Here is a 62276-nt window from a genome sequence, read left to right as displayed (position 1 = left end):
CTGTTACTATTTCTTTATTTGGCTTTGGACTATTGAACAGTAATAATTTAACTACCATTCCCTAAGGAGTCAGTGTGGGCAACTAGGTAGTGCAGTGGATAGAGGGACAGAAATCTGACTTCAGACACTTACTAGCTGTGTGACCCTGGACAGGTCACTTAACTCTATTTGCCTCAATTTCATCATCTGTAAAACAAGCTGGAAAAGGAAATGGCAAACCACTCCAGTATCTTTACCAAGAAAACCCCAAATAGGATCATGAAGAGTCAGATACAATTGAAAACTACAGGACAACAGCAACCAAAAGGAGTCAGTGGAGACAGTGTGAGTATCATCTTTGATCCATGACAAATTATCTGGTGATAAAGAGCTATGCTATTTTTTTAATTAATTAATTAATTAATTGATTTTGAGTTATGCTATTTGTAAAGAGGTTAAATTAAATTATTGCAGAGCTTTAATTATTTGTAAAGAGTTTGAGTTTCAATTTACCTGTAAAGAGAATGAGTTTAATGATCATTTAGAAGTTATTAACACTGATAATTTGAGAGAATTTGGGAGAAATTGTGAGAAGACAGGAATGGAAAAAAAATTATTATTCCCTAAAAAAAAAAAAAATTGACTAAATGTTCTCTAAGTCCTGTCCTAATTCTGACATATTACCATTCTCTGTAAATATACGAGATGAAACAAATCTAATACATCCAGAACTGCATGATCAGGAAAAAAGTTGACAGTAGAAGCACTGGAATGGAGTAGAGGATGAAGTATAGAGAACAGGCCTGTCTATAGTGTCCTGCTGCAAAATTGGGGGAGTGGCTGGGGATGAGAGGAGAGGGAGTGGAGAGGGATAGAAGAAAGGCAAAAAATATTAAAAAAAATAATACCTAGAATCCTCATTTCTGTCCTATAGTGTTATCATGGGACAAGTATTTGGAATATGAGTCTATTTATTCATAATAACAATAACTTTCTGTTGATAAATGCAGAAACAAGTGATATTGCCAGAAGAAACCTAGATGTCATCTCTAGAGATTATGGCACCCTGGGAAAGAAAGTAGGACAAAAGAGTTATTTTAATTATTGTTGTTAATCTAAGATAGGGACTTCATATAAGAAAGGCATTACAGAGGGCAGCTAGGTGGTGCCAGCCCTGAAGTCTAGAGGACCTGAGTTCAAATCTGGCCTTAGCCAGTTACTAGTTGTGTGGCCCTGCGCAAGTCACTTAACCCCAATTGCGTCAAAAAAAAAAGGCATTAATAGGAAGTAAACAGATACCACAGAGAGTAGTAGGTATGACAAAGGAGGAATAATATCAGTTAATTGTCCCAGTAATTTATCCATACCTGGAAAAAGAGGAAGTAATATATTAATATATTAATTAGTAGTATATTAATATACTATATAGACAGTGTGATTGAGAAACAGTCCAAACTGGAGAACTTAACAGAAGGAAGGATAAGACTGACAGAAATTGTAGTAATGAAAAGTTAAACATTACTTTTTTCCCCTTTATTTTAAAAATGAGTCTTTTTGAAGTCTTTTATTTTTATATCACTGTCATTTCTGTCTATAGTTCTACTTTCCCAGTAATTGAACCTTGGGAAGAGTTCTTTGTCGCTTTATCACAAAGAAAAACAGTTAAGCATAAACAATCAGCACATTGACTGTGTTTGACAACGTATGCCACATTCTGTTCCTGTCCCCCCACCTCTCTGCTAAGAGGAGAAAGGCATATTTCATAATTCGTTGTCTGGGACCAAGATTGGCCATTGCAGTTATTTGGTGTTTGGTTCAAAGGGTATGCTTGATTCAAAAAAGAAGTATATATCAATAGAGCATATTACTGCAGGGAAATCTGTAAACCAGATGGAGAAAGCATAATGGAAAGCATTTGGTTGAAGATTAATGGAAGGAGAAACAGAAGCAATATTATGGTGGGAGTATACTAGACTGCCCAGCTGGGAGGAGACAATGGTTGATTAATTCTGGAAGCAGATCACACAAGATCTGTGTGGCAGTAGATCCCATGTGCAGAACATAGAGGCATGCTGTCGTTATAATGGAGAATTTCAACCACTTCAACATCTGTTCAAACTATTTCTTTACAAAAAACAGAGATGTCTATAACATTTTGACTAACCTTAGTAGCAGTTTTGTTCTTTAGAAGGAAGAGGGGCATGATGACAATAACTATTCTTTTGGCATTTAATTTAAATGATAAAGAGACACAATGTAGGTGAGGAGGATGATAAATGCAGATCAGAAAGAGCTGCTGTACCTGACCACACACACACACAGAAAAAAATCTGTGCAGGTGGTAACAATAATTTAAAAAGCATTTGGGGATTTATTTTCAAGATATATCAAAGAGTAGAAGATTCTAAAGGAAAGAAATGCTCATAGATGATGTAACTGGAAAAAAAAAAAGCAGCTACCATTCCCTATGGCTACTTTCTCATGAATATAAGATTTTAATGAAATGGTTTAGGCACACATCATGGGCATACTTTATGAAAACATGTGAAGGGGGGGCAGCTAGGTGGTGCAGTGGATAGAGCACTGGCCCTAAAGTCAGGAGGACCTGAGTTCAAATCCGGCCTCAGACCAAACACTTGACACTTACTAGCTATGTGACCCTGGGCAAGTCACTTAACCCCAGTTGCCTAATATATATGTAATATTAATATATATAATATATTATAGTATATAATTATGTAGTATATATTATATATAAATATGTATTATATATAATAATATATTATAGTAATATAATATGTGTGTGTGTATGTGTGTGTGTGTGAAGGGGTAAAATCTATAAAAATAAAGTCTATCAATTAAAACATTAACAAAAGAATATGCATGCACACAATATGAAGGGAAAAGAAAACCTTTTGCACATGATTTCCCATAAAGCAGATCCCATCTTCACAGTCACTCAAATGATGGAAAGAATAAGAAATTCCACTTTGCTTGGGGCATTTGACTTGGTAGAACAAAATCTACCCTGAAAGCTTCTTGCCCCAGTAGGGATCTCCTAAGGATTTGTTAAGATCACAAAAATTCCTTCATAGATGCAACCACAGATTGACAATATCAATCTAAGAATAGAAAAGGGAAGAGGTATGTTCACTAGAGAGGTTTTCTAGGATCATGGAAGATATCCTCTATGGAATCCAAATGAAAACACTTTTCCAGGTAGGTGGTGAGGTTCTCCAGATAGGCATTTCTACAGATGACATTGTGCTTATTTCATCAAACCCTGAAATACTATAGCTATATAGTACATAGGAACATAGTATATGGGAAGTTTCCTGAATGAAATCTGTTACCATTCAGAAGAGATTCACTTAAAAAGCCTCATACGAAAAATCAATTAGATGAAAAAAATGCCAGATTATGATCTGTAGTCATGTGGGAAGATTGTTGGGTTAATACAGCAGCACCTATGTCTTAAATAGGTGGGTCCCGAATTGAAGAGAAGGAAGGGTGGCCTGAACTTGGGGAAACTGTATAGCACTCTCAGTGATCTCAAGGGTCTCTCTGACGCAAAAACCCATAATGCCAATAGATGATGACTTTTGAATAAGAAGAATGATAAAGGAGATCACTGAAGAAATGTGTGATCAGAAAAGGATATGTATCAGTTATGTAGAAGGAGAAAGAGATAACAGCTACTCAGCTTGAGTTCTACATGGGTTCATATGAAATGTTGAAAAGTCATAGAGGAAAATCACCAGTGCACTGAGTAATTCTTCCATTCAAGGTTAATGAGAGGAGGTGGACAAAGATTGTGTAGAATGAAAAGAAATGAATGTGTTATGATCTGGTAGATCCACATGATTGTGGGTGAAGGGAAGCATCTATTTTAATGATGTTACCTATGTCCTGAAGTATTGCATTATTGAAATGAAGATCAGAGAAACCAGTGAGTCACAAATCCCTAACTTACAAATAACTCACCCTTGTCCACTTCTCAGATAACCAGTCTCTATATTGAAGAACTCTAGATTCCAAAGTCATTGAAAAATAGGGAGCATTTAGAGATTCTGTGGGTCCATAGTGAAGGAAGTGAAGAAAAAATGTAGAGGAACACCAACCCAGGAGTCAGGATGACCTGAGCTCAAATCCCACCTCAGACATATAACATTTACTAGCTGTGTGATCCTGGGCAAGTCACTTAACCTCAATTGCCTCACAAAAAAAAAATGTAGAGAAAGACCATTATTATGGGAGCATATGGGAGCTGTCCTTAGAGTGAGATTCCCAGATAAGATGAAAAAGTATTCATTTAAAAATGAAAATACTGAGAGTATAAAATTACAGAATTGACAGATTGAGGATGCTACATCTGCCTCCCACTCCCATAGCCATTATTTTACAGAGACTTACTTGCCTTGGCACTGTTTTTATTAAACTAAGAACCATATGTGTATTAGTTGACCCTGTAAAGCTCTAATGATAAAATAATTATAAAATGGATTAAAGTGGCCCTAGGACCATAGATTTAGATCTGGAAAGCTCCTTAGCAGCCATCTAGTCCTACACTTTCATTTTACATAAGGAGAACCTGATACCCAAAGACATTCAGTGAATTGCCTAAGGTAGGTATAATTTGTACACAGGTACTAAAGGTACTAATTACATAGTTATAATTTGTACACAGATTTTCCACTTAATAGGTAAAAAATTTTTGTAGTGGGGCTACTGGCCACTGAAAACCCAGTCCTTGAATCATTAATAGACATTTGTAAGTGTCTGAGGTTGGATTGGGAGATTCAGAGCTGGTGCCGAGTTTGCCTACAAAACATACTTCTCCCTTGGCCCTTTTTGTGTTTTTCTTTCTTGGTAGTTAGTGAGGCAAGAACTGCTGTGAACTGCTGAGTAGGGGAAGGACATTGGCTGTCCTATCTCTCACTTTGCCACTGTGTGTCCATGCATGCATAGTACCTCCATTCTTCTGGTGTTTATTCTCTCTCATTCTTAGGTGAACATGCATTCTGAGTGCGGAGGGCACAGGCAACTTCTGAGACTGGGAAATCTATCAAAACGGTCCCACCAGCAACCAGAGCCAAATAACAGCAGTGGCCAAGTACAGTGAGAAGCCAGTGTAGGAGCTGAGCAAATTGCTTTTTCTGGGCCATCAGTTGATCTAACATGCACAGCAAAAAGCCTGACCAGTTGAGAAAGGGAATGAATTAACCATTTCTGACACAACAATCTGACTGGGGTCTCCTTAAAGGGAGGAGTCATGAGGTATCCCTCAGTCCCATGTATTCTCTGACTACTTTTTTTTGTTTGTATGTTTGTTCACTTAGGCAATTAAGAGTTAAATGACTTGTCCAGGGTCACACAGCTAGTAAGTGTCAAGTGTCTGAGGCCAGATTTGAACTCATGTCCTCCTGATTCCAAGGCCAGAGCTCTATCCACTATGCCGCCCAGCTGTCCCTACTTTTTTTTTTTCTTGTGAGGCAGTTGGGGTTAAGTGATTTGCTCCAAGTCACACAGCTAGTAAGTATTACGGGTCTGAGGTCAGATTTGAACTCAGATCCTCCTGACTCCAGGGCCAGTGCTCTATCTACTGTGCCACCTAGCTGCCCCAGCCCCTACTGTTGAGCTTTAAATTTGAACTCATTATTCCCAGAAATCTTGTGTGTGTGCACATGGTGAGAGTGTATCCTCACTTTGGGATATTGTCTTATGACTTCTGTCCTTAAAGTTATGCTTCTCAGGAAATACCCTTCTGTAAAAGCTATTGATGTCAACTGGTTAATCAATACTGAGAGAATACCAGATAGGGGCTCATGAATGACAGTATTAGAAACCCTGGAACCCTGAGGGAAGGAATAGTCAGCCATTGCCCTATGGGAACAGAACCTGCTAATCCAGCATGAATTGGGAGAATGAACAGGGGATGCTACATTTTGCCATCTTTTCTGTGTATAAAAATACCAAGAGGATCGCAAGAAATTCCCTAATACCTCAATGAATTTCTATCTGCTAAATAGAAAGGAAAATTTTAGAGTATGTGAGAAGTTGACAATGTTTGTTATGAAGGAAAATGAAAACCATGTAGAGGGCATGTCCATGGAGAAACTTCATTTCCCACAGTGCTTTAAGCCTAGAGACACTTGCTCGTTTGGGAAAATTCTCTGGTCTGTATTTTCCAGAAGGCTAAGCATGGGATGTAGTATGGTGACATCATCCAAGGTGTACTTTGATTGGATAAGGATCTTCTAATAGAGAACATCTAGGAAATGCTAAATAAGTTTTTATTGTGGTGGCAAAATGAGTGGTAAAGAATCAGGGTGAATAGATAACAGGAGCAGTAATGAAGATGAGGGCTACGTGGCAAGAGGCATGAGTGAATGGTGGTGCTGAACTCCCGCATCCTTTCCAGATTCTGAAGGTGGCTGTGAGACCATAGCCAGAGGACTCAGAGACCATGTGGAGAGAAATAAAATGGGCACACACATACTGATGATGCTCCTGTTCTCTGGTCACTCGGCTTCTTTGCCACCCATACTTTCTCTATCCCCAAGAACACTTTATTTTCTCTCTGGGACTCTCACCTCATCAGAATCTGTTCCTCATGACATTGCCATGTTGCAGGCTCATTCATAGCCTTCTGAAAAGTTCAGTCCAGAAACACTACACTGATAAATGAAGATGTCATACTCAAGTGTAGTGTGAAATGTCTTTCCGTAGATACACACTGAACCACTAGATTCCACCCATCAGAGAAACAAAGTAACTATAAGAATCCCAATGTGTCTCAAAGATCTTCTTTGGCTTTGCTCTTGCTCTGTTCTGACCATCCCCCAGATTTCTAAGGAAAGCATTCTGATCTTTTGATTGAGATATGAAAAAGGAACTAGGAGAAATATGGAATAACATTGCTGCAATGACAAGTAACTTTATGAAAGGAAGGCAGCTACTAAAGGAAAAATACTTAAAGGTTACTGTGACATGTTGGGCTGAAGGAAAACCGCAATTAAGAAAAAACAGCTGACAAGGGTGAGAAAAGCAAAAATAAACAAACTGGAAGATTAAGGTGAGGATAAAAAATGGTTTTTAGATTTTTGTCTATAAAGCAATTAACCCATCCTGTATACAATTCATTCCTTTTAAGGAAAAAAATAATGAGATTTAATTTTCAACTTTGCAGAGTTTTAAAAAATTAATTAACTCACTACCTACTGTGACTTTAGCCCTATCCTGAAGTCATATTTCTATTAGCTTCTAACCTTGCCTGGTCCTGTAGAGGAGTTGTAAATTGCTACAGAAATGTAAAACAGGTTCCCATTAGTGCACAGCCCAGATGAGTTATCTATAGTGAAGCAATTCATTCTCCTCAGTTGTCTTTGAAGCAGCACACAAAATAAATGTTCTAGTAACTAATACTAATCTTCAATTATAAATAAAAAAAGAAAATAGTCAAAGTCATTTTGTTCTTTCATTCCTTTGAAAGTCATAACTTTAGACTCATCTTTTCATAGTTAACTGATAAAAAGTTGTGATCTGCATGCTCTGCATGCTTGTTACAGGGTAATGATAGTTACATAGAAACAATTTTCTTCCATTACCAGAAATTTAAAAAAAAATCCTATCTTCCTATGACTCAAATTCCACACAGTGCAATATCCTATATAGTCAAGGCAGTTACTAAATGAAGAATGTAGAAATAAATTTGTAGCATGGAATTTTTTGGGTGAAGAGAAATTTTGTCCTTGAAGAATCAAGAGAAGGGTAAATTCTAATCTTTCAATGAGAAGTCTACCTTCATAATCCCTATTACCATGTAATAGAAATTATATTTGAAATTTCCATGTTTTAGAGGAGTTTAAAATGCAAGGCTGCCCTATTAATCCTTCATGGCAGTAGACTTCCTGAAGACAGTTGACTCTCCTGACAAGATTAAATGATCTTTAAGAAAATTTTGAGATTTTGTAAGGCTATGTAAATGAAGATTTGATCTGATTAACTTGATCCCCTAAACACAATTATAACGTAGGCACATTCAAAATTAGCAAACAAGTTTTGTACCACAGTCTTGATGTTTGTTCCTTTACAAATTAGTTTGTGAAAAATATATTTGAACTTTTCAATAAAGAGATACAATGTTTCTGTCAGCAGTCTAATTTGATCAGGCATGATTTCTCCATTTCCAAACCAACTACCTGTGTATTCATTAAAACTAGTCACTTATGTATTTACCTCCTTAGCAGTTTAGGGGACGATTTGACTATTTTATGGTTATGAATTTGTGGGTATTTTAGTTATTTGTATTTTAAATTGGAAGGATTGTAAATATATGTGTTTGAAGGTTACTATATGACTATAGTTTTCAGATTTTAATTTCAGTTTGTACTTGTTTATAATTTTATATGTATAATGTAGATTTATAATAATAACTTTTACATAGCATTTTAAGTTTTGCAAAGCTCTTTACATGTATTGCCTCATTTGATCTTCACAACAACCCTGCAAAATAGATGCTATTATTAACCCTACTTGACAAATGAGGAAACTGAGACTAAAGACTGTTTAGGGACTTTTTTTGGTCATGCTCATGGCTAGCTAGTGCAGTGGACAGAATGCTGGGCCTAGAGTCAGGAACACTCCTTTTACAGAGATCAAATCTGACTTTAGATACTTACTAGCTGTGTGACCCTGGGCAAGTCATTTAACACTGTTTGCCATTTCCTCCTCCTGGTCACTTTACAGATGAGGAAACTGAGACAAACCACTCTAGTATCTTTGCAAGAAAAGCCGAAATGGGGTCACAAAGAGTCGGACACAACTGAAAAATGACAGCATACAAAACTAATAATTATCTAAGCCAAGATTTGAACAGAGGTTCCCACCTGGATGCACTTCTCTGGACTTCTCCATCATACTATAAGGAACCCTTAGCATCTTGAAAGATCATATCAACCTTGGTACTCATCTCATTGATACTCTATGGCCCTGCTATCTTTTTGATTGGAGGGTGGAAAGGAGAGTTCTTCTAATACCTCCATTTAAGGAGAGTATCTATCTCTTTATTTCTTACCAGGCTGCACACCTTTGGACTCCTCTATCATGCCCCTGTCACATGGTCACTTCCCTCCCTCCTCATCCTTTTCAGCTTTTTTTTATGCATTGTCTTTCCTCATTATATTGAAAGTTCTTTGAGAGCAAGGATTGTGTTTTTTTTCATACCTACTATTACCTTAATAAATGTTGATTGACTGACTGACTAGTCTTCAGCACTCTATCTACTGTGTCACCTAATTATATAGTAGATAGGGAGCTGGCTTCTGAGTTAGGAAGACAAGGTGGTTCAGTGGGTTCAAGTCTCATCAGTGACTCATACTAGCTGTGTAACCATAGGCAAGTAAGTCATTTAACCTCTAAGTGCCTCAAAAAGAATTGCTGCTCATCTATGCGGGTGGAGGGGATTTCCACTCTGAATTCCCTACAACAATGAAATTCCATGTCTATATCAAATATCCAAATTAAATCATGGATTATACTAATAAATTAGTAATTGTATATGTTTAAACAAATAAACAATAAAAATGACAACAACTCTGGGCAGATTCAAGGGATCTCCAATATATCTTTTTCTCTCCCCCCCCCCCCCGCTAGGCAATGGGGTGTTAAGTGACTTGCTCAGGGTCACACAGCTAGTAAGTGTTATGTGTCTGAGGCTGGATTTGAACTCGGGTCCTCCTGACTCCAGGGCCAGTGCTCTATCCACTGCACCACCTAGCTGCCACTTTCCAATATATCTTAATGAATGTATTTATAATTATATTGCTTCCTCTTCCCCTTCCCCTTCCCCTTCCCCCCACCACAGGCATCTAGCTAAGAACTGCTAAAAATCTGAAAAGAACAAACAGGAGTGTTTTATGGGGAGAAATGAGGAGGACAAAGGGAGGTGGGTAATGTTGTAATATGGAGGCTATTATGCCCTAGCTCCCAAAGTCATTGCTGAATGGGTTGACTAGAGAAGTGTGTAGACAATGGAGAGAGTAGGAGTGGTGGTACCATGGTATGGAAAGTGAAGTAGGAGGGTTACAGAGAAAAATCTCACCTCCTTCCAAATTTTTTCCTTTACCAGTTATTTGTGCAACAGGAAAGAAAGGGGGCAACTCCTTTTCTCTCTTCGCTCCATGATCTTACAGTAAGACCAACACACAAAACTACCCCAGAAATATACATGACACACGAAAACATAAGCATAGAAACATAGGGAAGGATGTCCAGATAACCAGATTCTCTAGAACCATATCACTCTGCTATGAAGAAGTCTCACTTGGCTCTCTTACCATCTTACCTATTCAGTCACAAAAACTATCCAATTTCCTGTTTAAATACTAACTTGATAGCTTGAGGCTTTCCTTGGTTTTATCTAGTGCCTACATATGTTTTTAGAGTAATAAAAAGCTGGATTCCATCCCCCAGCCAGATCTTTTTTTATCGACTACCCTACCTATTGCCACACCATCCCAAATGACTAGACTTTGCTGTTCACCCTGCAGTGCACCATCCTGGGGAACTTCATCCTCTTAGCTCTGCAACACCTACTGTTCATCTAGCACATTAAAATCATGCTTCATATTCCATCCTAGTCATCTTGTCCTCTACCCTGTTACCACCGTGTGTATTCTTCTTTACCTTACTCTTCTGCTTTCCAGTTCTCTAACTGGAAATATGATCAAATTATTATAATACATTGCTACTGGAAAGGACATGCCAGTTAACTTCTCCGTGGCTTCACTCACAATCCTGCAAAATCCTAAATTTCCCTGACCACCACTTTCCTCAGTGTGTTGTCTTTACCTTTTAGAATATAAATTCTGGAGGACAGGGATTATCTTGATTTTGCACATAGTACTTTGATTTGCACATAGTACTTAAGAAATACTTGATTTGCACATAGTACTTAAGAAATACTTTTTTTATTTATACTCATGTACATGCTATTAGCAGTAGTTCCTGTTTTTCTTTCTGTCCCACTTCCCACCCCACCCCCATAGCTCAAATCTCTTGTATCCTTGATTATAGGATATTCAGTGCTTGTCACTAGCTCTTAATCATGTATGGAATTGTTAACATGAACTTTGCATCCCAGGATACTGAAAGACCTTGCAGTTGTGACTTCTGAGCCACTAGCAATGATCTTTGAAAGATCATGTTAACAAAGAGGCCACAAATAAGAAAGTCCCCATATACACCAAAATATTTATAGCAGAGCTATTTATGATAACAAAAAGTTAGAAACAAAAAATATGCTTTGAGTGGGGAATAGTGAAATAAATTGTGGAACATGAATTTAATAGAATATTACTGTGCTGTGAGAAATGGCATATGATAAATACAGAGAAATACAGAATGATCTATTTGAACTGATCCAGGGTGAAGTAAGCAGAGCTAAGAAGACAAAATACACAATGACTACAATAATGTAAGCAGAAAGAACCACTCAAAAAAAATGAATGTTGCAAAGTTACAAAGAACAAGATTGACTCAAAAAGAGATATAAGAAGATATCTCCATTCTATCCCTTTGCACAGATGAAATGAAAAGGGAATAAAAGGGAAGAGAATAAGCATTTATATAACATCTGCTGTGTGCCAGGCATTATGTCGACCACTTTCCAAACATTACCTCATTTCATTATCACAACTACCCTGGGAGGTAGGTGAGGTTATTACTTCCATTTTATAGTTGAGGAAATTGAGGCAGGTGGGGATTAAGTGACTTGCCCTAGCTGTGTAAATATCTGAGCCTGCATTTGAACTCAGAATTTCCTGATTCCAGGTCCAGTGCTCCATCTACTATACTACCTAACTGTCTGTGAGTGTGGTACATTCATTGCATATATTTTTTAGACTATTGATATAGTGGTTATTCTTTTCTGATCTATTTTCTCTTCTGATTTTCTTCTTTTTATATTAAAATATTATTTTTATATTTGATAGCTTTTGGGGAAGGGGAAAAGATGCTGGAGGAAATTATGATGATCAAAAAACAAACAAACCATGGGGCAGCAAGGTGGCACAGTGGATAGAGTACCAGCCCTGGAGTCAGGAGGACCTGAGTTCAAATCTGGCCTCAGACACATAACACTTACTAGCTGTGTGACCCTGAGCAAGTCACTTAACCCCATTGCCTAACCAAAAAAAAAAACAAAAGGCATCAATAAAAACTTTTTTTTTGAAAAAAAATCAGAGAATGAGAGAGATATTATAGGATTATCAATGGTATGGTTAGTAAACATCTAGAAAATGAAGTCTGGATAACAAAAAGCCACCATGGCTTCATAAAGGACAGATTATGCCAGGCTAATTCCATTTAAAAAATTTTTTTACTTTTAAAAAAGTTATTTTAATTCATTTCATTAAATATTTACCAATTACATGTAAAAATAAAAATTAAAAACAATTTGAGTTTCAATTCTCTCCCTTCCTTCTTCCCACAATTCCCTCATCCTTGACAAAACAAGTAATTTTATGTTAATTATACATGTGAAGTCATGCAAAACATATTTCCATATTGGCCATATTATAAGAGGCAATACAAACAAAATAAAAAAATAAAGTAAAAATAAGTATGCTTCAGTCTAAATTCAGAGTTCATTGATTCTCTCTCTGGAGGTAGATAGTATTTTTTCATCATGGGTCCTTTGGAATTGTCATGAATCATTGTCTCTCCATTTTCTTTTTTGACAGGGTTGCCAGAATGGTAGATCAAAGAAATGCTGTTGAAGTTATTCACCTGAATTTTAGCCAGGTGATAAATATTCTCATGCTATTCTTATGGAAAATTTGACAGATATGGGTTAGGTGATAGGTGAATTCAGAACTGATTAAATGGCCAGATCCAAAGTGTAGTTATTAATAATTCAATGGCAACTTGGAAAGAGATCATGAGTGGATTGTATCAGAGATTTGTGTTGTCTAACATTTTAATAAATGACTTGGATAAAGGCATAGATAGTGGGCTTGTGAAAGGTGCAGATGAAACAAAGCAGGAGAGATTAACACATTGTATGATAGAGTCAGAATCCAAGGAGATCTTGACAAGCTGCAATGTTACGTTAAGTCTAACAAGGTGAAATTAAAGATAAATATTAAAATCTTGCACTTGGGTTCAAAAAACAAATTTCACAAGTAGAAGATAGGAAAAAGGTGGCTAAACAATTCACCTAAAAACCTCTCTGAGGACTGCAAGTACACTTGTATCTATAGGATGAAACAGAAGCCAAGAAAATGAATGTGTTGGTAGGTTGCAATAAAAGAGTCATAATGCTCAGAACTAGAGAAGGGATGGGGCAACCAGATGAAGTGGATAGAGTGCTGGGCCTGGAGTCAGGATGATTCTTCTTCCTGAGTTCAAATCTGGTCTTGGAAACTTACTATGTGACTCTGGGCAAGTCACAGTTTCCTCATCTGTAAAGTGAGAAAAGGGGTCACGAAAAGTCCAACAACTGACAAATGACTAAACAAAAGGAAAGGAATAGTCCCATTGTAAGCTGCCAAAATCAAATCACATCTATTTCTGGAATACCCTCCCATCTCTTGAAAAGATATCTTACATAGACTTTAAAGCCTAGCTCAAATGTTTCTCTATAAAGTCTCTATAATGACTCTCTTCAATCTTACGTGGTACAGACACTTCTCTTCCATGTACTTATCGTGAATTACTTTGTAAAACCTACTTTAAAACATACTTTTGAAATGCAATTGGTTTGCAAATCTGGAATTGACTGTAATGAAGAGTATCAATATTTGGTCTTATTTCTTTCCAGGATTGGTGTTCACATCCCACCACCTCAAACTCCAGATTTTGTTTTAAATCATCAGTGGTTTTTGAATGAGAACTTTTTGATCTTTACAAATTAGACATTGTCATTTACTATCTTGGTTACCTTTTTTTTTTTTTTTTTTAGTTTTTAGGCAATTGGGGTTAAGTGACTTGCCCAGGGTCATACAGCTATTAAGTGTCAAGTGTTTGGTCTGAAGCCGGATTTGAACTCAGGTCCTCCTGACTTCAGGGCCAGTGCTCTATCCACTCTTGGTTAACTTTTGAAAGAAAAAAATGAATCTATGATTTTTCCCTATTCTATCAGGGTTTACCCTATTCTACCATCCTCTGGTGGAATTTAGGTAATGCAACTTTTTTAGCTTCAAACATTGGGATATTCTTTTGGTTTCTTAACTTGAGCTTTACTCCATAGGACTACAATATGTGTGTGTGTGTATTGGGGTTGGGGGGCAGTGCATACCAGGAATTATTTTAAAATCTTGATATTGTCTTCCCTTTTGTCTTCCTTTTAATGTTTGCTTCATTTATATTCCTTTCTTCTCACATAAAAGTTTTCTGAATTTATCCCTACCTTATCTCTATTCAGGCTCTGTTCTTTATAAATATCTGTCCTTTCAGTGTTCTTTTATCTTGCATTTCATCTCCATATCAACCCTTCTGTTCCTTTCACCAGCATGGCCACACAATAGCCTACTATTGATGTTAGCTTGTGAAATGGAGTTTAAAGTAACTTTGTTTAAAACCAAGATGGAGATTCTTGGGTTCAGGCACAGGAATTCTGCAGTTGACTGGAGAAGCAAAAAGTATTCTATGTTCTGTTTGAACTGATGTTTCTTTCTATAGTTAATAGTCTGTACTATATATCACCTATAACTTGTTACAGCGGATGTTTCTTCACTATGTTTAGTTTGCTGTCCTTCCATGTATTCCAGTCCCTTGTAGCCAGTCAGAATAGAGTGTGTACTTACTTCCTTTGATTTTGTGGTTTTCTTTATAAAAGAAATCCTGTTGGAAAAATATAATTGAGTTTGTACTTAGACATCTCTCTCTCTTCTCTCTTCCTCTCTTTCCCACCACTTTCTCCTGAACATTGCAAGTAAAAAAATCTGTGGACAAGCTACAGTATCTCAGTTTTACTTTAAGGTACTTGCCCTATCTTTGATATCTGATAAAATAAAATCAGAATCATATTTTGAAGAGCACAAAATACTTGGCTGGCAACATATAATAATAGATCAGTTTTACTCATTATTATTATTATTTTTTTTTTTTACTAGGCACTTGGGGTTAAGTGACTTGCCCAGAGTCGCACAGCTAGTAAGTATCAAGTGATCAAGTGTCTGAGGTTGGATTTGAATTCAGGTCTTCCTGACTCCAGAGCCAGGACTCTATCCATTGTGCCACCTAGCTGCCCCTTATTCATTATTTTTCTAATGATAATTCATTTAATTGGTAGTATAGGTATTATTACTCTCATTTTAGACATAAGGAAATCAAGATTCCAAGGGGTTAATGACTTGTCTAAGTTCATACAGCTAGCAAATAAAAGAGTCAGGACTCAAACCTATTCTTATGATGACAAATACAGTGCTGTTTCCTCAACATTGTACTGTTACTTGACACATATATCTTGATAGTTCAGTGAACCTGCAATCTTATTGATGTGGGTATTTCTTCTCCCATTGGTGGAAATCATAGCCTATTCATGCAGTGTCATTCTGTACAATTCTGTCCATGTGTGCCCACAGATCTTCCATATAAAGAATTTATCCAATGTGGCCTAACTTTGGGCTTTTTTAAATATTCTTTGGGGGCCACTGAAGACCCACATTGTCCATCTGCAATCATTTGCTCTCACCACATGACTGGCCCACCTCTATTTTCTGTAATACATTTTCTCAATTAAATGCCTCATACATCTTCTTGTGTGCAGAGCATCAGGAAATATTCTGTAGCCCAGTTCCATCAGTCTATTACGGGAACCCTATAACACCAATGTGTGAGACACATTGTATTCCATCAACCCTGCAATAAAGAACTAGTCATTTGATCATCACAGAGATACTATTGGCAGCATAGAGGCACTATTGTGAACAATATGTTGTTGAGTGAGACAACACCCTCTATGACATTATTCCTTCTCTTCTAACTCCCCAAAGGAGAAAGTATCAGTGAACTGTCCCTCTCCAGCATCTAAGCAGAAATCCCTTCCTGCTTCTTGCAGTCAGGAAAAGTCATTATCTACCATACTTTCACAGTGCTGACCATTCTTTACTTATCATTTTTTATTTTTTCCTTTATTAATCTTTCCATCCCACTATATCCTCCACTGAACAAACAAACAAAAAAAACTTTTATACATAAATGAATAGTCCGACAAGACAAATTCTCATGTTCGCTGTGTCTGAAAAATATATGTCTCTTTCTACATTTTTAAGATCATCACTTCTGTCAGGAGGTGAGTGGCATAATTCATTTCATTCTTTTTGAATTTATGGCTTATCATAGCATTGGTCAGAGTTCTAAAGTCTTTCAAAGTTGTTTTTTGATATGGTGTCATTATCAATGCATACATTGTTCTCCTAGTTCTATACATTTTGCTCTGTATCCATTCCTAAAACTATTCCCAGTTTCCCCTAAAACTGTCCATTTCATCATTTTTTATGGCACAGTAATATTCTATTGCATTCATATATCATAATTTCTTCATCATTCACCCTTTAGTTTCCATTTTTTGGCTACCATGAGAAGAGCTACTATAGATATTTTTGTACACATAAGTCCTTTTCCTCTTTCTTTGGTTTCTTTGGGGGCATAAATCTAATAGTGGGTAAAAGAGTATAAACAATTCAATAACTTTCATTTTCCAGAATGATTGGACCAGTTCACAGTTCCATCAACAATGCAGTAGTGTACTTCTTTTTCCATAGTTCTTCTAGTATGGATTACTTTCTTCTTTTGTTACTTTTGCCAGTTTGATGACAATGAAGTAGAACCTCAAAGATGCTTTAATTTCCACTTCTCTAATTAGTCATTTAGAGTGTTTTCCCATATGGTTGTTGATAGCTTGGATTTCTTCATTTGAAGACTTCCTATTCTTTTCCTTTAACCATTTATCAACTGAGGACTGGCTATTACTATGATAAATTTGAATCAGTTTCTTACATATATTGGATATGAGACCTTCAATGGAGAAACTTGCTGTAAAGTTTTCCCTTCCAGTAATGCATCTCCCTTGTAATATTAACCATATTTTTTTTTGCACAAAAACTTCTTAATTTTATATAATCAAAATTGTCCATTTCATCTTGTGATTTCCTCTATTCTTTATTTAGTCATGAAATTGCCTACATGTAAATCTGAAAAGCAATTTCTTCCTTGATTCTCTTATTTTTTTATGATCTGACCTTTGTATGTACAACATGCATCTATTGGGAATTTATCTTGCTTATCTTGGATTATGGTGTGGAGTACTGTTCTAAAATTAATTTCTGTCAGACTACTGTCCTGTTTTTCCAGATGTTTTTAACAAGCAGTGAGTTCTTCCCTAGAGTTTGTCAAACACAATGCTATTGTGTTTGCTTCTATATGTTGAATACCTAATCTGTTCAATGGATTGACCTCTCTTTTTTAAACCAGTGCCAAATCATTTTACTAGGGCAGCTAGGTGACACAGTGGATGGAGTGCTGGACCTGGAGTCAGGAAGATCTGAGTTCAAATTCAGCCTCAGACACTCACTATTTGTATGATACTGGGCAAGTCACTTAATCCTGTTTGCGTCAGTTTCCTCATCTGCAAAATGAGCTGGAGAAGGATGTGCTTTGTAGCACAGTTTGAGATCTGGCACTTAGACTACCTTCTGTCCCACTTTTTTTTTCTTTCATTATTACTCTTGACGTTCTTGATCTTTTGTTCCTCCATCTGAATTTCATTATTTTTTTCTAGATCTATTCTTTTGATATTTTAATTGGTATAGCATTGAATAAGTAAATTAATTTCGGTAGTATCATTTTTTTATTATATTTGCTCAACTTATTCATGAAGAATTAATGTTACTGCAGTTATTTAGGTCTGTATTTTTTCTGCAAAGAATATTTTATAGATAGATTCAGATAGCTTTGGGTGCATATTAGTAGATATATTTCTAAATATTTTATACCTTCCATAATTATTTTGAATAAAATTTCTCTTTCTAGATCTAATGCCACACTGGACCCTACTTAGAATGCCCCACAGCTACTCTCTCTGGCTGGTTTCCTGTAGCCACAGGCTTCTGGTTTGGAGTGATGGTTCAGGCTGGGCTCATGTACTGCTAGGCTTAAATTGCTAGGGCTATTCTGAACCACCCCTAAAGTGGTTTCCTTGATTTGTGCTCCTGTAGTGATGGACCTCAGGCTTTGGGCTCCAGAGATGTTGGGCTGGGCAACAGCTTTTGGCCTGCCCCAGCTTATCTATCCCAGGGTTTCTGCAGGGTTGTAGGGCTCCTTCTGTGGATTCCTGGCTTAAGTAAGGGAGTCTACAGGTTCTTCTTAATTTAGTTAAGTCTTCTTAATTGTTCTTAGAGTGGTGCATTTCTGAAGCACACTGGTATGTTTGAGGGGAATCTGAGCTCCTCTAGGTCTTAACATTTTGTCATTTTTTCACACTCTTCTATCTACCATTGGGCATTCTATTCATTCCCTCATTTTTTTTTGTTCTAATTCATCATCAATTCATAAAACTAACCTTGGGGAGTGGAAGAATTGGTCTAGATCATAAGCAGTAAATTCACACAGTGGTCAGAAACAGCCCCTAAGGATAATGCAATAGGGAATACAATGAGCTATCTCCATATATATCTTTATATGTATGTGTATGTATGTGTGTGTGTGTGTATGTGTGTATATGTGTATACACATACATTTGTGTGTAGTGGCAGCTATCTAGCGTGGGTGGAGGGAAGAAAGAAATTTACAGGCTGATTTTATTATATTTTTAAAAGGAATAACAAGTTGTATATGCTGTTATTTTCAGCTTCATGTGCAATTATCTTTTATTCTACTATGTTACGGAAATGCTTGTTTTATTTCATAAATTAAAAATAAAATAAATACAGTTTTTAAGAAGAGAAGAGGTAGAACTTCAGGAGGAAAAAAAAAAAAGAAAATCATGCAGCAACCATTCTGACCTGGTCCACTTCAACTGGTCCCCCACTGCTGCTAGGCAATCCTACTATACATCCCTTATCAAATTATCAATTACCCCACTGTCCACAGTGGCTCTACCAAATCTTTTCCTCTCTCCTCAAATCTCTCATGGCTCCCTCGCCCTCCACTCTCTTAGCAGAGAACCTTGCCTCATACTTTGCAGAAAAAATTGAGGCCATTTGTAATGAACTCCCTCTTCCTCATTTCCTATCATTCATATATTTTCTCCTACTTCATCTCTGTCTCACTTGATTAAGTGGCCTTACTCTTCACAAAGGCTAACCTCTCTATTTGTTCAAGTGATCCCATTCTATCCTGAATCTTCCAACAGATTGCCCCCTCCATCACCCCCGACTCTATCACTTATTTTCAATCTTTCCCTGTCTACCAGCTCATTTCTTACTGCTTACAAATATACCTGTGTCTCTCCTATCCTGAAAAAATTCTCACTTAATCCTCAAAAAGGTCATTTCCAATAGGTGCCTCCACTCTCTCTCCTCTCACTCTCTTCTTTAACCCCTTACTATCTGGGGTATATTTGACCATATCATTCTACCAAAACTTAGTAATGATCCAAACTTAGTAATGATCTTAGTTGACAAATCCAATGGCCTTTTCTCAATTTTCATTCTCCTTGACCTCTCTGCAGCCTTTGACACTGTTAATCACTCTCCCCTCCTTGATACTCTCTTCTCTCAAATTTTTCAGGATACCACTCTCTCCTGGTTCTCCTGTCTGACTGCTCCTTTTCTGTCTCCTTTCCTGGAACCTCCTCCAGATCACTCTTACTAAGTACAGGTGTCCCTCAGGGTTCTGTCCTGGACCCTCTTCTCTTCTCCCTCTATACTACTCATCAGCTCCCATGGATTTAGTTACCATTTCTATGGTGATAATGATCAGATCTTCCAATCCTGCCCCAATCTCTTTGCTGACCTGCAGTCTCACAACTTTAACTTCCTTTCAGATATCTTGAATTGCATATCCAATAAATATTTTGAATTCAATATGTCTAAAATGGAGCTTATTATTTTTCCTTTAAACTCTCTCTACCCTCCTACCTCTGTTATTGTAGAGGGCAACACCATCCTCTTAGTCCTTCAGGCTTGTAACCTAGGTGTCATCCTGGACTCCTCAATATCTTCCCATCCTCCTGCCCCATTTCCAATCTGTTGCCAAGGCTTGTCAATGTCACCTTTGCAACATCTATCAAATAGGTCCCTTCTCTCCTCTGCCACTGCCACCACTCTCGTGCATGCCTTTATCACTTCTTGCCTTGTGGTGGGTCTACCTGTCTCAAGTTTCTCCTTACTTCAATCCATATTCCATTCAGTCATTAAAGTGATTTTCCTAAAACCAAGTCTGACCATGTTCACTCCCTATGCAGTCAACTCCATTGGTTTCCTATTGCCTCCAGGATCAAATGTAAAATGCTCTGTTTGGCATTCAAAGCCCTTTATAACCTAGCCCCTTATAATTTTTCAGTCTTCTTATACTTTTATACTATACTTCTTATATGCCCTGAAACAAACTCTTCAATCCAGTAACACTGGCCTCCTGTCTATTCCATAAATAAGACACTCCATCTCTCAGCTCTGGGCATTTTCTCTGTCTGTCCCCCATACTTGTAACACTCTTTCTCATCTGCTCTAACTACTGACCTCTCTGGCTTCCTTTAAGTCCAAAATAAAGTTCCTCCTTCTATAGAAAGCTTTCCCCAACCTCTCTTAATTTCAATACCTTCCTTCTGTTAATTATCTCCTTTTTATCCCATATAAAGCTAATTTGTATGTATTAGTTTGCATGTTGTCTCCTCCATTAGACTGTAAACTCCTTGAGGGCAGAGACTTTTGCCTCTTTTTGTATCCCTAGCACTTAGCATGGTGACTGGCACACAGTATGTGCTTAATAAATGTTTATCTAACTATCTAGTTATATATATATGTATATGTATATTACAGATTAATACATGCTCTGAGGTCTTATAACCCACACTCAGACTAGAAGATTGGGTCTCCAGAATGTGACCTCCCCTCTCAGGGTTCTAGACTTCTCTCTGGTGTATTGGGGTTGTCTAATACTGTTATTCTTGCACTCCCATCCAATGTGTCCTTCTTCCATCTCTCCAATATCATATAATCAATTGATATCTCCCCAATATCAATTAGCCAATTAATTTCTACAAAATGTTGTTTACTGAGAAGTTAGATCAACAGTAAGAACCATTGGTATGGTGGTAGGACATCACTTTCTGGGGATGGGAAAGTTCTGGGGTGGGAGAGCTCAGAGAGAGTCATGGGTCAAAATGGACTTGTGCAACTATCCTCAATAAAATATTTAAAAAGTTTAAATATCACCTAGTCCTTGACAAGGTAGATTTATTTTCATTATACTCCTAGTTACTTTACTTTGTTGCATGAATTTGAGATTCATATATATTCTATCCTCAGGTAAATAAACCATGGGAAATACATTAGTGTGATTTTGAATAGTGGCAGCTGGTGTAAGAGAAAGAGGGAAGTAGTTAATAGTATTGGATCACCCATGAATGGGCAAGTGTGGTGGTAGCAGCAGCAGCAGCAGCAAAGTGGGGACAAGTAATTAGGAACTAGTTGGATCAGATCTGAACCTAGGGAAGCAAGCCACCTCAGGGAACCAACAAGGTTCAGGAGGCTTAGCAATCCATGTAAGTTTAGAAAATAGCAAATAGTGAGAGCCCCTGGAGCCAAAGGCAAAGTCCACTGCATCACTTCTAAAACAGGAAGCTCTGTGAGTTAAGGGGTGGGGAGGAGGAGGGCAAAGGCTGTGGCCAAATTGTTGACATTCCTCACCTCAAACAAAATTTAGTTACTTCTGCAAAATGGACTAATGAAATCAAGTCACCCAGCCCAACCCACCTTTATGTACTTTATGTACTTTCTTTCCAAGTCCAGGTGTCAGGGCTGAAAGAGAGGAAGATCTAGGATTTTTTTTTTAACAAGGTTAGGTAAAATTTTTAAAAATGCTATTTCCCTCTTATAAAGAGAGAGGATTGCATATTATAGCTTCTAATTTACAATGACTAATCCTCAAATAGTGGGCCATATTGTCTTTTGCTTTTGTCTCTATTTTGTGTGTGTGTGTGTGTGTGTGTGTTAAAGTACCTCATGAAAGCACAGAATCATTGATTCTGGTATTTGGTGGCCCTGAGCCTCATCCTGAGGAGTGATGGGAGACAAGATTATAATCTGGAGCAGTCTGTACTAGGCATGTCAAATACAGAATGGTAATGCATCTTCAACACTAGATGGAGCCACATGTCAACATTTTGACCACCTGCAATGCCAAAAAGATTCAACAATAAGTTGGATAACAGAAGTTTAGCATGATTATTACATAAAAGATGTAACATCTTGAGGCACATTTTTTCAAGTCTTTTCAAGATGCTTATATGTCCATATTTAAAAAAATTGATTTGAGAACTAAATTCTAGAACAGTAGGGTTTTCATTTTGGATGAGATTTCTATTTACAATTTTTTCCAGTTTATTTCTCTAATTTTTTAAAACTCCAAGCAAAAGATCGAGTACCCCCAGATTTCTTTTATAAATAGTGGAATATTATGAGAGCAAGATAGGAAAGTATTACTGAAGAAGATCAAAGCTACAACTTCAGACTTAGTAGTAGGGTTCAGGAACAGTTTTTTTTTTTAATTTACTTTTAGTTTTCAACATTCACTTTTCTAAGATTTTGAGTTGACTTTTTTTGATTACTACACTGACTACTGTGTCTTGTGTACTAACCTATTCCACTGATCCACCACTCTATTTCTTAGGCAGGGATAGTTTTAGGGAAAATATTAGGCTTAGTAAATAAGGATGATTTAAGATTAAACATAGAGAGGTTTAGAATTGGTAATGGGAATGACAGTTTTAATATCCTCAAATCAGAATTTAATATGAAATTGACTCTTGACTAGTGACATCAGATAAGGAAGGGACTGGCCTAGAAAATTATATAGTGAACTCTGTGTTGGCTATAGATTTTAGGTGTCACAGATATGACCCACTCTCAAAGATCTGTAAGCAGCATGGAGGTCTATCAAAGTTTGTCACAAAATCTCAGATGGAAGCTTATTTTCAATTATATAGGGGGCTAGATAATATTTGTCACTATTAAAGAGCAGAAGGAGCCTCAACAAGGACTGTGCCCTTTAAAAAACCATGGATGTACTGTATTCAGTAATCCCAACAATACCAGTTCTTATTAAGGAGCTTTACTCGGCAAAAGTTTCATTTATCTCCATCTATGATAACAGAACATGTTCTGTCTTCTTCCATGCCTCTCGGAGAGGCCATCCAGACAGTCACAGAGGGTTAGCAGTAAAAAGACATTGTTTCAGCACACACTGAGAAAACAGAAAGCTTATTAACAGGTCTATTTAAAAAGCAATCTGAATAAGCCCCATTAGGGATAGCCCAGGCCAAGAGATTTGCAAATTGTAAAGAAATGAACCTGAATAAAAATTAACTTGGTATAAGACAAATTCCTCAGGAAGCATAAGGACCTAATAAAAACAATAATGAATCTATTGATTTGGATGCTCTTCAGATACTTTTAACTGAGGTAACAGAAAAACCACTAAACAGGGAAGTGGGTAATAGAACTTTAAACAACAGAGTATCACCAAAAAATTTTAGCAATTCACTTTTATTGGATTTTCAAAAAGGATGGATTACAAATTTTAACAGCTACAAAAATAGAGCAGACTTCCAGGTAAGAATAACAAATTTTATCAAAAAAAAAGCACATGAGGATTTGAAGTGCAATGGTATTTGGAAGAATTTTAATAATGTCTATAACATCAAATTCTAAAGACAGAGCAGTCCAGATTTAGAGACAGTTTAGAACTAACCATCCTCAAACTTTCCTCAATCTATTCAGTGAAGTTTCTCCTTTGTCAGATCCCAATACCAATTTTGTATTTTAAAGATGTAGTTGTGGTCTTACCATCAATTTCCTCGCAGTTTTACTCCTATTATAGTACCTAACCTTAATACTTTGGCTGATATGGAAAACCCATTTCTGGGCTCATTTATGCATCTTGAGGTTTGGGCTCATCTGAGATACTGGAAGAATGAGTTTCCCAGACTATATAGCATAGCTATTTTTAACATTTTGCACAAATATAATTGTCCCAAAGGAGTGATAAATTTCTAATGACATTTGAATCTACAAGAAAGGTGATAAGAATCTTCCTTCATCTGGACACCCATGTCCTATATAACACCATAGTTGAGATTTATCAACCATGAGATCTATCATGATTGAGATCAGTTTTATCAAAAAGGTTAGGAGATTAGAGCACTATAAATGAATGCATTAGCAGGGTCAGAAGAGCTTCAACACCAATCAATTTATGCTATGAATATAATTTCTCACTGAAGTCTATCACTGAAGAGGCCAAAACATAAGAATATGTGGGGTGGTCTGGTGGGATTCGACAGATGCATTTGGCTCAGTGCCATAGTGTTGGCACCAAAGCAGACTGGCTTGTGTGATGAGGGCATTAATGTTATACAAAGATTATCAGGGTAGAAAGACTTCTTTTCATTTCAAGAATAGTTTTTCTCTGAATCTCATTATTTATACAGGGTTAAGACAATGTTGTCCTCTTTGTCCTTTGCTTTTTAATTTAACTCAGGAACTGGTAATCCAAACTATCTTGAGGACATGTTTGGGCAACAGGAAAACCAATGTACCCATGTATACACACAGATAGTCTCTGCCATAGTGGCTGACTGATGCTTTAGGCTCTCTCTTTCTTTTTTCTTTTTTTTTTCCTAAGGCAATTGGGGTTAAGTGACTTGCCCAAGGTCACACAGCTAGTAAGTGTCAAGTGTTTGGTCTGAGGCTGGATTTGAACTCAGGTCCTCCTGACTTAAGGGCTGGTGCTCTATCCACTGTGCCACCTAGCTGCCCCTAGGCTCTCTTTTTAAGATTCTGGACAATGCAAACAAAGTTGCCACATGGGCAGCACTAAATCTTTTTGGGACAAAATGTGTATCACTATTGATTGCCAGCCACTTTACGTGAAATCTGATTTGGATCCAACAGATAGACTGAATCTAGGAATCTGGCAAAAATTAGACATAGTGAGCATTTCTATCTTGCCCTGTCTCCTTTCATTTTAAGCATAGTGTGGTTCCCAAGAGTACCCTCAATCTCTTGGACTGAACAATTAAAAAGGCAAGAGATGGTTCTATCTCCTTTTTACAAAATTTTATGTTTACATTTATTTATTTTTAGTTTTCAACATTCACTTCCCAAAGATTTTGAGCTCCAAATTTCCTCCCCATCTCATCCCTCCCCCCACCCCAAGATGGCATGCATTCTTTATGCCCCTCCCCCTAATCTGCCCCCGCTTCTCTCTCTCCCTTCTCTTATCCCCTACCCCTTCCATTTTCCTGTAGGGCAGGATATATGTCAATACCCCATTTCCTATATTTCTTATTTCCCAGTTGCATGTGAAAACAATTTTTTTTAAACAAGTGTTTTTAAAACTTCGGGTTATAAATTTTCTCCCTTCCTCTCTCCCCACTCACCCTCATTGAAAAAGCAAGCAACTTGATACAGGTTATACATGTGTAGTCATGCAAAACACTTCCATAGTAGTCATGTTGTGAAAAACTGAGTATATTTCCCTTCATCCTATCCCGCCCCCCAATTATTCTATTCTCTCTTTTGACCCTGTCCCTCCTCAGAAGTGTTTGCTTCTGATTATCCCCTCCCCCAATCCACCTTCTCCTCTATCATCCCCTTGCTCTCTTGTCCCCTTCCCCCCTTATTTTCCTAAGGGTAAGATAGATTTCCATACCCAATTGTGTATGTCATTCCCTCCTTAAGCCAACTCCTATGAGAATAAGATTCACTCATTCCCTCACACCTTCCCCCATTTCCCTTCCACTGTAAAAACCTTTTCTTGTCTATTTCATGTGAGATAATTTACCCCATTCTACCTCTCCCTTTCTCCTTCTCCCAGTATAATCCTCTCTTACCCCTTAATTTTATTTTCCAGATATCACCTCATCTTCAGCTCACCTTGTGCCCTCTATCTATCTATACAAACATATAATTTTTTCCCTCCCACTACCCTAATACTGACAAAGGACTCATGAGTGACAAATATCTTCTTTCTATGCAGGAGTGTAAACAGTTCAACTTTAATAAGTCTCTTATGATTTCTCTATCCTGTTTACCTCTTCATGTTTCACTTGAGTCTTGTATTTGAAAGTCTTCTATTTGAAAATTTTCTATTCAGCTCTGGTCTTTTCATCAAGAATGCTTGAAAGTCCCCTATTTCACTGAATGACCATTTTTTACCCTGAAGGATTATACTCAGTTTTGCTGGGTAGGTGATTCTTGGTTGTAATCCTATCTCCTTTGCCCTCTGGAATATCATGTTCCATGCCTTCTTGTCCCTTAATGTAGAGAAGCTGCTAAATCTCGTGTTATCCTGATAGTATTTCCACAATACTTGAATTGTTTCTTTCTGGCTGCTTGCAATATTTTCTCCTTGACCTGGGAACTCTGGACTTTGGCTACAATATTCCTAGGAGTTTTCATTTGGGGATCTCTTTCAGGAGGTGATTGGTGGATTCTTTCCATTTCTATTTTGCCTTCTGGTTCTAGAATATTGGGGCAGTTTTCCGTGATAATTTCTTGAAAGATGATGTCTAGGCTGTTTTTTGATCATGGCTTTCAGTAGTCCAAATAATTTTTAAATTCTCTGTCCTGGATCTATTTTCCAGGTCAGTTGTTTTTCCAATGAGATATTTTACATTCTCTTCTATTTTTTCATTCTTTTGGATTTGTTTTACAGTGTCTTGACAACAATCGGGGCAGCTAGGTGGTACAGTGCATAGAGCACTGGCCCTGGAGTCAGGAGGACCTGAGTTCAAATTTGGCCTCAGACACTTGACACTTACTAGCTGTGTTACCCTGGGCAAGTCACTTAACCCCATTGCCTAGCCAAAAAAAAAAAAAGAGAGAGAGAGAGAGAGACAACAATGAACCCCTGTACTTCTACATAAAAAGGAATGAATTTGCTACCATTGGACATGTGATTCATGGGATGAAGTTACTTGCCTCAATGGATCTGGATTCATTTTCTCATTATTTCCTTAGAGATATGGTGAAGAAAAGCATTCAGCTTGCCTCTAGGTCAGAGGACCTCGCCACTTACTTGAATGGTACTATAGAGGGGGAATTTGGCAATGAGAATGTAATCAAATCAAACAACTGCCCCTGACTACAGGTAGTAGTTGTCCACAAAGATTCAAATCAAGTGGAAGATGGCCATCAGTTTTGTTTTGTTTTTTTAATTCAATGCCTTTACAATTGTCCCTTGGGTCCAGTAGGAGTAGAGAGAATTTTATTTATTTATTCATTCATATTTATTTAGGCAAGGCAATTGGGGCTAAATGACTTTTCCAGGATCACACAGCTAGTAAGTGTCAAGTATCTGAAGCCAGATTTGAACTCATGACCTCCTGACTCCAGGGCCAGTGCCAGAATTTTATTTAAAAACAAGCACAGACAATTTTAAAAGCAATGACTAGTCAACAAACTGGATCAGATGGATCAGAGTAAGGTGTATTCCATCATTAGATTCATTAGTTTCAGACTTTTTTTTTTATGAGGGAGGGATCCTTTACCCAGTTTTCAGATTGTATTCTTATCCACAGAGCCAAGTTAGATCAATCCAAGAGACATTTTGCCTAGTCTAAGTCATTGGAAGCACTGAGTCTAACTTTCACACCAATAGAAAAACTAGATGTTAGAAGTACTTAGAGACAAGAGTGTTGAGAACTCATTGGCAATTTCACTAATTGGTTAAGGGCTAAAATGATACTGTTCAACTACTTTAGGAATAAAAGCAGTGAATAGTTAAGATTATTATTTTCTTGAGAGATATTGTGCTGTGTTATAAATCTGAATAAAAAATGACACACATTTGGACACAGTTGGAACAGAAGTCAAGAGAAGATAGAATTAATCACCTGCAAAATTTAAATAAAAGGACAAAAATAAGCCTTATAGTTCATGTGGCACAAGGGCAGTTACATGCTATAGATAATACTTAAGATACCATTTGCATATAACATTTACTTAGTGACCGTTTGCAGTATGCAGGACAGAAATGGGGAAAAGTCTCTGCAAAGAGAAGGATATGAAAATCGAGCCGATTAACTTTGAAACTGTTTTAGGGGAAGATGGCAGAGTAGGTTAGAAAACTTTAGGCTCTCCAGTTTTCCTCCATACCCACAAAAACGTGGTACATTGACTCAGAATGAATGTAGAGCAGCAGAAATAAACAAAAGTTGGAGTAAAGCAGTAGTCCTCTGTGAAGGAATTTATAATTTTCATATTAATTGATATGACATATGTAATGAATATGCCAATAATTTAGTTTTCTCAAGAGCTGACTCTGGCTTGGGAATCAGAGCTCACAATGCAGCTTAAACTGATTAATCAAAACTCTGACAACGCTCACAATCACTGGACCTTAAGTGAAGCAAATCAAATATTGAAGAACCTGTTCCCATCACAGAACTCTGGTTCTGTTCTGTAGGGGAGGTGGTCACAACCCCCAAAGACTTGACTCCAGAATTGTTGTATTGTGGGACTTAAAGGGTTTCTCGTGAGAAACCACTAAATGATTGGAATCCACCTTCTCAACTCCTTCCCCAAACGTGATTTAAATATATAACCTGTGCTTTTCCTTGAGCTAAGAGAACATTCCTCACTCTGAAACTGATTAAACTGCTTGATTGCTAGCACTCCCGTCTCTAGGCCTGCTTTGTGCAGTTAGAGCATTCTCAGGTTAGAGACTGGCTCAGTAAAAATCCTGCTACACTTCCTACAACAGCTTGAGAGGATTCCAGGAAAGACTTGACCTCCAGGAGGTTCCAGAGTGAAGTGTAGACACCTCCAGGCCAACTCCAAGGAGTCAATAAACAACAAGCTAGCAGTTTAGCTACTTGGTGTACTACTCAGAAACAGATCCCAAACTTCTCTGGGGTTTTCTGCCTCTTTCTTGAGTTTCACGACTAAGCCTTTGGGTGAAATCAGAATCTTGATATCCTGCTCCAGCAGGTGAAGTAGTTGAAGAGATCATGTTGGGGATACAGGAAGTGAAACTGTCACTCTTCTGCTCCTTCTGCATGAGCTGGATGAGGAAATGGTGCCCTTTGCAGGCTACAAACTGAGTGGTCAGCTTCACCATATCCAGGTTGAAGGTTAGGGGTGAAGGGGTCTGTGATGAACTTGAACTCTGGAGGGGGCTCCTTGGGTACAGGTGATCTTTAGGATCTACCTAGGCTTGGCCCTTCTGGGGCAGCTGATTCTGGGAGCCTGTTGCTTCTGCTATATGACCTTGGGGATGACAGCCTAGGACTTCTGTACCTCCCCCTCCTTGAACTTGCTGACTGGTCAGAAGTAGGCATGGTACTTATTAGGATTAAGAAAATTGAAGTTCACTCTTTTCCAAATGAAATCAACAACCCTAAATTCAAATTCATGGACATTTGAGAATACAAAGCTATTGGTCTTCTCCACAATACTCCTACCCTCATGAGGTGAGTACATGATTCCTACAGCAGGTTTGGATGGAATAAAGTCCTTCTTGGAAGATTCTTCTTCCGGGGGCTGCTTAGTCTTCTTCAATCTTTTGGATCTGACTATGGTTTCTGGTCAGCATTATCTAGGTCCTTGGATAAGGGTCTCTAAAGAGCATGTAGAGATGGTTGAATTTTCCAACCACAAAGGGCTAGGTTCAAATGATATAATAAGCTTTTCTAACAAGACAGTTTTTCGTCAATGATGGGTCTAGTCCAGCTTCTAAGCTAGCTCCAGAACTGAGTCACAAGATGGAGTTAGCATGGTTTGCTCAATTTTCACTTGCTATACTAATCCCCTCAATTTGCTCAATTTCTCCCCTTTTGATTTAGGGGGGAGTGGGCAAATCACTTTAATCAGTATACTTTCACAATGGCTCTTTCCTTGGTACATGCCTCCTCTTTTTTTGTCACCAAGGGATGCTAAATTTTTAGGTAGTTATTGAAGAAGCAAAAAGTTTTTCCCATAAATATAAATATAATTGCAGCATGAACAGTATCATATTTTACAAAAATAATGACAAGTCAACCTCAAATGTTTCTTTCTAATCATTTACCAGCTACTTGCACAGGATAGGAAAAAGTCCAGTAGGAATCCCTCCATGATTGTTGTCTGTGTGCTTAAACTATGGGGAAATAAGTTTTGGTGCTTGATTTTGATTTTGGGATTATGGAAAGTCAAAACATCATACAACAAACAATCAATAGTTTGCTGTCATATCTGATGCAAGAAGCAAACAAATTTTGAAACAAACAAAGAAATTCATTAGGTAGAAAGAGCTGCTACGCCAAACTTGATTCTTTCTCTCCCCTTCATTTCTGGTAGCAGTTCCCCAGAAGGCCACAGGCTTAAGTTTCTTATTGTGCTACAGCTCCACAGAAAACAGCTGTCATAGCGCCTTGTACTCCACACATTTTGATGGGTGTGTTGAGAAGTGCTTCTGGCAAATGGTCATCAATCTTTTCAAACCCTGAATGTATTTTCGTTGTGTCTCATCATTTAGAACATGTGCAACTTGCTTGGAAAAAATCTTTCCCTGACCAGTTCTGGCATGGATCCCAACCATAGTGACTCCAAATGGCCGAGGAGCATTTCCAATGGCCTTCTGAAGATAAGCATCATTGGCCTTCACATATTATCTCTTCACATATTCACATGTCTGTTATTGATTCTTTAATATCAGCAGGAAGAGTCCTGTTTTGCAGTTTTCTGAAAAGTGGCCTCATATATGATTCTGTCTATTTCTGAGTGGCACAGTTCAGTTTGCCATGCACACTTCATTTTACGTGATCTTCTCTGGCATGGAGTTCTTTGGTCCAAACTCCAAGGAGAAACTTATAGAATTTGGTTAGGATATCCTTGTCTTTATGATCATCCCCCCTTCCTAAGGGCTCTCCCAGTGCTTTTAATTCTTCAATAGTGGTGTTTTCTTTATGGATTTTCAGATCATTCTGTGTGTCTTCTCTTGGTTCTTGAGCACCAACAATTTCCTTAAAGTGCTGTTGCTCAATCTTATCTAAAGCTGCCTTCAAGTCATTCCTCAAACCCTTGTTAACCTCAGGCATGAGAATCTCTATTTTTCTTAAATGCTGAAATGCCTCATAATCAGTTTCTCCAAATAATCTAACAGGTTCTCCTCTTTCTCTCAAATGCCATTTGATCTCTTGCCTTAAAGAGTCATGGGCAACTTTTCCTCTGTAGGTTCTGGTTCTACTACTGGATGGCATGAAATTAATGATTTCTAATCCTTCTCTTTTGGTTGCACCTTGTAGCCACATCTTTCAAAGTATGCTTCTTGTTCTTTTTTTGGCAAGTTCGATACGTTTGAAATTCCTTTTACTTCCCCCCAGAAGCTTCTGGTCCTCTACCAGCTGCCGTTCGAGAGATCTCCCATTGGAGGCTATCCTTCTCCCAGCCACGTGCTGGGCTGCGCGGCACGGAGGGATCTCCAACCACCCAATCCAACATTGGACTGAGAAGCACTCTGCCTGTCTCCTTCTCAGCAGCACTGAGCTCCAAAGGTTTGAGGCCCAACCCTGCCTGGCGTTTATTGGCCTCCTTGATGCGTACAGATGAGTCATGTCCAGAGCTGGTCTTGGAGCTGGTGGCAGTTTTGGAGGCCGTTTCAACTTTGGGCTCCACAGGCTCGGCCTGGCCGCGATCGAGTCCGTGCGCGCACCCGCCGCGGGCCTCGATTTCGCCCAGGAGGCTACTACTCCCCGTATCGGCCCCGCGCTCTCGGCTGCGCTTGCGCCGATCTCGGGGCCCAACGCCGCGATGCGTGGGCTTCTCGTACTCGCGGTGCTGTGGAGACTCCGCAGCTCCCAGGCCTGAGCTCCCCGCTGTCCCCGCCTCGGCACTCTCCACCGACTCCTTCTGTGAGGAGCCCATGGCAGCTTCGCTCCCACCGAACCCTATCCACAGTCACCACAGGGCCCAGGAGAAGAACGGGAGCTCCTCAGGCTTATAGACTACACCACTGCTGCCGGAGAGCAACAGGCGCGGTGCAATGCCTGATGGGAAGTCAGGGCTGAGGCTTCAGGTGTTAACCCCTCACTGTGCTTTCCCTACAGGCGCGATGCCTGATGGGAAGTCAGGGCTGAGGCTTCGACCCCACACTGTGCTTTTGCCACTGAGCCCAGTGCCTGATGGGAAGTCAGGACTGAAGCTTCAGGTGTCAACCCCTCACCTGCTTTTGCCAAAGGGTCTCTTCTGAGTCAATGGGGGAGTGGGGGTGGGAGCTTTATCATTCTTCTTAGAAGGAACTTTTGAAAGTCAGCTATAGGGATCGTTGCAATCACATTTTTGTCCCAATTGTCCTGTTCCCCAGTTGAGAATATAGTTTCCTGAAGTCACCCAGAAAGAATGAGATACTTTAAGGACCTAAACTTATACAAGAATTTCTAAATAATAGTGCCCACAAATTCAGAACAGTAAAATCTAAAATCCTAAGAGCTTTCATTCTTGTATCCAATGGGAGTAACTCAGGTGTTGAAATTTGTAACAGCAATATTCATCAAACGTGAAGTTTTACAAATTACCTAGCCTTTTAGAAATTTGCTATGAAAGAGAAAAGGTGATAATGGTGATATCAAGACTGTTCCTTCAAGGACCCTGCTTGCTCATCATTTCTTATAGCACAATTGTATTCCATTACATTCATATACCACAACTTGCTCAGCCATTCTCCAATTGATGGGCACCCTCTCAATTTCCAATTCTTTGCCACCACAAAAAGAGCTGCTATGTCAATCTGATAGGTGTGATGTTACCTCAGAGTTGTTTTGATTTGCATTTCTCTAATCAATAGTGATTTAGAGCATTTTTTCATATGATTATAGATGGCTTTAATTTATTCATCTGAGAACTGCTTGTTCATACCCTTTGACCATTTATCAATTGGGGAATGCCCTTCTCTTGAGGAAGGAAAATAAATTCTTCTTTCTCTGTTGGAAAGTTTTCTTAAGGTATTTTTCTGATTTAAATATTAACTGCTCTAGTTAGGGATGTTTAAAGTCCTTTCTCTCATTTTTCACACAAAAGATTTCTTTTCTTCTTTAAAAAAAATTCCAGGAGGTATTGTAGGAATGATGAAAGGATTTTGGTTTGGAAACAGAATTGAGATTCAAACACCTGTTCTACTTAATTATTAGCCAATTGTTTGCCCATAGTATGTCCTTTTTTTTATTAATTTATTTTGATTTATCAGTAATCACTTCCATATGCTTTTGAGTTTAAAATTTTTCTCCCCCTTCCTCCCCACTAACCTCCCCAAGACAGCGTACAATCTGATATAGGCTATACATTTACATTCATATTAAACATATTTTCACATTAGTGATGTTGTAAGTAAAAAGTAAAACCAATAGGAGGAACCATCAGAAAGAGGAAACAAAACTCAACAGGAGAGAAAAAAAATAGTAATTCGACTTCCATAGTTCTTTCTTTGGATGTGTATAGCATTTTCCATCACAGGGCCTCTGGAGGTGTCTTAGATCCTTGTATTGCCAGGAAGGGTTAAGTTTATCAATATTAGTCATCACACAATGTGGCTGTTATTGTGTACAACATTCTCTTGGTTCTGTTCACTTCACTCAGCATCAGACCATACAAATCTTTCCAGGTTTTTCTGAAGTCAGCCTGTTCATCATTTCTTATAGCACAATAGTATTCCATCACATTCATGTACCACAACTTGCTCAGCCATTCCCCAATTGATGGGCATCCTCTCAATTTCCAATTCTTTGCCACCACAAAAAGAGCTGCTATGAATATTTTTGTACATGTAGGTCTTTTTCCCATTTGTGTGATCTCCTTGGGATATAGCCCTAGAAGTGCTATTGCTGGGTCAAAGGGTATGCACATTTTTATAGTCCTTTGGGCATAGTGCCAAATTGCTCTCCAAAATGGTTGGATCATTTCACAACTCCACCAACAATGCATTATTGTTCCAATTTTCCTACATCTTCTCCAACATTTATCATTTTCCTGTTTTGTCATGTTGGCCATTCTAATCGGTGTGATGTGGTACCTCAGAGTTGTTTTGATTTTCATTTCTCTAATCAATAGTGATTTAGAGCATTTTTTCATATGATTATAGATGGCTTTAATTTCTTCATCTGAGAACTGTCTGTTCATATCCTTTGACCATTTATCAATTGGAGAATGGCTTGTATTCTTATAAATTTGACTGAATTCTCTATATATTTTAGAAATGAGGCCCTTATCAAAGAGACTGGTTATAAAAATTCTTTCCCGATTTTCTACCTTCTTTCTAATCTTAGTTGCATTGGCTTTTTTTGTGCAAAAACTTTTCAATTTAATGTAATCAAAATTATCTTTTTTGCTTTTCGTAATGTTCTCTATCTCCTGTTTGGTCATGAATTCTTCTGTTCTCCATAGATCTGACAGTTAAACTATTCCTTGCTCTCCCAGTTTGCTTATAGTATCAGCCTTTATATCTAAATCATGTACCCATTTTGACTTTATTTTGGCATATGGTGTGAGATTTTGGTCTATACCTAGTTTCTGCCATACCCTTTTCCAGTTTTCCCAGCAGTTTTTTTCAAAGAGTGGGTTCTTATCCCAGAAGCTGGGGTCTTTGGGTTTATCAAATAATAGATTACTATAGTCATTGACTACTGTGTCTTGCATATTTAACCTATTCCACTGATCCACCACTCTATTTCTTAGCCAGTACCAAGCAGTTTTGATGATTGCTGCTTTATAGTACAATTTAAGATCTGGAATGGCTAGGCCACCTTCCCCTGCATTTCTTTTCATTAGTTCTCTTGATATTCTGGACCTTTTGTTCTTCCAAATGAATCTTGTTATTATTTTTTCTAACTCTATAAAATAATTTTTTGGTAGTTTGATTGGTATGGCACTGAATAAGTAAATTAGCTTAGGTAGAATTGTCATTTTTATTATATTAGCTTGGCCTACCCATGAGCAACTGATGTTTTTCCAGTTATTTAGATCTGACTTTATTTGCGTGAAAAGTGTTTTGTAATTGTGTTCATAGAGTTCCTGGGTTTGTTTCGGGAGGTAGACTCCTAAATATTTTATGTCTACAGTAAGTTTAAATGGAATTTCTCTTTCTATCTCTTGCTGTTGGGTTTTGTTGGTAATATAAAGAAATGCCGATGATTTATGTGGGTTTATTTTATAGCCTGCAACTTTGCTGAAGTTGTTTATTATTTCAAGTAGTTTTTTACTTGATTCTCTGGGATTCTCTAAGTATAACATCATGTCATCTGCAAAGAGTGATAGCTTTGTTTCTTCTTTGCCTATTCTGATACCTTCAATGTTTTTTCTTCTCTTATTGCTAAAGCTAACATTTTCAGTACGATGTTGAATAACAGTGGTGATAATGGACATCCTTGTTTCACCCCCAATCTTATTGGAAATGCTTCTAGCTTGTTCCCATTACATATTATGCTTGCTGAAGGTTTTAGATAGATGCTATTTATTATTTTAAGGAAGACTCCATTTATACCTACGCTTTTTAGTGTTTTTAATAGGAATGGGTGTTGTATTTTGTCAAAAGTTTTTTCTGCATCTATTGAGATGATCATGTGGTTTCTGTTAGTTTTGGTGTTGATATGATGAATTATGCTGATAGTTTTCCTTATATTGAACCAGCCCTGCATTCCTGGTATAAATCCTACCTGGTCGTAGTGTATTATTCTTGTGATAAGTTGCTGTAATCTATTTGCTAATATTTTGTTTAAAATTTTTGCATCTATATTCATTAGAGAAATTGGTCTATAATTTTCTTTCTCTGTCTTGACTCTTCCTGGTTTAGGTATCAGTACCATATTTGTATCATAAAAAGAATTTGGTAAGATTCCTTCTTCATCTATTTTACCAAATAGTCTATATAGTATTGGAATTAATTGTTCTTTAAATGTTTGATAGAATTCACATGTAAATCCATCTGACTCTGGAGATTTTTTCCTAGGGAGTTCATCATTGGCTTCTTCAATTTCTTTTTCTGAGATGGGGTTATTTAAGTATTTTACTTCCTCTTCTGTTAATCTGGGCAATTTATATTTTTGTAAATATGTATCCATTTCACTAAGATTGTCAAATTTGTTGGCATATAGTTGGGCAAAATAATTCCTAATTGTTGTTTTGATTTCCTCTTCCTTGGTGGTAGTTTCACCCTTTTCATTCTTGATACTAGTAATTTGGTTTTCCTCTTTCTTTTCTTAATTAGGTTAACTAAAGGTTTATCTATTTTATTGTTTTTTTTCATAAAACCAGCTCTTAGTTTTATTTATTAGTTCAATAGTTTTCTTAATTTCAATTTTCTTAATTTTTCCTTTGGTTTTCTATATTTCTAATTTGGTGTTTAATTGAGGATTTTTAATTTGTTCTTTTTCTAGTTTTTTTAATTGTATGCCCAATTTATTAATCTCCTCTTTTTCTATTTTATTTATGTAAGCATTTAGAGATATAAAATTTCCCCTAAGAATTGCTTTTGCTGCATCCCATAAGTTTTGGTATGTTGTCTCATTATTGTCATTCTCTTGAATGAAATTATTGATTGTTTCTATGATTTGTTCTTTGACCCAATCATTTTTTAGGATTAAATTATTTAGTTTCCAATTATTTTTTAGTCTATCTTTCCATGGCCCTTTATTACATATAATTTTTATTGTATCATGATCTGAAAAGGATGCATTTAATATTTCTGCCTTTCTGCATTGGATTGTGAGGTTTTTATGCCCTAGTATATGGTCAATTTTTGTGTATATGCCATGTACCGCCGAGAAAAAAGTATATTCCTTTCTATCTCTATTCAGTTTTCTCCAGAGGTCTATCATACCTAACTTTTCTAATGTTCTATTTACCTCCTTAACTTCTTTCTTGTTTATTTTGTGGTTAGATTTATCTAGTTCATAGAGGGGGAGGTTGAGGTCCCCAACTCGTATAGTTTTGCTGTCTATTTCTTCCTGTAACTCCCTGAACTTCTCCTCTAAGAATCTGGATGCTATACCATTTGGTGCATATATGTTTAGTAATATTACTTCATTGTCTATGGTGCCTTTTAGCAGGATGTAGTTTCCTTCCTTATCTCTTTTGATAAGATCTATTTTTTGCTTTTGCTTTGTCTGAGATCAGGATTGCTACCCCTGCTTTTTTACTTTAGCTGAAGCATAATATATTTTGCTCCAGCCTTTTACCTTTACCCTGTATGTGTCACTCTTTTTCAAATGTGTTTCCTGTAAACAACATATTGTAGGATTATGGTTTTTAATCCACTCTGCTATTCGCTTTGTTTTATGGGAGAGTTCATCCCATTCACATTCACAGTTATGATTACTATCTGTGTCTTTTTCTCCATCCTTTTTCCCCCCCGTTTATGCTTTTCTTTCTCCTTTCTCCTTTCCCCCCCTCACTAGTGTTATGCTTTTGACTACCGCCTCCTTCAGTCCCACCTCCCTTCTGTTATCCCTTTCCCTTTTCTTCCCCTTTACCCTTACGCTTCTTCCCTCCCTTCTGTCCCCCCTCCCTTTTCTTTCCCCTTTTCCTTCCTATTGCTTGTAGTGCAAGTTAGATTTCTATGCCTAACTGATTATGTTATTCTCTTCTTGAGCCAAATCTAATGAGAGTAAGGTTTAAACAATGCTCATCCCCCTCCCTTCTTTACCTCTGCTCTAATAGGTTTTTGTGTCTTTTCCTGTAATGTAATTTACCCTTGTCTGCCTCTTCCTTTCTCAGTACATTTTCTTAGCTCAGACTAATCCACTTACTTGGATCCATTTAACCCACTTGATTAAATTTTTTTTTATCATTACATCAAAGTCAACTTATATCCACCCCCTTTATGTATACTCCTTTAACATGGTATAATAACAGCACAGTTCTCAAGAGTTGCAAGTGTCATCTTCCCTTGTAGGGATGTAAACATTTTGTCCTTATTAACAACATATTGTATCCTTCTGTCCCATTTACCTTTTTATATCTCTCTTGAATCTTGTACTTGAAGATCAAATTTTTTGTTGAGCTCTGGTCTTTTTATCAGGAAGGTTTGGAAGTCCCCTATTTTGTTGAATATCCATCTCCTTCCCTGAAAAATCATGCTCATTTTTGCTGGGTAGTTAATCCTTGGCTGCATTCCAAGCTCCTTTGCCTTATGGAATATCATGTTCCACGCCCTATGGTCTTTTAATGTAGAGGCCACAAGATCCTGTGTAATCCTGATTGTGGTTCCGTGATATTTAAATTGTTTCTTTCTGGCTGCTTGCAGTAATTTCTCTTTAATCTGGTAATTTTGGAATTTAGCTATTATATTCCTTGGCATTTTCATCATGATTTTCAGGTAGGCCTATATTTTTTAAATTGTCTCTCCCGGATTGATTTTCCAGGTCAGTTGTTTTACCCATGAGGTATTTTACATTTTCATCTGTTTTTTCATTTTTTTTGTTTCTGTTTGACTGATTCTTGCTCTCTCATAGAGTCATTAGTTTCCATTTGTTCAATTCTAATTTTAAACATTTAACAATGACCAGTTCATGATCAGTACTCAACCCTGTGTTTGGGCATTTACCCAACAGCCCTGGCTTAGTACCCAAGCTCAGAAATGACCAATTACTAAGCAGAAAACTTAAAATATCCAGCAATTCACAGTGAAGCACTCTATAGTTCCGCCTTCCTTTGTCTGATTTCTATAATTATCACTTGATTTTTACTGGGGTCTTCCAGGGGATCAATTCATTATTGAGACTATTTAATCTGGCAGCCACCCCATACTGGCCCCATTGCAAGTAACCCAGTTGGTTAAACTATTATCTATAATCAATCTTGAGCTTCCAGCCTTTGTTTGGTATAAAACTAACCCCTCTGTTGGGGACGCTGAGAATATCCTCGAGCTTGGATGGGGATTTCAGGCAAGATAATTTTTATGCCCTCCAAAGAGTGGCTGAAAGGAAGAAAAGACTTACAGTGTGTGGTCACTGCCTCCCTAAGATGAAGAGGTCTTACGTGACGACCTGCAAGTCAATCTGCTTGTATTCCAAGAGGACAGAATGGGACCAGGGGTGAGAAGCTAGAGAAAAGCGGATTTGAAGTCCTTAAGAAAGCAGAATTTATCAGTGAGAGCTGCCTAATAACAGGCTGCCGTTTGAAGTCTTAAGCTGCCCATCATTGTACTAAAGTTTCTTGTATTACCTGAGAGGCTGGATTAGGTGATCCCTAAGGTCTTTGTCAACTGCTAGAAAAAAGTGACCTTGAGACTAACAAGCATTTTCTTTGGGTGAACAAGCATTTTCTTTGGGTGACAGTGGGTGTTATAAATCCCAGCAATGATGGTAAGCTGGGCATTCCTTAAATCTAAGTGAGCTATTGAAATAGCAAGAAGTAGACTAATTCACTGGGTTATGATTTTCTTGCCCACAAAGATTTTTTTTTAAATCATACAACAAGTACTTGGACACCCGCTACTTGTTAGGTACTGTCCTAAATACCTAACATAAAAAGGCAAAGTGAATTCCAAGTTTACTTTACATAAATATGGATTGTCAGGTTTCTACAGCTCCTAGCAATAGGAATTTTTACTTGAGTATTCTAATCCAAGTAGAAATACAGACAACCAGCTAGAAAACATCTGAAAACCTGAACTGGGATCCTGTAGGGTCATAAGGAGATGGCCATCTTTTTTTTAGGTTATATTTAAATTTAAAAAAAATTATCATTGGAAATTTGTGATATTCATATTGATCATATGATATGTATAATGAATATACTAATAAATTTCCTTCACATTCCCTCCTTTTGACTAAAAAGGTTGGAATGACTCTTGATGGCTGAGGAACATTCATCTGAAGCATGATTATAGAAATTTGCTACAAAAGGAAGGCTATAGTTATCATATAACTAGGGGAAAACTCCCTTAGCTCTGTTTAATTTCAGGCATGAGTCATGTCTGACAGCCAATTATGTAGTTACTGAGTGTTAAAGACAAGGCTCAGAATTAACCAGGTGGGGAATTTTCCTTGTCCAGAAAGGAAATAGCACAATGAGGAAATAGTTAGGAGGATCCTACCTAGGCCGAGTCTTAGGTTGTCCCCACAACCTTTCCTAGGCACAGACATCCACCTTAGCAGTCCTCAGACTGTTGCACATTCCATTTTCTATTATTGACTTTATGGCAATTCAAACAACCATCCCAGTAATCAAAACTCAAAACAAATTACAGTCCCAGGAATTTTTAACGTTCAAATAGCAACTTAGGGCTTGAATACCTTTAGGCATTTAGGGAAGAAAAAAACCCTGCTACTTCCATGAAAGGCTTAGTTTATGGAGAGAGTAACTACAAACCTCAGCCCACGACATCTAGTTAGGTCAGTGGTCTGCCTCAGATGTCATCGTCTTTTCAGCCTGTGGGTCTTGGGAACAGCAGGCTACCTCAGATGTTGGCTGCTTCAGACCCCATTTGATTTTCATGGTCAGGTCACCTATGGGTTCTGCAATCCAAGTGAGTGGTACTGCCCTTTTGGGATGTGGCTTGTAGATCCAGAGCTCTACTCCCTGGAATTTGGCAGCCGCAGGGGTGGTAAGCAGGACTTCAAAGGGACCTTTTTATTGTGGCTCTTAAGAGTGTTTCCAGAGACGGTGTTTCCAGTAGACCCAGTCACTGGGTTGGATCAGGGGCTCTCAGTTGGAATTTCTAAAGAATGCGACTCTAAGACTTATCAACTTATCTCACATATTTCCTGAGCCAACCCAATACATTACTGAATGAGACCTTTGGTTGTTATGCTTCCCACTCACGGGTACAGAGGCATTGGGCATCCTGTTACTAACTCATTGGGAACCAAATGGTTTAGATATAAGGTCTAGCAGGGTTAAAGGAAGGGTTTTGGGCCAGGGGATACCTAGCTCCTCAGAGTATTTAGCAAGGGAGGTTTTAAGTATTCCATCAACTCTTTCAAGCATTCCTGATGACTGAGGGTGATAGGCACAATGGAAATGCCAAGTAATTGGCCAGGATGAAAGCAGCTTGCTAATGAAGCCCCTCTAAAATGGGCACCTTCATCACTATGTATTTCTTTAGGTAACACCCCCCCCTCCCCGTGATGGAATGATTTTTTCCTAGGAAAATTTTTGCTACTCCCGAGGCTGTGGCAGTATTCAAAGGAACACTTCCACCCACCTGGGAAACATACAGACCATAAACAAAGCATATGTATAACCAAAGGCAGGTTGCAATTGAATGAAGTAGATCTGCTAGGTTTCAAAGGGTGCGTCTGGGAGAGGAAACTGCCCATGAGCTGGTTTCAGAAGTTTTGATGCATTGTGCTGGGGCAGGTGGGACACATCTCATAAGCAGTGACAGCAGGCCTGTGAAAACTCCCCTACCAATATTCTTGTGCCTGTGTACCTTAAGGGAAGGGAATCAGGGATTGTAGAACCTGTTCCCATCACAGAACTCTGGTACTGTGGACCCACCAAGTAATGACCCCTGCTCCCACAGGATTCCAGAATTGTGGGCTTGTCTTGAGAACCTGCCAAGCCCTGGGAAACAATTATTTGTAATCCACCTTCCCCTATCTCTTCCCATTGGGATTTACATATATAATTTCTGTTTTCACTTCAGCAAGGTAGAATTCTGATCAGGAGAATTCCCAATTTGCAAATCTGTTCCTCATAATGAAACTAATTAAAAGACAACCGGATTAGTGGCACTTTGTCTCTGGTCTGCTGTTTTGTCATTCTCAAATTAGAGACTAGCTCAGTAAAATCTTTTTAACACCTCCTTTTTGGAGTTTTTCCTGTTTTGTGATAAGCATTCTTTTCTCGGCCTGTAGCTATTTCTTCTTTTATTAGGTTAAAAGCCTTAGGCAGGCCTGCAGGGCGAGATGAACATGCTAACTAGGCCTTACTACGGGGGCAAAGTGAAAGTTTTATAGGGACTTGTACTTAGTGAGTCGCTCTGGAATTTGAGTAGTTAAAGCTGCTATTTTAGCTGCTTGATCAGCTAAGTCATTTTCACTGGCCTGAATGCTGTTTTCTCTGCTTGGGCCTGGGGAAGCAGTAAACAGCCTAATAGAGGCAAACCTGTTTATGATTTTTAATGGGCTGTCCTGAGGAGATGAGCAAGCCCTGATGTTTTTATAGCATCCCAAAGTCACGTGCCTCCCCAAATGCATATCTGCTATCAGTGTAGATCCTTTTTACTCTTCCTAATTCACAAGCCCTGGCTACTACCTAGAGTTGGGTTTGTTGTGCTGAATGGACATCAAGTAATGATACTTAAATACTTAAATGATACTTAAATACTTAAGATACTCTACAAATTTAAATACTCTGAATTGGTGTTATCAAAGCTGCTCCAAATAGGACTAGCACACTTTGGGGTCGCACTGGTAAAATCAACCCAATCTTGGCAACATGAGGGATAGTCAGGACCATATTTCTTATACATTTGAAAGGCACATGTTTGTTCTGGGGATGAGTTAATAGGAGCGCCTCTTTGCCCTTACCACACTTCTGTCTCATTTTTAAAGGTGAACACTCAAAGAGAATAATACCACTTAAGTACACACAGTACCAAATACAAGTAAGTTGTAAAGGATAAGACAACACAAATACAAGTAATTCACACTCAGTGCTAGCAATCCACTCAAATTACAAAAGTAAACATTCCACAATTCTAGCCAAGCCCACAATTAAAATGTTCATTTCAACTAGTTCCAGTGCACACAAAACCAAATGTGCAAGCAATTCTTATGCAAATGAAATTTGACACATGCAGAAAAAAATAAAAATTAAAAAAATAAAAAAACCAGATGCATGCAAAAAAAATTGCCCATTCAAGTACTGGGAAAAAAAATTTTTTTTTTTAAAAGCCGAGGCCTTGCCAGAATGATCTGGATCAACAAAAGGGGCCATGAAGTATTTCAAGGCTTAATCAAAGGTTGGGGCTAATAATGGAGCGGGAGTCTGAGCCTAGAACTTGCCAGAGGAGGTATGGCAGGATTTCAGAAAAAAAGTTCCACTGGAGAGCTCAACCTTACCTCCATGTCCACCATTTCAAACCACTGCCACCAATTAATGTTAACAGAATTTTAAATGTAATCCAGTCAGGACCAGTCTCTCCTGTGAGTAACAGGACACAAAAATAAAGCAGGTCAGAACAAGACTGGCAAAATCAAGTAGCAGTTTATTTAATTAGTTTCAGAGTGAGGAACAGTTTGCAAACTTTTGAAGTTCTCCTGAAGAGAGCTCCCTTTTCTGCAATAAAGGCAGGGATTATATACATAAATCACAAGTGGGAAGGGAGGGGGAAGGTGGATTACAAAACAATCATTCCCAGGGCTGGAGCAGTTTCTCATGACAAGTCCACTAGTGCAGGACAATACAGGTGTCCTCAAGTCCTGTGGGAACATATAAGTTTGTTTCAAGTCTTGGGGGTTATTATTTATGGGGTACAGGATCAGAATTCTGTAATGAGAACAGGTCTTACAGTTTTTGATTTGCTTCATTTAACACACATAGGTACAGCACAAGAACGTAGCTATTGTCAGTTGATGGATCACTTCAAGCTGTATTGTGAGTCTCTGACTCCCAAGCCAGAGTGTGCTGGGAAAATGGGGCTCTGAGACATACAAATTATTAGTGTATTCATTATACTATCATGTCAATCAATGTGAAAATCATAAACTTCCTTCACAAATTCAAAGGAACATTTATCAATCATCTATCTTTTCCTTTTTCCATCCTTGGGATCTTGTTTTGGTCTAGCAGATCGAGCAAATTGTACCACCATGGGTTTTCCAAAAAGTACATATCCATTAACTTCTCTTAAAGCTTTACCTGCAGCCTTTTCATCTGGAAATCCAATAAAAGCTCGGCCTCTCATGGGACCTTCTTTCATCAACCGTATGTCAAACATGATCCGTTTCTGTTTGTGATGGAAAGTCAACATATCTTCCAAAAATAAACTTAAGATCATTTTCTTCAACTTGCTTTGCTAAATTCTTTACATAAATCCTACAGTTTGGATCCCCTGCTTCATAACTTTTGGAAACTGAAAGTGTTTCCATTTCTTCTTTAGAAATTCTGCCTTTTTCCAACTCTTTTTTAGAGACAAATTCTGTTAGGATCTCATCTGAGTCTTCTTGAATCTCCTCTTTGTCATTCAGAATGGGAGTTGGAAAGATCTTTCCAAATCCTTCATTGCTTGTATTTTCAGGAGCAGACAAATCATTATTTTTTTCTCCTTCTAAATGTTTTACAAGTGCAGCAGGTATCATGGAAGATATGCTGAATTCTATTTTTTTATGCTTTACAGTTTGTGGCTGCTCAAACACATCTGAAAGCAAGAGCACAGGGCGTAAATTACTGTGTGAAGTAGATGCAGGCATATTCTACATGTCCTTTTTCTTTTGCCTTTTCCTTACATGGAGTTGCTTTGCAGTCATTGGTGTTTGGGGTTGAAAATTAGATCGCCTGTGTGGGGGGCCAGGGAATCCTTGTACCCTTCAACTCGGGTGCCGTGGAACTATGGAAACTGGATGAGGATCAGACACTCATCATCAGCAAGCTCTGCAAATATATGAGCATGATAACATAGCGACCAGTGTTGGTGTCCTGGTTTCTGGCACGCAGGCTGTCAGTGGCAGCCAAGACTTCTACATAAAAATTTGGGACCTTGCTCAAGAGAAAGTGCGGAGCTACTATAGAGCTCACTTTAGCTAAGTCTTCTGTATTGTTGTTTCTCTCCAGAAGGACTCTGTGTTTCTGTCATGCAGTGAAGACAATAGAATTTTACTTTGGGATATCTGGTGCCAGGACCACATATTGGCTAAGCTGCCTCTCATTACCTTTCTACCTCATTGGCTTAGCATCCTCAGCAGAATAAAGTTTTTGCTTTTGGTGATAAGAAGGGTGCTGTCTCCATCATAGACATCAAGAACCCTGTCCTCCCCTCATCTGTGTACTCCCAGAATGTCACAAGGCTGGTGTTCTACAGTTCTCCCCTCCTGGCACCCCTCGGTGAAGAGTGTTTCATAGCTATGATTGACTCTGGCCTTTTAGAAGTGTTCAGCAGCCGACCCCACAGAGACTTTGTGAGAGATGCTAAGTGGTTCCTGCTCAACCGCTTTCCCCTCACGACTATGGGTGGGACCATCAGGTCTTCCACCATACTGTGCCCATGGAGTCAGTTATAGTTCCTCATCCGAAGAGCGCCATTGAGTAGATTGGATTTGACACAAACAAAAAGGCAAAACTCCTACAAATCCATATCCACCTCCCCCTAGGTTTATGAGAAGACAAGTCCTGTATACAGCAGGTTTGATCTGTTAGAGCTGAGCAGTTGAGGCACCAGCTTCTCTGCCTGGGATCCTGTAGGATCATAAGGAGATGGCCATTTTTTAAAGATTGCATTTAAATTTTTAAAAAAATTATCATTGGAATCATCTGTTCCTACATTTAGTGACCTCCCTATGTTCCTCCTCTCTCTCAAAAATTACATACAGGGGTAGAAAAGTGTCTCTTCTTTTCCTTTCTCTTTGGTGGTGAGGAATTTGCAAAATCCTGGGAATCAACTGAGATTTAGGCATCCCTGTGTCCTAAGAATGGTGTTCCTCATGTGTCCTTTGAGACTTTTGGTTATTGTGATTATAGATCTAAGACGGAAATGGAAAACTCTTTAAAAGCCTTTCCCAGCTGGGGTAACACTGGGACAACCTCTTGTGTCAGTCACCTGTGGTACTTTCTTTCCCTTAATGTGAATCCTTCATTGGAAGGAAAAAGCTCTATTTTTCCTAGGCCATTGGGATTCTCTTAACCAAGTACAGCCACAGCACTCAGGGAGATGCCTTGCTATCCTCTTCCTGGAACTATTTTTTTTTTTTTTTAATGATTAAGGGATTTGTTTCCTTTGGTTAGATGCCAGAGGAGATGATTGGACTTGGTTTTCAATAACCTGGAGAGCTTTGGTTAGTGAATGGGAAGTGGGAAGAAGGGACACTTTAATGTAAGACAGAAAGCTGATTACAGGGGAGGGCTTTGGGAGCTGTTCTCTGGGACCAAACTTCCCTGACCACCTCCTCCTGGGGATTCTCCATTGTCAAGAGCTGGGTTGCTGTGGTTAGGGCCATGTCAGGGATAGAGATTCCATTACCAAGAACCATTTCGATAGAGAATCTGAGATGACTTGGTGAAATAAAATTCTCTGTTTTGAGTTAAAAAAATTCAGAGATATCTCAGACATATTTTCCCTCTAGTTCTATTTGTTCACTAACCTTGAAATGAAATTTTTGCCAGGATCCTATTCATTCATGAGTACCTCTAATCTTTTAGTGCCCTGAAAGTGTTCAATACATTAGTAGCATCTATTAAAATAAAACCTTTATGGTAGTGCTCTAGATGATGAGGGTATCTTGATTCCTGAGTTCTAGTACTCTGCTATTCTAAGCCATTTTGCTGAAGACAGATGTCCCTATTCAGGATACTGACAATGCTTCCTCCTATGACTTGCCCATCCCCGTAATGCAGACCTGCCTACCCAATATTTTAGTCTAATTGCTAAGCTGGGAAAGTTTACAAACATCCTCTATTAGCCCTCAGTTATAGGTGACATTGCCATGGAGGCCATCCTGCTATGACTGAAACATGGCATAAAGTGCTTAATGTCTTCTTTATTAGCTCCTTCTACCTGCCTATTGGCACTGTAGGCCATGATGAATAAGTGAATTCCTAAAAACCTCATTTACCTCAAGCCCATTATACCTTGCCAGAGAGCTGTGGGACCCTACCCAGAACAAACTGCTTGAGGAGTTCATTCCAGCCTAAACACAAACCCCAGGGTGATCATTCAGCACTGAACACAGTCATTTAGCAATGGGAATCATAGTCTTTGGATCATGCTATAAATATTGGATGTAAAAGAAAGATACATAAGTAACCTCACAAACCTGAAGGATATGTTTCTGCCCATGCTGGGAAAATGAGGTTTTACCATAGGTCATGGTATATTTATTAAGAAAGTCCAATGTTTTAAAACAGTAAATGTAGAATTTAATTTAGCCAAGTACTAATAATATAGGATAAAGTGGATAAAGTGCCAGACCTGGGGACTTGAACTCAGGAATATGAGTCTTCCTGAGCCTTCCAATCTGGCCTCAGACACTTACTAGCTGCATGACCCAGGGCAAGTCACTTAATCTTTTTGCCTCGGTTTTCTCATCTGTAAAATGAGCTGGAGAAGGAATGGCAAACCACTCTAGTATCTCTGCTAACAAAACCTCCAATAGGGTCATGAAGAGTCAGATATGATCAAAATGATTGAATAACAACTTATTTCTTAAAGACAATTCTCATATGACTTGAGACTCAAAGAACAGCATTGGTGGGGCGGGGAGTGCTGATGAAAATTGGGGGCAGTATTCTAGAGAAAGGGACTTTGCTAAAAGAGTGCTCTTGGTCTGTAGAGTTAAACTAAACTAGTCTCTAAAAGAGACTAATTCAAGGCACCTCAAAGACTTGGGGCAGGGAGGCCTTTCCAAGAAATCAAAGGTTAGTGGATTAATAAAGAAATCCGGTCACATGCTTAAAATCTGGAGTCAGTACATGAATTGGATACAAGGTATTGAGACAACTCTAGGGACAGCAAATGAAATGGAAGGTTCTTGAATGCTTGGTAGTCTATCAAACCTTGAAAGGGGAGGTCATCCTGGAAGCACAGTTCTACTGTAGTTTGCCCTTAGTTAGAATGCCAGCTGAAGTCTGGGTCATGGAGCGACAGATAAAGGGTCTGGGAATGAGCAATGCCTTCAGAGCTAGGTTATTCTGGAGAATTCTTTAACAGAGGATGTGGGGTACTCCTTAAAACTTTTTCCCTTGTAATTAGTTTCATGAAGATTTCCTTCCTGCCTCTCCAAGACTGAAAATTATGGTTCCAAATGGAGCTTTCCATCATATTGCAAACTGTATGATAAGACATCAGCAACATGGGAACAATAATGTCCATTACATCAGTAGGCTACATCAAGGAACTCTAGATCTTAAGTTCTTGTGGTACAACTGGGGCCTTGACAGAATGCCTTGGTTCCCCCACTCAGAGGGACTACTGTTACTTTGTGATTCCAATAGAGAACTGGCAAGTGTAATATATGACTAGAGGGCATACCATAATGTGCTCTGACCCTTTTTGATATGTTCTGAATAATGGTTGTTCCAACAAAATTCCCTCATTCTAGTTATCTGTAACTCTAATAACTGGGAAATTGGGTTTTGAGGATGAAGGAAAGTACATCCTTGCCATCAGGTTTATCCTCTCTAATGTCCTGTTCATCAAATCTGTGAGGATATCTTCTGACCTCATCCTCAAATGAATCACTGATGCCATAGTTGTTGAATACAGATCACAACTTGTCTTGCCTCATCTTGTCTTGTCAACTTACCATGTCCTCTCATAAGTTGGCTACTGAGGAATTTCCTCCTCCTGTCAACTGCTTGTCGGTTTGTGGATACCAATAGAAGAGATGGGCTGCTGTTTATCTCTCTCCTGACTATGCATTCAGCCCTTGGCACCTGTACCAATCATACATTTCTTTGATGTCCTTTACATTTTTTCTCCAGCATCATTTCTTGTCACCTAGCTGTCCCTCCTTTTTAATGAAAGAAAAGGACAATTTATTGAAAGTATAGAAAGTTGACTAAAACACATTTGCTGCATATCTTCCAATAGGATTTAAATGTATTTAATTTAGTTTTTAAATCTATTCTAAAAGCTATCATGCACAATTCAGGAGTCCAGATGGTCAAGTTTCTTATTCTCAAAGCTGGAGAATGCTTGAAAGATATGGAATTTGTTAACAGAATTTTAAATGTAGTCTGGACTGGACTTGTCACTAACTTGTGAGTAATGGGAGATGAAAATAAAGCAGGTCAGAAGCAGACTGGCAAAATCAAGCAGCAGTTTATTTAGTTTCAGAGTGAGAAACACAGTTTGCAAACCTTTGAAGTTCTGCTGAGGAGAGCTCCCCTTTCTGCAGTAAAGACAGAGGTTATATACATAAATCACAAGTGGGAAGGGAGGAGGAAGGTGGATTACAAAACAGTCATTCCCAGGGCTGGAGCAATTTCTCATGACAAGTCCATGAGTGCAGGACAATACAGGTGTCCTCAAGTCCTGTGGGAATGTTGAGGTTGATTGTTTTAAGTCTTGGGGGTCATTACTTTGCTTATGGAGTACAGGATCAGAATTCTGTAATGAGAACAGGTCCTGCAGTTTTGCTTTGCTTCATTTAACACACAGGCACAGTACAGCACAAGAATATAGCTGTTGTCAAGAATTGATGGATCACTTCAAGCTGCATTGTGAGTCTCTGACTCCCAAGCCAAAGTGTGCTGGGAAAATGGGGCTCTGGGACATCCAAATTATTAGTATATTCATTATACATATATCGATCAATGTGAAAATCATAAATTTCCTTCACAAATTCAAAAGGAACATTTAATAATTATCTATCTTTTCCTTTTTTCATCCTTGGGATCTTGTTTTGGTCTAGCAGATCGAGCAAATTGTACCACCATGGGTTTTCCAAAAAGTACATATCCATTAACTTCTCTTAAAGCTTTACCTGCAGCCTTTTCATCTGGAAATCCAATAAAAGCTCGGCCTCTCATGGGACCTTCTTTCATCAACCGTATGTCAAACATAGTCCGTTCTGTTTGTGATGAAAAGTCAACATATCTTCCAAAAATAAACTTAAGATCATTTTCTTCAACTTGCTTTGCTAAATTCTTTACATAAATCCTACAGTTTGGATCCCCTGCTTCATAACTTTTGAAAACTGAAAGTGTTTCCATTTCTTCTTTAGAAATTCTGCCTTTTTCCAACTCTTTTTTAGAGACAAATTCTGTTAGGATCTCATCTGAGTCTTCTTGAATCTCCTCTTTGTCATTCAGAATGGGAGTTGGAAAGATCTTTCCAAATCCTTCATTGCTTGTATTTTCAGGAGCAGACAAATCATTATTTTTTTCTCCTTCTAAATGTTTTACAAGTGCAGCAGGTATCATGGAAGATATGCTGAATTCTATTTTTTTATGCTTTACAGTTTGTGGCTGCTCAAACACATCTGAAGGCAAGAGCACAGGGTGTAAATTACTGTGTGAAGTAGATGCAGGCGTATTCAACATATCCTTTATCTTTTGCCTTTTCCTTACATGGAGTTGCTTTGCGGTCCTTGGTCTTTTGGGTTGAAAATTGACTAATTCCATCAGTCTTCTTATCCTGTCATGGGCTTCATCATCACCACTTTCATATTCTGATTCTTCTCCACTAGATCCTTCACCTTTTTCTGGCACAGGAGGCTTTTCAGGTGGCAAAGGAGGCACTGGGGGAAGAATTACGTGCACTGGCACATGCTCTTCATACGTGGGAGGTCGGGCAGTAATTGGTCCAAAAGGTGGGGGTAAGTTCATTTTATTCATAAGATGAAGCACCTGTACATAGAACTTAGGCACACTTGCCAAGGCATTTGCTATGTTGGCTAGTATTGTGCTCGAAGGTGGTGGATACAGGTATTTGAGCCACGGATTTAAAGGAAAAGTTAGCCCATGATTTGGTGCAATTCCATTTTCTATCGTCAAACAACTTGGCTCTTTTTTTTCTTTATCTTCTTCCACAGGTTCATCAGGCCTTTTCTTTTTCTCTGAATACGAAGTCCGACAGTAGGAGGAAGCTTGGTCTTGTTCTTTTGCAAATTCAACAACTAAAGTGTGACCTAAAACTTTTAGCTGATGAAGTCTTGACAAAGCGTTTATCGCTGCTTTTTCATTAGGGAAAGTAGCAAAAGCAGTGTGTTTCAATCGGCCTTTGTCGGACAGGATGCGCACAGCCTGGGCACCGAAGTGCTTGAGGAGATGCTCCTTCTCCTCGAGCGTCAGATCGGCTGGTAAGTGCCGCACCAGGAGGGTCCTGTTGGCCCGCGGCAGGGGCGGAGTTGAGGAGCCCTGGCAGCCCTGCCACAGCGGGACCTGCTCCAGCACTGCCATCTACCCCCCGCCCCCTTGGTGCGCCACCACCTCGGGCGCAGCCGGCGGGTGACAGGAACCGTAAGGAGGAGCTCTACCTCGGTAAGGAGGGCGACTACCCTGACCAGAAGTGCAGACTCTGCTAAGACTTGCAATTGAATTGTACTGGAGTGAAGGAGGGCTGTGCAAAGTCACCAGCCTCACCTCACTTTTTCCTCCAGAGCCATCTGGGTCCAGGGCCCAGATATGGATCAGGACACATGGAGATGGCCCACGATGTAGGGGGAGATTTTGGCCTTTTTAAGCTAAGGTCTTTCGGAGTTCTCACTTTGAGGCAACGCCCATTTAGTGATTAGGCCTGTTTAATGAGTCAAGGGACAGCCCTTTAATTAAAACAAATCAATAAGCAAAAAACAAACAAACTAACAAAAAACCTGCCTTACTGAGAGAGGAAGAGCCTCAGGGTTGCTGCTTGAATGAGAAACGGTTATTATTTACATTTGCTCTGAGCCTTCAGGGCCCAAAAAATAACCATTAAGTGGTACTCGGGCAGGGACCTATTGTTGGCCAATCAATGAGAGCCAGAGGGTTTAAGGCATGGTCTTTAAGAAAGAAATCTAGCCAGTAAACCCCCAACATAACTATTGCTCTTATAAGGAACCTCAAACTTACAGGTAGAATTTGTTTTCACTTCCTAAAAGGTATCAGGGGATTTAATTTGTTTTGGCAGAGCCCAGATTGCTCTGGCTTCAACACAAGCTCATGGTATACTGCTTTGCTCCATTATGGATAGTCAATATATTGCACAAGCTATGCTTTGCAAAGCTAATGAGTGGATAACTTCTCAAGCCTGTGATAGGCTTTTGCTTGCACCAAGAAAAGGCACTATTGTCCTATAGGCTGTATCATAGGAACCAAGGGCATCAACCTATATTGATCATGAGGTATTTTGACTGGAGCTCTGTTCAGTGCTGAAGTTAAGCTACTAATGTCATCTTCCATGCCAACCCTTTCCCCAACAATGACTCTTGCAATCTCTTGCCACTTTAGAGGGAATGTCCAATTTACCTGACTCAAGCAGGACCTTCTATGCAACATGAGTTTCTGAGAAGAAGCAGTTTGTAATGAAGAGCCGTACTGAGTCTTCTGAAAGCAACTCTGAAATTAAATTAAACTCAAATTAACTTAGACTTTAAATAAACTTTAAACTTCAAATTCAAATTAAACTGCAGTGAGTGAGAACTATTTTCTGGGAACCTCTTTACTTCATTTCTTGATATGAAATTGTCAGGAGATGGCACAGACCAAGAACTTACTTGATTTTGCAATCTCTCCATTTATTTCACCCCTCTAGGTAATGGCATGGAACACTAAAACATAGAGACTAGACAGAGTTTAAGAAGTGAAATGTAAATAGGTTTCACTTTTTTTTAAAGCTTTCATGGGTTGCTTCCTTATGAGACCATAAGGTTCACTTTTACATAGCAGTGTGGTGGTCATTTATTAGTGTAATATTTTGCTGATAAAAAAAAAGCCAAGATTATCGTAATAGTTATCTGATAAATGGGCATAGGCATGAAAAAATCTGGGCATTATTCTGCCCTGACTTAATCAAGGGTAGGCCTTTATGATGAGGTTTGGGGTTACTAGGGACTCCAAAATGTTAGGGTACAGGGTGGAGTCTGCCTGGAATGAATTCACACACTCAAACAATCCTCCGGTCAACAGGCAAAGGTTATTGTAATGCCAACAGAAGCAGGCAGGGTTCCTAGTGAACCTGCAAATTGATGAGTATAGTGCCGAAGTTTATATACAAAAGGGATAGTGAAAGGGTCTGGGTGGGATTGACAACTGGTTAAGTAGTCTGGGGTGGGCCAGTGCAACAGTGAAAGGAATTATCAAGTAGGCTAATTAAGTGATCTAGGTGGGGTTAAGGAGTGGCTGGTATATGCAAGTAGTCTGGGAGGCACCAGTGATGCCGATGAACTAGCATAGATAAATATTCTTAGCTCTTCTCTGCACTACAGAGATCGAAGATAATGCCAAGACTTGTGATGGAAAATGCTATCAACATCCAGAGAAAGAACTATCGTCAGTATGCGGACGGAAGCATACTATTTTCACTTTTTTTCCTGTTATTTTTTTTCATGGTTTTTCTCTTTTGTTCAGTTTCTTCTTTCACAACTTGACCAATGTGGAAATGTTTAACATGATTGCACACGTATAACTATATCAGATTGCGAGGGAGAAAAATTTGGAACTCAGAATCTTCTGAAAGTGAATGTTGAATCACTAATGTGAAAATATATTTAATAGGAATGTATATGTATAGCCTATATAAGATTGCACACCATCTACGGGAGGGAGAGGGAGAAAAATTTAAAACTCAAAAGTTTATGGAAGTGATTGTTGATGATTCAAAATAAATTTTAAAAAGTCTTTTCCAGCACTAAAAAAAAAAGGGAATGTTGAAAACTATCTTTATATATAATTGGAAAAACCCGAAATTCTATTTAAAAAAATGCGAAGCATTTCATAAGCAAATCAGTTGTCCTCGAGTGCTGCTGACTGAATACTTTGAGTGGGTGTAAAAGGGTTAAAAACCAAATGTGATGAAGGACTGATGCAGGCAGTGCCCCTGCCGCCACTCGTCGCCACGGAGCCCAAGCAGTCCCCAGAAGAAGCTTCCAAGAACTCTACCATTTCCAAGCCCGTGGTGGAAATCGTCTACCCCCCCCCCCCCCCCCAGGTTAGGAATGTAGTTGAAAAGACCGCCAGCTTCGTAGCCAGAAACGGTCCTGAATTTGAAGCTCGAATATTACGGAATGAAACCAACAACCTCAAATTCAACTTCTTGATGCTAAGCACCCCTACTACCATGCTTACTACCGGCACAAAATCAGCGAGTTCAAGGAGGGGAAGGCTCAGGAACCCTCGGCTGCCATCTCTCAGGTCATGCAACAACAGGCCTCCCAGCAACAGCTGCCCCAGAAGGTCCAGCCCAGGTGATCCAGGAGACCACTGTACCCAAGGACTCCCCTCCAGAGTTTAGGTTCGTGACCGGACCCCCTCCCCTCCCCCACTTGGCTTCTCACCTGGATGTGGTGAAGCTCACCTTTCAGTTTGCGGCCCGCAAAGGGCAGGCGCCAGTTCCTGATCCAGCTAATACGGAATGAGCAGAGGAATGCCCAATTTGACTTCCTGCGCCGCCAGCACAGTCTCTTCAACTGCTTCACCAAACTGATGAAGCAGTACAGCAAGATTCTGCTTCCACCAAAAGGCTTATTGGCAAAACTCAAGAAAGAGGCAGAGACCACAGAGAAGTTGTGGGTCAGGTGTGGCACCGTGTGGAGTGGGCCAAATTCCAGAAGCGAGAGAGAAAAAAGGAAGAAGAAGAGAAAGAAGGAGTGGGTGGCATATGTGCAGATTGACTGGCATGACCTTGTGGTGCTGGAAACCGTAGATTTCCCGACCAATGAACAAGGACACTTCCCACCTCCCGTCACCCCAGCTAGAGCTGGGTGCCCTGCCTTAATTCAGGAGCACTATGGGAAGTTTGGGGAAATGAGGCAGTGGGAATGGAAGTGGAGTCTAATGACAAAGATGAGAAGTAGGAGAAGACAGAGGAGCCTCTGTCCCAGCAGGGACAGGACACCCAAGTGCAGGATATGCAGGAGAATTCTGTGGAGAAGCTGAGGGCCAGAAAGTCCCCTCTGGTCCCCTCTGCTCCAGAGACATCCAGGTCTCCACCATTCATTCCCACCAACTCCAGATAAGGTCGTTATCTGAAAAGACTATGACCCCAAAGCTTCCAAGTCCCTGTGTTCAGCTCCAGCTCCAAATGACTATCTCCTGTCCCCCATCACTGGGGAGAAGATCCCCCTCCCCAGCAAGAAGCAGGAACACATGTGCATTAGAATGTTGGATCCTCGATGATTGGAACAACAGGACTGCTTGATCCAGGAAAAGCAGAGTAATGGTGAGGTCTGTGCCCCAGGTCTGCATATCCAGAGCAGCCTGCAGCAGCTGGCTGAGGGGCGTACTGATATCTTTGGCATGGAGGAGACGGCCATTGGTAAGAAGATAAGGGAGAAGATCCAGAAGACAGAGGGAAATGTGACCTGGGATGGTCACTCTGGCAGCATGGCTCTGCCCCACATTGTTCCCATGGCCAAAAAGGCCTGTGTATCTTGCCACTGGTTGTCCAATAACCTTCTTGCACCCTCTTTTATGAAGTAGACATCACTACACTGCTCTTCAGCCCACCATGCCCTTTCTCTTTGCTCTCTGGGTTGTCTGCCATGGGACAAGAGTAAGTAATACATGATAGTTTTCCATTCTTCTATTTTGAATGTTACTTGTTAATTTTAATTAAACTCTTGTTTCAATAAAAAAAAAATCTGTACCTCAGGAATCTGAATTTGCTATTATTGAGAGCAGATTCTCTAACATGCTAACAAATCACTCTACTTTCATTCTGGCCTCCTATCTTTTGATGCACAGTCATCAGAATCCTGCTGATGAGCATATCTCTCCCAAGAAGTTGGGTATTTCCTCAACAAAACCCATCCTAGTTCCCTCTCCATTGTACCTTTTACAGTTCCGCTTCTCTTATTAATCAAAACTTTCCTTCTTCTTAGGTCTCATCCTACATTTATCCTTACATTCACTAATGCCCTACTCCCTTCAGAAGACTTTATGCTTCCCAGGCTATCTGCTTCAGTACTCTAACAAATCTGATTCTCTGTTGCTACCAACAGTTGAACACAAAAGAAAAGCATGATTCCCATTCTTCACATTAACCTCCGGACTAACATCCATCAGTCACTTGGCAACCTCTCCATCTGTGAGGTACCATCCATTTATCTATTGCCTTATTACCTTAGAGAGTTGTCCTGGGCAGAAGTTAGAAGAGTTGCCCAGGGTCGCTCAGCCAGAAAGTCCTGGAATCCAGTCCTGCCTCTAAAGTGCTTCTCTCTGACCCATGCAGCCTTTCCATTATGCCCTACACTTGTATCAAATCAAATCTAACCTTCTAGCATTAGAACGGTCAGACTAAATTGATAGAAACTTATGTCTTATCTGACACAATGCATTTTCTTCCTCCTTAAAGAAAGAGACAAGAGGAAGAAAATGCATTGTGTCAGTTGATTCAGCTTGATCCTTTGAGGAATTCTTAAATTCTGGTCCTTCTAACCTAACTTTAAGAGATGATACAACTTCTGGAGGAGTGTGTTTCAACCCTTCAGCTTAGAGTTAATCCTTAGACTGATGAACTGTAAGAATCATCTTTATGACGTGGAAGAATCAAAGCCAGGCTCATCTTATGTCAAAATAGTGACAGAAATGGGGGTAAGAAAAAGCTAGCCAAAGAAAGGAAACATTTAGGCTAAATTAATGTATTAATTTTCTCTTCTAGAAAATTCCTAAATTTCTCAATTTAAATGCATTTCTTAAAACCACAGGAAACTGAGGATCTAAAGGGACTAAGCCAGTCACAATTCCTTGGAGGAAGGAATTTCAGAAATATTTTACAGATACCAAAGGGATGAGGACCCATCTAGCCTCCTGCTGCTCCAACAACTCTGGTTTAAACTCTGGTTACTTCTCCTAGATTAGAAATAGCTATAACCAGGCCCACGATTATTAACTCTACTTCCTTTCTGTAATGCTTAACTATTCATATCAAAGCAAGTTCTAAATTTGATTTCCTAGTCATTTTAAATAAACTCACATACATAAATTTTCAATGGCACTAAGCCAACCAAAGCCAGGGCATTAAAAATAAACCCCACAGCCTCTGTCAAAGTATCCTCTTAGTTGCTGAAAATATCTTCTTTCTGGATGTGAAGTGTTTATCACAATGGCAGAAGAGACCAAATCAAGATATATAGGCTATTCCAGAAGAACTCCCTATTATCTTTGAAGAAAAAGAAGTCATTTTTTGATCACTGAGGTAGTTTCTGAGGGTAACAGTCCTTTCCGTTTCTTGGATTAAGATATGTGTTGAGAGTTTACCAGCTACAAATTAGCCTCACCTCACAGTTTCTGGGTAGTGCACCAAGTAGGTAACCTCCTAAAAAAATATTGATTCTTCTAACAGAGGTTAACCCCTTTGCCTTGAACAGAAGACTGGGGATTTGACTATTTTGAGAGTAAGGTGAAAGCAAAAGACTATGTAACAGGAAAGGCAGAATAGAGTGATTTCCCAAATTCCCACTAGCATTTATTTAATTAAGGCATTCCCTGCCCAGCATCATTGAAATCAACTCATAACAGTTACTCCAAATGCATTGCCAGTCAAGCCAAAACTATAGGTACTGTTGCCAAAACAATGAACCTTTCAGTAAAAATCTTCTATGCAAAAAAAGGTGGGGCCTCCAAATAGTTTAAAAAGCATCACAGGGACATCCTTGGTGCTTTCTAAACCGAGACACCTGTAGAGGACCATTCCCCTTTATGTGTTCTCTCCCCCTAAGAGAATGTGAGCTCTTTCAAGGGAGAGACTGTCCCACTTTTGTATTTGCATCCTCAGTGTGAAAAATGGCATCTAGCACATAGTAATGGGCAATAAATGTTCCTCTTTCAGGCACTTGAATGAACGGTAAGGGAGTGAGCAGATGCCTTACTTTTTGAAGGGGGCTGGTTTACCTTATAAACTTTAGTATATTAATCTGTGATTGGGTACACTTAGTCTGTCATGTCCTTTCCACTGAATTAGAGGAAATCTACATCCTTTTTATTGTGAGGTCCTACCTCTAACTCTGCAAAGGACTTCAGAGGTCATCTAGTAGTCCAACTCTCTGATTTTACAGATGAGGAAAATGAGGCACAGAGTATTGAGAAGATTAAAATTGATCTTGCATGATATTCCTATTTTCGCAGACAATTCTGCTTCAATTACCCTTTGGTTAAAATTCAAATGCCACAGTACCTTGTTCTTTCATTTGCCAAAAAGGCTGACTTCCCTCTGAGTGTGTACTGAATGCAAAGGCAGATGTGACCGAACCAAAGATTATAGTCAAGAATTATGAAGACCTCCTCATTAACTCTGAGGAAAAATTACAACAATTGCCATCCATTGAGATTTGTGTCCTGGAGAAGAGGAGCAGGGACCTCTGTACTGTTGGTCTAGTGACCAAGAACTGACATCAACCTGAGAGGCCAATGTAGTGAACCTGCTACAAGATGTAGAGACCAAACAACCATGGCAGAATGAACAGAGATGATAAGCCAGACCTGTCCAAGATTGGTTTGACCTTCTAAGATCATGCTGATCATGTTCTTACTGGCTACCAAAACTCTACTCAGTTATTTTCTTTTCCCTACTCCCTAATCCCCATCCCTTTTAAGAACATTTGCAGAGGAAATACCTGTGTTTTAAATCTTGCCGATTCCTTTCCTTTTATTAGCATACCCTTATACTAGATTAGAGGAATTGACCAAAATTGAAAGGATCCTGAAGTTCATTATCTCCAAATGTTTTACTGTTTGCATTTTAAATTTGGTTGTTTTAATAAATCCAATAAACACTGAATAAATTGTAAAAATCTAATGAATTGATGTGGTTGTAGGGTGAAGGTGGCTAACAGATGAGTAACAATGAAAGAGTATAAGTTTTCCTCCCCTTAAGTCCAGGAATACATCAAGGTCATATCAGAACTTTTATTAAACCTGGGCACCAGGTCATTTACATTTGTTCTCTGATTGCCCAAGCTGTAGGGTAAAGGGGAGAGAAGGGTAAGTATAAGGAAGTAAGCTACTCATGAGGGACTAGAATATTATCTGATGGCCAAATATACAATATTACCCTCCAGATAATTAAGTATTTGCCTGATCACAAGACAGCCAACTGCTCCCTCTAATAACAGAAAATAGGGAAATGAGCCAGGGTAGGGCAAATACACTACAGCCTGCACCTCTAGCACTCATCACCTAAAGCAAAAGTCATTCACATTTTTTTTCTTTTTGAGGAAATTCAGTTTCTAATAGGATAAAGAAGAAATAGTAAGAAGTTTGACATCTTCTACTTGGTTTAAGTTGCAAGAAACCTTGCATCACCTGAATAGTACCATGGAACATATAAGACAAGAAGAAACACATGCAACATCACTTTTAGTATGATGAGATAATGACCAGCACTTAGTACAGTGCCTGGAACCTAGTGGGCACTTACTAAATGTTTAAAGTTTATTGATCTTGAAAGAAACTTCAACACCAAGCTGATCTATGAAATAAAGACAGTCATCACTCAAAGGGTTCCTACTTATGGTTCCTACTTACACAGCTTCTCTGTGCCAATGGTCTATCTTGCCATATAAAAAAGGCCCTGTTGGGTTCCAGTAGTATTCATGGTGAAGGATCAACTTGCTCTTTATGTCTTTGTATCATAATCAAATACTCATAATTTGTCTCATTTAGGACAGACTTCCTAGAAGCGATAGAAGAATGAGATTAACCTTGGTCAGTAGCTTTGCCCTGGGAAAATAACAGTTATGTGGTACTGATTGATTATATCCTAAGCAAGACTCTTTGTAGAGGTCTGAAAGCTCCACACAATTTTGTTGTGATTGTATCAATTTTGCCTAAAGATATTGAATATAATGAATAGCTCACATTTATATGATGTTTTCTAATGCTTTAAGGTTTGCAAAGCACTCCTCATGCATTATTTAATGCCTCGAGGTAAGTGCTACTTCCCTCATTTTGCAAATGAGACTCAGTTAAGTCTTTATTTTTTTTTAAAAGCCAACTATGTGATCATGAAGACCTTCTGTACAAAACCAAAATTTGAACTGATAGGACAGAAAATATCTATTGTAGAAGAACATATTTCTTGCCAAGAAAGGAGCATTAGGAAGGAAAGTGAGACTAGAGTAATGAAGGGATGGGAAAATTTTTTTCCAACATCTTAAACCAAAAATCCACTCTGGTCCCTCAGAGAATGGAAAGGGGATTGCCAGCTGATAAGGTCATGTAGTTAGTATAAAGTATTTCATTTGGGTTCACTTCCAGGTCTGATATTGCCATTTGTCATAGTATCAGTCACTTCCTGCCTGACCTGCAGTTTTTTCATGCCTAGAAGGAGGCAAGAGAGAAAGCTCAGAATTCACTGCACTACTAGAATGTGAAGTGGGAAGGTGGGAGCAGAGGCTTACTAATCAATATAGAAGAGGGTCAATGACTTTCCTTCCATTCTCCAGTTGATTAAAATCAGTAAGACTTCCTATACAAGACAAACCATAAAAGGTAGTCCAGACTCAAGCATAGTTTTGGCATGCCAGTCAAACCAACATATACATAATAAAAATGCTCATCATGAAGAGACATCAGAAAAAGAAAAATAAAGGAAAGTAATGGTTCCTGGTTTGAAAGATGTAGTTAACATGTGGACGTAGCAGGAAAAAGAATGAAATAAAGATGGTAAACAGGTTAACAGGCTGACCCTGGTCACATCGTTTATTCATTCCCATATCTTCTCTGAAGCCATTGGAGTAGTCATAGCTTTTCGACTTCTATTGTTAGTTGATGGGCTGATGTAAAAGCTTACAGAGCAATGTAATGGCCCCTAAGATCTGTATGTTCTTTCTCTTTTCAGCTTTAAGGAAACTATTTTAGAAGAAAAGTTTTGAGTTAATCACAATTTTTCTAAGCTCCCTAACATTTAGGTAAAGATTGATCTTTGTGACTCACTTTACATTTATATTCATTTCTAAGTCAGCTCCTGGCCTCTTTGTGGTTGAAGGAAAAAAATTTCATTAACTGGAAACATTTGGGTAATAAAATAGAAAATTATATTATGTTGTCTATGGCTGGACAAGCACTGGGAAGGGAAATTGGAGAAAGAGTCAACTTTATTTTTAAGGGAAATTCTGTAGCCTGGATCTTCTGAGATATCGGTAGAGCTGATGACCTTCCTTCTATGTCTTATTCAAGTTCCACCTTTGGCTCCTCAGAGATGTGCTACAATATCATTTTTGTTCCACCCTCTGCTTCCAGACTCTCAAAATCCCCATGTATCTCCAATTTGGGCAATCACTGAATAGTAACAGCCACCAGGTCTGGATTCCTTGTCATAGCTCATCAGAGGTACACATTAAACACTATGGTTAGCAGGTGGAATGAGTTAGGATCACCTAGGCTTGAAACATTCCCCTAGTTTTTCACTATTCACACTTTCAGTTGATAAGACTGTTCCATATTACCAACAACAGCAGCAAGAATCTCCTGGGCCCACTTGTGAGAGATCAGTAATTCAATAAAAGGGAAGGGAGCCTGCATTGCCAGGGAGTGCAACTAATGATGCTTTGCCTAGTCCACACCAATAGCTTCTTAACTTGAACTGCTTGAAATCAGAGACATTTATCAAGTAAGACCAAGACTATCAAGAGAAGCCTAGACTGCAAACCCTAGAAGCTGAGATAAAAAAATGTCACAAGAGGAAAAACCTCTGTTTAAGGAGGTATCACAAGGAAACTTGGAAGTTGAACATCTCAGTGCTGTACATGACACTGGCATCAGGGAAGTATGAGGTGAACAATGGCTAGCTTTGGTCCCCTGCTAAAATGATCATGAGTTTTCAAGTAGGGGATATATGGCTAAGGCACCAAGTCACCAAAAATTGTATAGCAGAGCCAGTGGCTAAATCTTCATTAGACATCACTTGGGGCAGGCACATCTGAGAGTCCATCCTGGGCCCAGATTATTGTCTCTAAGATGAAAACATCAGGATGGTTGGTTATTAGAAGACACTTCACTGCATTTTGAAAATTATATCAAGTTGAATAGTTGATCTCTTTAGCACACAGATGTTATCCTCATATCATTCTGAAAGAATAAGATATTTTAAAGACCTAATCTTATACATGAATATATAACAATTAGCAAGGGGAATAATCTAGCATATGATAAACCCAAGGATCCAAGCTTTTGGGACAAAAACTCATTATTTGACAAAAAAACTGCTGGGAAAACTGGACACAATAGTAAATGACCATAGTAATCTAATGTTTAATAAACCCAAAGATCTCAGCTTCCAGGACAAAAATTCACTATTTGACAAAAACTGCTGGGAAAACTGGAAAACCATATTGCAGAAACTAGGTATATTTTTATTTT

The 62276-nt window shown here is 38.8% G+C and overlaps 4 pseudogenes; 2 read left to right on the top strand and 2 right to left on the bottom strand.

Moving 5' to 3' along the window:
* Nucleotides 1–30549: 30549 nt before the first annotated feature.
* Nucleotides 30550–31741, bottom strand: LOC114049080 (annotated as a pseudogene).
* On the top strand, nucleotides 31740–45372 carry LOC114048988 (annotated as a pseudogene).
* Nucleotides 45373–49646: 4274 nt separating this feature from the next.
* LOC114043190 lies at nucleotides 49647–51179 on the bottom strand (annotated as a pseudogene).
* Nucleotides 51180–53781: 2602 nt separating this feature from the next.
* Nucleotides 53782–55397, top strand: LOC114048917 (annotated as a pseudogene).
* Nucleotides 55398–62276: the final 6879 nt, after the last annotated feature.

This window comes from Vombatus ursinus, unplaced genomic scaffold, assembly GCF_900497805.2.
Source record: "Vombatus ursinus unplaced genomic scaffold, bare-nosed wombat genome assembly UNPS02000577.1, whole genome shotgun sequence".
Classification (NCBI taxonomy): Eukaryota; Metazoa; Chordata; class Mammalia; order Diprotodontia; family Vombatidae; genus Vombatus; species Vombatus ursinus.
The sequence above is the reverse complement of the archived record's forward strand: the minus strand, read 5'-3'. Positions and strand labels throughout refer to the sequence as shown.